The 67,018-nt window shown below is 35.4% G+C and overlaps 7 protein-coding genes across 11 annotated transcripts in view; 4 read left to right on the top strand and 3 right to left on the bottom strand.

Moving 5' to 3' along the window:
• Nucleotides 1–792, bottom strand: part of LOC114274275 (zinc finger (C3HC4-type RING finger) family protein) — a 6,676-nt gene extending 5,884 nt beyond the window's left edge. Inside the window, exon 1 of the mRNA XM_028216157.2 lies at nucleotides 521–792. Coding sequence (XP_028071958.2) covers nucleotides 521–644 — 124 coding nt within the window. The 5' untranslated portion in view covers nucleotides 645–792. The remainder of the gene's footprint in view (nucleotides 1–520) is intronic.
• A 6,491-nt stretch (nucleotides 793–7,283) lies between these two features.
• Nucleotides 7,284–9,780, top strand: LOC114274277 (Myb domain protein). Of its 2 annotated transcripts, none has more exons than XM_028216169.2 (4): nucleotides 7,284–7,497; nucleotides 8,765–8,872; nucleotides 9,096–9,160; nucleotides 9,265–9,780. In XM_028216169.2, the coding sequence occupies exons 1-4, from the start codon at nucleotides 7,327–7,329 to the stop codon at nucleotides 9,410–9,412; spliced, it is 492 nt and encodes a 163-aa protein (XP_028071970.1). In that variant the 5' UTR covers nucleotides 7,284–7,326; the 3' UTR covers nucleotides 9,413–9,780. The 2 variants fall into 2 exon arrangements, with proteins under 2 accessions (XP_028071970.1, XP_028071971.1); XM_028216170.2 differs by having other exon boundaries at nucleotides 7,285–7,497; nucleotides 9,096–9,155.
• A 1,236-nt stretch (nucleotides 9,781–11,016) lies between these two features.
• Nucleotides 11,017–15,479, top strand: LOC114274276 (uncharacterized). Of its 4 annotated transcripts, none has more exons than XM_082867618.1 (11): nucleotides 11,017–11,224; nucleotides 11,604–12,107; nucleotides 12,204–12,305; nucleotides 12,396–12,470; nucleotides 12,567–13,028; nucleotides 13,839–13,891; nucleotides 14,048–14,122; nucleotides 14,343–14,445; nucleotides 14,554–14,616; nucleotides 14,796–14,906; nucleotides 15,018–15,479. In XM_082867618.1, the coding sequence occupies exons 1-11, from the start codon at nucleotides 11,156–11,158 to the stop codon at nucleotides 15,237–15,239; spliced, it is 1,839 nt and encodes a 612-aa protein (XP_082723744.1). In that variant the 5' UTR covers nucleotides 11,017–11,155; the 3' UTR covers nucleotides 15,240–15,479. The 4 variants fall into 4 exon arrangements, with proteins under 4 accessions (XP_082723744.1, XP_082723743.1, XP_082723746.1 ...); XM_082867617.1 differs by having other exon boundaries at nucleotides 12,393–12,470; XM_082867620.1 differs by having other exon boundaries at nucleotides 12,393–12,470; nucleotides 14,796–14,923.
• Nucleotides 15,480–19,367: 3,888 nt separating this feature from the next.
• LOC114274278 (ATP12 protein-like protein) lies at nucleotides 19,368–23,040 on the top strand. The gene is made up of 4 exons (XM_028216171.2): nucleotides 19,368–19,961; nucleotides 20,680–20,854; nucleotides 22,253–22,530; nucleotides 22,687–23,040. The coding sequence occupies exons 1-4, from the start codon at nucleotides 19,530–19,532 to the stop codon at nucleotides 22,792–22,794; spliced, it is 993 nt and encodes a 330-aa protein (XP_028071972.1). The 5' UTR covers nucleotides 19,368–19,529; the 3' UTR covers nucleotides 22,795–23,040.
• Nucleotides 23,041–23,478: 438 nt separating this feature from the next.
• Nucleotides 23,479–27,653, bottom strand: LOC114274279 (succinate dehydrogenase [ubiquinone] iron-sulfur subunit 2, mitochondrial). Its single transcript, XM_028216172.2, has 2 exons — nucleotides 26,174–27,653; nucleotides 23,479–23,829 (listed from the first exon to the last, which is right to left on the bottom strand). Exons 1-2 carry the CDS (start codon nucleotides 26,833–26,835, stop codon nucleotides 23,652–23,654), a joined length of 840 nt encoding a protein of 279 aa, XP_028071973.1. The 5' UTR covers nucleotides 26,836–27,653; the 3' UTR covers nucleotides 23,479–23,651.
• Nucleotides 27,654–31,827: 4,174 nt separating this feature from the next.
• On the top strand, nucleotides 31,828–33,567 carry LOC114274282 (RPM1-interacting protein 4 (RIN4) family protein). The gene is made up of 3 exons (XM_028216174.2): nucleotides 31,828–31,939; nucleotides 32,896–33,084; nucleotides 33,179–33,567. The coding sequence occupies exons 1-3, from the start codon at nucleotides 31,931–31,933 to the stop codon at nucleotides 33,203–33,205; spliced, it is 225 nt and encodes a 74-aa protein (XP_028071975.1). The 5' UTR covers nucleotides 31,828–31,930; the 3' UTR covers nucleotides 33,206–33,567.
• A 255-nt stretch (nucleotides 33,568–33,822) lies between these two features.
• On the bottom strand, nucleotides 33,823–40,145 carry LOC114274281 (zinc finger CCCH domain-containing protein 43). The gene is made up of 6 exons (XM_028216173.2): nucleotides 39,636–40,145; nucleotides 39,471–39,551; nucleotides 37,406–37,522; nucleotides 36,879–37,214; nucleotides 35,041–35,289; nucleotides 33,823–34,439 (listed from the first exon to the last, which is right to left on the bottom strand). The coding sequence occupies exons 1-6, from the start codon at nucleotides 39,969–39,971 to the stop codon at nucleotides 34,275–34,277; spliced, it is 1,284 nt and encodes a 427-aa protein (XP_028071974.2). The 5' UTR covers nucleotides 39,972–40,145; the 3' UTR covers nucleotides 33,823–34,274.
• Nucleotides 40,146–67,018: the final 26,873 nt, after the last annotated feature.

Raw genomic sequence — 67,018 nt, 5'->3', positions numbered from 1 at the left:
TTGGGGAGAAATTTTCGGGATTTAAACTTAAAAAGTAAATAAATCATGAGAACTAGATTTAAATCCAACATTTTTTAGAAAACTGTTAGTAATAAATTAGAATTTTTTTTATTACAATTAATCTTTCAACAGAATTTCAAAATCCGGAAAACAAAAAGGATTTTATACATAAACTCAAATTTAACAGAACACCGAAAATGGAATTATATTTATTTATTTAAAAAGATACAAATAAACAGAAAATTTCAAGATATTAATAAATAAGTCACGTAAACTATATTTAAATGCAAAATTAAAATAAAGAAAGTTGTTAATAATTAAATTTTTTGATTAAAGTTGATTTCAAAAGATTAATCTTTCAACAGAAATTCAAAATCCCAAAAACAAATTTCAAATTTCTGAGAAAACTGAAGATGTGAACCTTCACGATTTTAGTTAGTAAATAATAATGAATCATGAAAACTGGTTTAAAAGAAGAAAAAAAAAATAGAAGAAAAGGGTTTATAAATAAATAAATTACCTCTAAAGAAGAGACGAAAAGTGGAGAAAGCAAAACCAGCGAAGAAGACGACAAGGAGTGTGTATCGGAAGAACTTGAACCTGTTCCAAGATAGCAATAAACCACGTTTTCTGCGATCTTTCATGGCAAAAGACTCGCTACCTGGTCATTCATGGGAGAGATTGTTCTTCACCTTATAGAGGAGGTGGAGTCGATACTGCTCTGCTCTGCTCTGTTTTCTCTTTCAAATCGGCTCTCGAAAACTCGATTGACAAGTTTGGATTGTGTTTGGCGAGATAGAAAATCGGAGCTGTTACAGGGTTTGATAGAGATGGAGAGAGAAAATGAGACGGCGTCAGTTGCACACCTATTTTGGTGCGGTGCGGTGTTCGGTACCCTTCGTCTTTCGGGTATCGTGTTTTGGTCGTTAAAATTAAAATATCCAATTAACCTGTAAATCTTCTGGTGCAAACAATCATGTTGCGACCACTAACTAGTAATAGCATTAATAATGTGATAGTAAATTTTATTCATTTATACAATGTTGTTGTATTTTTTTTTTTTTTTCATCATTACTGCTAGTGCAAATTTAAATCACTGATAATGTTGCTACTTATTTTATTTTATAAAAATGTACAGATGTGTATTTTAAGATTTGTTTTAAAAAAATAAATAAAAATGTGATTGGTGACCATCAAAGGCAGATTTCAAAATGGATAAAAAGAACATCTACCTAAAGAGAAAACTACTAAGCCTCCGTTTGGGAAGTGGGTTGGCTTTTTGGTTTTTTGGCTTTTTTGGCTATTTTAGCCTGGGCTAAAAAGCTTGGTTTGGGAAGGGCTTTTTGACTTTTTGGCTTTTTTGACTTTTTTTGTGAGAGAAGAATGTAATGATTATAGGTTGGATGTGATGTTTTGTTTGTTATGGCTAAAATAGCCTATTTTGTTTTTTGTGGCTAAAATAGCCAAAAAAGCCTGAAAAAACCCTTGCCAAACACAGGCTAAATTAAAATTTTTGTAGTTAGAGAGATGGTTAAATTTTTTTGTAGTACTTGAATGTAATATTTGTGAAAGAAAAAAATAAAATAATCATAGATTTGATGTGATATTTTATCTTATTAATTATTTTAACTTATTTTATTTTTTTATGAATTTTAGCTTAAAAAGTTAAATTTTAACATTTTCCAAATAAGGCCATTAAAGATAGAAAAAAAAAACTTCTACATAAAGAGATATTGTTATAACACAAATATATAAAAAAAAAAAAAAACTAAAATAATTATCACCAAACTGAAATACCTTTACAAACTCTCGACCGTAGTACGTGGGTGTTTGGGATGTTTTAAATAAGTGTACTTTTTAAATTTTTGATTAAAAAAATAGAGAAAAAAATTTATATTTGGGATAACTTTTTGAATTTTTACGAAAAGATATGTAATAAAATATTATAATAAAATCAAAATGACCATTCTACCATTGTTGACTTTTTTGACTATTGATTTCTTGACTTTTGGGTTGTTAAATGAAAAGAGCAAAATAATAATTCTGCCCTGTAGCTAGGGGTGAGCATGGTCCGGATTGGATCGGATTGGGATAAAACCAGGACCAATCCGTTATTTACGGTTCCTGAAAAATTGGAACCAATCCAATCCGTTTAAATCATGGAACCAATCCGAACCAATCCATTTAAATACGGATTGGATCGGTTTAGGACTACGGATTCACATAATTAAATAACAAAAATATATATATATATATATAACACTTGAATTTCATAAAAATATAAACATAACGCTATATTAGTTCCATAATAGCAATATGTTTTTCTATAATAACGACATACTGTTCTAGAATTTAAACAACCATAAGAAAACTGGTTTCACCATAAGTATTTAGACCATTGCAAATTAAAACTTAAAACTAACAAACAAAAGTAATAAAAGAAGATATTATACGGTTTTAGGTTTGAGTTTAGATTTTACATAGAATAAGAGAAGATACTATGGAGGAGGATGTATAATAAAAATATAGACTATTTGTATACGGTCCGGATCGGTTCCAATCCGGAACCGTGGGATTCAATCCGGAACCAATCCGTGAACTACGGATTTTTAATTCTTCAATCCGGAACCGAACCGCGGATTCAAAAAACCAATCCAAACCTATCGGATTGGACTGGACTGGATCGGATTACGGATTTCACGGATTCCTTACTCAGCCCTACCTGTAGCTCCCCACAAGCTTCCAAAATAATAATTTAAAACCTCTAAGCTTCCCTACAAGTTTTTTCCAAATAGTTTGGGAAGAAGGTTTCCAGGCTTTTTTGGCTATTTTAGTCACAAAAAACAAAATAGGCTATTTTAGCCACAACAAACAAAACATCACATTCAACCCATAATCATTACACTCTTATCTAAAAAAAAAAGTCAAAAAAGTCAAAAAGCTCTTCCCAAACCAATGTTTTTAGCCCATGCTAAAATAGCTAAAAAAGTCAAAAAGCCAAAAAGCCAACCCACTTCCCAAACGAAGGCATAATAACTTTTTGACTTTTTAACTTTTTTTAGTTTATGCCAAACCAACCCTAACTTACATGGTATGTTGTAATATCCATTTTTACATTACAAAGGTCTTGTTTGAGATAAATTAAAAAAATCAAAAGTTATTAAAGAAATTAAAAAGTCTATGCTATTCAAGAATAACTTGTGAGTCACAAAATTTTGCCCTTTAAATTTAACTACTCAAAAAGTCAAAAGGGTAAAATGATCATTTTGATTTTGCTACAATATTTTATTACACATCTTTTCGTAGAAAGTCAAAAAATTATCCCAAACATACATTTTTTGTCTCTACTTTTTTAATCAAAAAGTCAAAAAAATGCACTTATATAGCACATTCTACACGACTACAAGATAAATTGTTAAGATAGTGCATATTCCTATGCACATGATATTCAATAATGCTTGGTAGCTCGAATTTTTATGGTTCAAATGTATCAGAACTATGCCATTTTGGGGGTAAAATGACGATCCGTTTTGATACATTCGAGCTATCCGGGCCACACAAATTCGAGTTACCAAGCATTTTTCTTTTATATTTGTTTAGAATTCCATCAATTGGGTATTATTTTCATGACACAATTAAATAAATGAACAAAAAAATTTATGAAAAATAAAATATGTTTTTAAAAATTATTTTTGTAAGAAAATATTTTTTGTTGAAAAATAAATTAAATATTAGATATAGCGGTGATACATATGATAATATGACCATCCAATAAGCAATCTTAATTTTTGATAAAAATCATAATAGTGTTAAGTTGGTGAGATATAAGACATCCCCATTTAGGAGTTGTTTGGAGTGTCTTAAATAAGTGTATTTTTTGTTTTTTTAAATTAAAAAGTTAAGGAAGAAAATATGATTGTTTGGGTTAACTTTTTAACTTTTTATGAAAAAATATGTATTAAAAAATTCTATAAATTAGTATGTAGGGAAAAATTAGAATTGAGAGTTATGCAGCCGTAATTTTTGACTTTTGGTGAATAGTGATAACTTTTTAACTTTTTGAGTAACTTTTTAACATTTTAATTTTTTTTTCACTTCTCAAACTTGACCTTAGTGTTTTGTAATTTTTTATTTAGAAAAATATTTGAAAACTTTAATTGAGCATTCTTAATCCACACCTACTGATGTAGAAACCTCTCTCCCCACTCCTCATCTTTATGCTCTCTCTCTCTCTCTTCTCTTCTACCTCGTTAGACATCAAAATAGATTTAGGGGTTGTTTGGAATGTCCTAAATAAGTGTATTTTTTGTCTTTTTAGACTAAAAAATTGAGGAAGAAAATATGGATGTTTGGGTTAATTTTTTCACTTTTTATGGAAAAATATGTAATAAAAAATTGTAAAAATTGATTTGTAGGGAAAAATTAAGATTGAGAGTTGTGCAGCTGTAATTGTTGACTTTTGATGAATAGTGTTAACTTTTTAACTTTTTAAATAACTTTTTGACTTTTTAACTTTTTTATAATATGTCAAACTTGACCTTAATATATAATAAAATTATATATAAAGAGATGTAACATCACTCTTTTATTAATAGATGACACTACCATTATATTTAATATTTTCTAAAAAAAAATAGATGGGAGATGTCCACTCCACAGCTGAACTATCTATTTGAAGAAAAAAAGAAAAACTCTCTTTTGGTTTAGTTTTTGAATTGTGTTTAAAAAATAAATTATTAAAAAGAGTTTTGAAAGTTAAAAATTTATTTAGTTATGAGTTTTAAAAATAATTTTTAGATGATTTGTATTTTTTTTAATTTTTTTTAATTGAATAGATAAAATGTGAGAGAAAATTTGATTGATTAATGGGTACAATATGAGAGAATAAGAAGAGAAAGATAAAGTGATTGATTAATTTATTAATAATAAAAAAAAGAAAGGAGAGAGAAAATTAAGTTTTAAAAATTTATTAGCCAAATAATTATTTCTTTATTTTTTAATCTAAATTACAGTATATTTTTAAAATTAAACCAAACATGAAAAGCTAGACACTGGTTGGTGGGTCTGCCTAGTATTAAAAAGTGACATGATTTATTCCTTTTCTTCGATAATATTATTATTTGATACCTTCCGTGCTCATTTGTGCAAGAATATATATATATATATATTTGTTTTAAATAGATTTTTATTTATGATAATCTTAAAAATTTTAAACATATTTTTATGCATTGTTTGAATATATTTTACAAAATTAATAACAGTATTATGGGCTATTTTTCGTAAGGTTTTTTTTTTAGTAAAATCTATTATCTTGTTCGTTCTCATGGCCCACTTAGGGTAAGTTTGGGATCTTTCAAAAAAAAATAAAAAGACAAAAAGTTACTTAAAAAGTTAACACTATTTATCAAAAGTCAACAATTACGGCTGTACAACTCCCAATTTGAATTTTTTCTTACAAATCAATTTTTATAATTTTTTATTACACATTTTTTCATAAAAAGTCAAAAAGTTAACCCAAACATCTATATTTTCAACCTCAATTTTTTAGTCAAAAAAGACAAAAAATACAACATCCCCTTATTTCTTCTGGTCACAAGGTGGGACCCTGTGTAGAAAACCTAGCTTTGAGGCTGCGAGCTTTGCGTGAAGACTCGGCAAGTATATACAGATGTTGCACATCAAATTTTAGATATTATATTTTAATATATTAAATACTATTTAAATTTTAAATATTATTTAATTTGTCAAAAATATATCTGTTAATGACAAGTTGCACAGTTGGCCAATTTTTTTTCAATTCTCGACACTACACAAACATTTTATCATCATCATTATTGAGGATCAATTAATTAGATCAAAACAAAAAAAAGTGACATGACATGAAAGGGAGAATACAATTGTGGGATCCACTTACTCATATTGTGAAAAAATTATTAAAAAAAATATACATTAGGGAATTCTTCAAAAATTAATTATGAAAAAGTTTAATAACTTTTTTTTTTTTTTTTATAGTTATAAAGTTTTTCATTAATTTAAAAATATTTTTTCAAACATCAATTTAAATAAAAAAATTTCAAAAAATTAATAAGTGATCCAAGAGCACTACCAATCACCAAATGTTATGCTCCCTTCCTATTTCTTCATAACCAAATACAAAAAAATAATGTTAGGGATCATGAAAAATATATCATAAAATTCATCATGAAAATTTTTCGTCTCTTGATTAATTTGTGATGTTTTATTGTATAGGTAATCTAAAGGTGAAGAATCTTTCATGATCATATTCATAATATTTTTTTCATGATCCCTAAAATGATAAGTTTTACACTTTTTACCACAGCACACTTTTGGAACATCACTTGACAAGTTGCCATTACCCCAGAATCACCAAATAACTTCACCCTATTGTGGGCCTGTAGATATTGGGGTCCCGTAAGGCAAGAGGCCTATTCAGTTCTAATGGGCCCCAGGCCCGGGGATTCACTCAGTTTCAATATGCCCGGTCCCAGCCGGTATTGGACTTTAAAAAATGGTAATTGGGAGTAAATTATAGCTTTTTATTTAAATTTTGTAAGACCTGTTCCTGTTTGGTGTAATTTATGAATTGTTCATATTTCTTTCTTTTCTTAAAAAAAATAAAGATAAAATTGTTATGTACATCTTCTGTTTATATTTTTTGAGATAAAAATAATTTGAAAAACTAATTATTGAAAAGTAGGAGAAAATGTATATAAATCAAAAGTAAAAGCATTGGATTATTTAAATATCTTGTAATCTGATATGAAATATATCTTGTAATTATTAGGTTTCTAAATTTCCATTGATTTAGTTTTTTTCATGTTTCAATTACTTATTTCCAAAGTATTAGATTATCACTTAAAATTTGGACTCTTGATCATATTGGGAAAAATCTCTCATAAATTCGTATACGTATTTCCTTCATTATACTTTCCATTCCACTTATGAATCCATTAGGGGCACCATCACCATCACCTTCACGCCCCTCAAACTAGTAAAATTGCAACCTTCGAATATGACTCTCAATAATAAATTATGAATAGAAATTTAATAGGCCACATAAATAATACTACTCTTCTCAATATCGTCTTTCAAATCTAAGGTGGTCCAGTTAGCAAGTGAACAAATGAATAATTCAATTGCAAAGAGCCACCTAAATCTGTTTCTAAATCAATGTTGTCAATGTAATCCTTTAATGTGATGGACCTTTACCAACTAACAATTAAATCCCAAAAACTAGTGGCATAACGAAACAGCTGAGCAAAGTTGAATATCTTCAAACCCAGCATAGTGGGCTTCAAAACATTGATGACCCAATCAACCATTCACCACACTGGCCCAAAAAAAAATCCATTCACCACACTAGAGAAGGGGAGAGATAGAGAGAGAATGGCTGCGATACACAGAGCGATTCGGAGCATCCAAACAGGCGTCGAGTGTCCTCGCCTTTCCAGATTTTCTCTTCATGCTCCTAAGAGTGTAAGCCTCTCTTTTGATATGCTACTTCAGTTTTGCTATTTTTCATGCTGTGAAATTGTTGTTTGTTCCTCAAATTGCTTCTTTATGTGTTCATTTTAGTGTATTCTCTGCTAATTTGTCTTAGTTTATGAACACACCCACATGAATTCTTGAGTACCCATATCGCATAAAAAGGGGAAAATATATATTTTTGTCCTCTAATTGCAGTCCTGGCTTGTTTTCTGATTGGGAGTAGATTATTGTATATATTGACGAATAATCCTCCCAAGTATGCCCAGGGTTTGACATCATTTTGCTGTACAAGTATCAGAGTTGATAAATTACCCCTTGTTACCCCTTGGCCTAACTTCAGTGAGACAGTAATATAGAAGACAAATTACCCCTCTTCTGTTTTGTTTGAGGAATCTTAACAGTTGCATCTCTGTCCATGCTAGAAATTGATCTGCCTCATAACAACAGAAACCCTTAGGTCATGTTTGTTTGGGTGGACATGAGTTTGGGATTGGACTAATAATCCAATAAAATTATTAATCCAATGTTTGGTTAAACAATTGAAATACGGACTAATTATTTTAAACTTAAGATAGGATACATAATCCAACGAATTCGTAATCCTAGGACTATTAGTCATGGGAATGTTAATCCAATCCGCCCAAACAAACATGGCCTTAGGGGCACAAAGGAGCAGATTCCACCCAACATAATGTGACAATATTACCTTTACTAGTCCAATTCTTCGCATAATCGCATTGATGCGACAGCTTCAAATAATTGAGTAATAGGAACCAAACTTATCAAAAAAATTGAGCAATGGGAACCATGCTGTTCTGTGTGGTCATGAAGCATGCATGGCGAAACTTGAAAATTTTAGGTGCAAATAAGTTCTTACAGATGGTCATGGTGATTCTGTTGAAGTCAACCCATGTCCTTATTATTTTCTGTTGACGAGGTGATTTTTTTCCTTGGGTCATAAGTGGGGAGATGGTTGCATGAATTAGCCAGGCCTTCTGTGTGATCTTGCTGCAACAATGAAGTTTAGCTTGATAGTTAAAGCTCTTTGACTTTTTCAGTGTTTGATAATGAAAATATGATGTTCCATTTGTTATTATTAGTGTTTAGGTTACAAATGTATTTATATCATGGGTTCAAGTATCGTGTTGACAATGTTATCTCCAGTATATTTTGCTTTTTGTGAAAGATATTTTTTACTAGCCTTCCATAAAAATAATTTTTTGCTCATCTGTATTATGGTGGTTTTTCATATCAGGCGGAGGTGGAATTTTCCAATGGTAACGTGTATAATTTGTCTGCTGAGTTTTTAAGAACACACAGCCCGGCTGCTGACAGCAAAGCTAGATCAGTTGGAGGTGAAAAGGTAACTGTGAAACAATTTTTTATGCTTGAGCTGCTTTCTAATTTGAACTTTCCTTGGTACATATATTTAGGTATGTCTGCATATACTGAATTTTTGTTTATGGGGTTGCGATTCTTTGGCTTCCAACTTCTATGGGACTACAATAACTAAATTAATTTTCATGATCAATTTATTGTTCATCAATAATAGTCCACTGATTCAATGCCTGTCGTGCTTTAATCAGGTGATATTTGGGCGGCGTCATGTGGGGATCATGTCTGCAGAACCCATAGGGAACTATGGGGTAAGGTACTTTGAGGCTTAGAAGTTTCTTTCACTTGACAGTAGTTATTCAAGTCCTTTCGATTTAATTAGTGGCGTATTTTTAAATGAAGTTTGGATTGCTGGTTCAGGATACTTTTTGATGACTTGCATAAAACTGGGATCTATACCTGGGATTATTTGTATCATCTTGGGAGCAACAAGTTCACCCTCATGAGAAATTATATTAGAACTCTGAAGAAACATGGACTCACACGGGATCCACCCAGAAGAAAATGATGAAAGAATGTTTTATTTCATCATATTCTTTCAATTACTTCAAGTGGCACCGTCTGACTTACACGAAGGATACGTGGGTGGGAAGCATAGTGAATTTTCTCTCTCCTAACAACATATGCGACATGTCTGAACTAAAGATGCAGCAATGCAAATTGCACGAGCTGTTGTTTAAGCTGGCATCTGTGTGGCCATGGATGTACTTCATTATCACAGCACTTGTCTGCTGTCTCCTGTTTGGTTTTTCAGTCTTTTTCAGTTTTCATTCAATCTCAGTATGATATACCCAACTCAGGAAGATGGTTTAGGCGATAAATTTGTCCAATTTTGTGTTGAAAAATTGTCCAATCGTAACCCGTTAATTTTGTCTACTGCTGTGTCATGTTAGAAATTCTCAGCCTTACTTCTGATAGGGTTCTTGTTGAGATACTAGCACTGGGGTGAAGTACTTGGACGCCATATGATACACGTTTAGCAGTAGGGTCTGTGTGGCACATGATTCGATTGGTTATGTGATGTAGCAACAACAGGTTGTTCAGCCTTTTACATCTCAACCTCTTCAATTCTCAACCAAACTTTCTAGGGACACAAAAAAAGAGTGCTTACAAGAAGCGTTCTTACAGAGATTAGCTATGGTTTTTACAAAATTTGGGAAATATTCTATGTTCTTAGTCTCAACCCAGATTCGAACGTTAAAAATGCATGACTCTACAAATTTCTTTTGCTTCAATTTTCAAAGAAGGTAGAACAGGTAGACCCAATTTGTTGGTTGCTTTCTTTCTCCCCAAAAATTCAAATTGACAAATACATCCTAGAAGTACTCGTTAAGATATATTTAATTGTCTACTTTATATTTTAAAATTAGGAAATTAATATTTTAAATTTTTATAATTATTAAATGCAAGATTTTTTTAATTACTTTATTTATTGTAGAAATTATTAAATTGCATAAATACCAAAAATAATAAATAATTAAGTAGAAGGATAACAATAGAATTAAAAAAAAAAAAAAAAAAATCTAGCTTGTTACATTGAACATTGTTTGTTTTATTTAGAAAAAATTAATTCAAACTTATTAAATACATTTTATGATATTAGTTATAGATTTTGTTAAGGAGAGTTGTTGATAAATTTGAAATAGTTATACATTAATATAAAATTATTTGAAGGATTACTTACAAGTGCCGCAAAGTCGCAATAAGCTTTTCACTAATCTTATAATACTTTTCACTTATTGTAAAACTGTTTCTAATATTTTTATTATTTTCAAAACACTGTTTTTTTTACACAAATTCTAACATTAAACAATAAAGAACTGACATTTGTTAGCAAATTTGACTTATTTGTTAACATTGTTCTTAAAGCACTAGATAACCAAACTTTAATTATTATTAAAAAGGTCGGGGAAGACTTATTAGCGAGATCCATTCAAATTAACCAACCAAAAAAATGTTCACAATCATGAGGATATCATAAAGCCGTTGAAAATTCAAAAAATTGAACGTTGGAAAGTTTGATTAGCTTCAATTCAAACCAGTGGGGACCTTAATGACCCACACACCACATACAAATCCATAAAAAATTACACCACACTTCTCTTTACACCATAAAAAATTACACCAAACATAGTCCTAAAAAGCTTCAAACATTTTGAATTTCAAAATTTATAGTCTCGAGAAGAAAGACCAGAGAAGAATAAAATTTGAAGTAAAGTTGAATTTTTCAGTTTTCTCATACTGCAAAGAAATGGGAGAATCAGCTTGTCTCATGCATTCATTCTCCTATGTTTCTGGCATTTCCAATGAAGCCAAACAGGTCATATCTCTCTGTCTTTCCTAGTATTTTAATAATTGGGTTCTGTTAATTCTGTTAAATGTATAATGGGTTTTGTAAACTCTTCATTTTTTTTTTTTGTTCCTACAAGATTTAATGGGGTGCAATCGATTGAATCAGAACTAGGTTTGGAGAAAATTTTCAAATTTTCTGTTGATTAGACATGTCATGCTCTTTGAGGGTTGTGTTGATTCAGTTAAATGTGTAATGGGTTCTGTTATTCTTAATAAAATTTCAAATTTTTTTTTTTGATTCTACAGGATTTAACAGAGTGAAATCCATCGAATCAGAAATGGGTTTTGGCTTTCTGAGAAATTTCTCAAATTTTTTTGCTGATTAGATATGTGTGTGTGATTTACAGGGAAACCCCATGCATACTCTTGGGGACTCGATCTCTTTTGGGAGATTCATGTCAGAGTCCTTATCTTGGGAGAAATGGTCGACATTCTCTCACAAACGCTACGTGGAAGAGGCAGAGAGGTACGCTCAGCCCGGTTCAGTGGCTCAGAAGAAAGCTTTCTTTGAAGCTCATTACAAAAGCATTGCTGCTAAGAAAGCCGCAGCCTTGCTCGAGCAAGCTAACGCCAACGCCGCCAACAACCACCCTGATCCAGAATTTGAAACCCATGATTCACAGAGTACAATTGAGCCTGTTGTTGATGAACAACTCGGGCTCAAAGCCCCGGTTGATACAATTGTCAATGGAAATGTGTACAATTCAAATGTTGAATTGGAGATTGGAGAGGTGAAAGTAGCTGATACGGTGGTAACAGGGCACGAGGTTCAGAACGAATCGTTGAAACAGAGTATGGTTTCTGAAATGGATATTGGTGAATCGCCTCAAATGGAGAAGCCATTGTTGGAGGTGATGATACTTTGATGCCCATGATCAGATTTTGATCTCTTCTATGATACATATGTTTGTCATACTAATTGATTGTTTTTATTGATTTTAAAGCAGGGTTTGAAATCAAATCATGAGCTTGGTGAATCGTTGAAACAGAGTATGGTTTCTGAAATGGATCTTGGTGAATCACCTCAAATGGAGAAGCCATTGTTGGAGGTGATGATGCTTTGATGCCCATGATCAGATTTTGATCTCTTCACACATGTTTGTCATACTAATTGATTGTTTTTATTGATTTTAAAGCAGGGTTTGAAATCAAATCACATGGTTTCTGAAATGGAGCTTGGTGAATCACCTCAAATGAAGAAGCCATTGTTGGAGGTGATGATACTTTGATGTCCATGATCAGTCTTTGATTTCAGCTATAGAACTAGTATTTGTCATACTAATTGATTGTTTTTGTTGATTCTAAAGCAGGGTTTGAAATCAAATCATGAAGTTCCATCGCTGATAAACAAGAAGAAGAAACAGGAAATTTCATCTTCAAAGTCGGTAGTTTCTATCACTCCACTCACCAGGAAGTCCACCATAGAATCCACGGATAAAAACAGATCAACTTCTAACTCTCTGAAGAAGTTAATCTATTCTACTAGTGCCAAAGAATCAGATAATAAGTCAGCTGCACCAGAATTTTCATCTACAAAGCCAGCAGTTCACCAGAGAGTACCTAAAGTTCCGGCTTCGCCTGCCAAAACAGTAGCTCCAGTTCTTCCCAAAACAGCCACCAGGAAGTCCACAACAGATGATTCCATGGATAGAAAGAGAGCAACTCCAAGATCTCTGAAGGAGCTAATCTATTCAAGTCCTGACAAAGAATCGGAACCGGCTGCTACTGGCAGGAGGATTGAAAGTTCAAGAGTTGCTCCCAGTCCTTATAAGGCATCTATTCATTATTCTTACAGCTCCGTTTGTTTTGGCCAAAAACGGTTTTTAAGAATGTTTGGTTTTTAATTTTTTGAAGATTGAGTTTTTTTATTTTATATGTTTTTTTGTTTTTAGTAAATATTTTTAAAATTCTAAGTAATTTTTTTTTATTATACATTTTTAGATATATTTAAAGAGTAAAATATTTATAAAAAATATTTAAAAAAATTAATAAATACACAAGAATACGAAAAATTTATTGAATTCTTACATTTTTTTATTATTTTTTATTTTTAGTATTTAGTGAATTTTCTAAAGATGTTTTTCACAAATATTATACTTTTTAAACATATTTATATTAGGTGTATCTAAAAATTAAAAAAAAAAATTGCTTAAAATATTAAAAAATTTTTACAAAAACAAGAAAACATGAAAAATAAAAAAATTTAATTTTCTAAAAAATGAATCCAGAAAACTCAAGCCAAACAAGTATAAAAAACATTTGGTATGACAAAAAATCAAAAACAACGGAAAACAAGCTTTTTGGAATGATACCAAAAAGCTTGTTTTTTATAAAGTTTTACAAAAAATCAAAAATAAAAAACAACGTTTCCAAAGACTATAAAGTTTTACCAATGATACCCCACCATCGCCACCCGCCAGCATCACCGCAACCACAATCACAAGCGCATTAGTTTGAAGGTTGCAATCAAATAAAAAAAAGTGTTTTCAATAGAAACTTCAGAAAATGATTTTCGCCAAACAAATGAAGCATAAATTCCATTTTTTGTGATGGTATGACAAGATTGGTTTCATTCTTTGCAGGCTTCTGCAAATGGGGTATCAAAGCATACAACCCCATGTTCAGAAATTAGAAGGTACTCCCTTTCTCTCTCTCTCTCTCTCTCTCTCTCTCTCGGTTTAAAAAAAAAGAAGAAAGAAACATTGAGGTTCTCATAACTATATTAACTAATGATGAATGTTTTTGAATATCTAAGCTTTGATTAATGTTTGACTTTATCTGCAACTTATAGGAATAGAACACCACTTGATCCCTCAGCTTCTGGAAGCAAAACAACTGGCCCAAAATGGCATCTCCTATCTGCCGTGTAAGTAGTTTTGAAGTTGTTCCCATCTGTCTAATAAATTGATGTATCATGTTATAGGGATATAATAATACAATGAACAAAGAGAAATTACATAGTTATGCAAAGTCACTTGTGTCTTTCATTGATTGTCATGAAGAATCCATGTTATATTGCCCAAAATTGAAGGTCTCAATTAGAACAGGCTCTTAAAGTTTCTCTAATAATTCTATTTTTATGCCAGTTGTGCCAAGTCTTTGACTGCCTGCAGAAACAAATTGCAGTCACCGACTTTATCCACTCCTTTCAGCTTGAGGACGGAGGAAAGAGCAGCGAGGAGAAAACAGGCAAGCCTTGTTGCCTCAGTTGTTTTCCTCTTTCCTTCACTCAAATCTCTCTCCTGAGCTATGGTTAAGTTGTTTTTTGTTTTCCCTTTTTACTGTAAAATCTTTCAGAAGCTTGAAGAAAAATTCAACGCCAAGGACACACAAAAAGTGCAGCTACAGACAAGATTAAAGGTCAGATTTTCACTTCCAAGCTCTCTATAGACTGGGATATAATCATCTTCATTACCCTGGATGAGACAGTGGCAATGTAACTTTATGGAGTATTGATAGGGCTTCCAAGTCATCTGGAGACTGGCTTCAGTTTGATCAATCTATACATAAGATTTGACTAATTTTATTCATCTGTGCAGGAGAAAGCAGGAACAGAACTTAGAAAATTGCGGCAAAGCTTCTGCTTCAAAGCCCGGCCACTACCTGATTTTTACAAGGAAAGAGAAACACCAAAAGATCAGATAAACAAAGTAAAGGCATCTCTTAGGTCCAAGCTTATTTTATAATGACGTTTTTTACTAGTGCAACGTAGGGTTGGCGTGACTTTTTTTTCTGTTTTTTTTCCCCAATATATCTTGCAGACTCCATCAACACATCCTCAGCCGCCCAAGCTAGGAAAAAGAAAGCCGAGTTCTAGCAGTAGCACATTGCAAGGAGGTATAACCTCACTACCTCCAGTGACAGCTTCAACTAAGAAGAGTTGCTCCAAGAATGTCTTCAAAACTAAAAGTCATCGTCAGATCCCAAATCCCAAAATGATGACAAACCCCCATGAGAATACATCTCCAAATATTCAGCATTGAAGTTTATTATTGGGACCAGCTTGATTTTGGAAAATGTTTTCTAAGTAGGCATGGGATTTTAATGTACAATTTTCTTTTATATATGTACACCTTATTATAAGGGTAATATGGGAAGTCATAAGCTGTTGCATGGTATCATCACTCAGCAGCAGTATGATACCATTTTATGGATATCTGAACTTGTGAAAGGAGTTGGAAAATCTGCCAAAAGAGTTAATAACAATCAAATAATTGTGCCAAGTGATCTGAATAAGATGGTAGGAAGTCATGTACTACTTTCTAAAGTAATGTTTCACAAATCCATTTACAAAATGAGAGGTTCTTATTGTTAGTATATTATATGTATTATATATTAGTGCATAATATGTTAGCTGTAAATTACCAAGCTTTAATCATGTTGCTTTCTTAGTGCTTTCTTAGTGCACACTTTCTGCTTTCTTCTTTCGGCTCTCTTTGCCCCTTTGTACACTCTCCCTTCTATAAAAGGAGAGTCATCTTCACATTGTAAAGACACACTTAAAACATCAATCATAATACATACAATTTATTCTCTCTCTATCAATTTATCTTACATGGTATCAGAGCTATAGGTTAGCTCTTGGTGATCTTCACCTTCCGGCGGGCGGCAACCTTGCCTTCACCTCCCGCCGGACCCCAACCATGCTTATTGAAACCTCCATCAACTCCATTACCTTCTGGTCCATCATCTCCAACGGCAGGTTCTGCAAGTATATCATATGCAATGGAGCTGTTTCCACATAGAGTTTCGAAAGCCGTTTATGTAGCTGCAGCAATGTTACCTAGTGGACAAAGTACCCTTGATATGTTCTCCCAAAAGGCAGATTCAAATGATCTGATGCGTCAGGCTCAGATATTCCTGTATGCAAATGGAAACACTCAGCCTCCAACCGCAATCAATCTTGACAAGTCACTATTAAGGGACTTGTTATTCAACCAGAGTCCTGCCAAGGATGTTGCCCTAGCATCTGTGTCAATGAGGCCAATCCCTTTCGCTCCAGTTTTGGAGAAGCTCTCTCTTTCTGAGAAGAAGTATGGCTCAAATACATGTGAAGCTCCTCCAATAATAGCAGCTTCTTCACTCAAACCCTCATCTGAAATCTCAGATCAACACATAAACTCTCGCCATCGTCAGTCCAGCTCATCATTGGCTCTCACTCACCTCAGGCAGAAACACCGCAAGGGCGAACCCATCACCATGATCACCGCATACGACTACCTTTTCGCGATCCACCTCTACACCGCCGGAATCGATATCTGCCTCGTCGGCGACCCCGCCTCCATGGTGGATCGCCGGAATCGATATCTGCTATGATGCATGCATAGCTGAGAGTACCCGTACACGTGCCTGCCTCGAAGTTCTCTCTCTCTATCCAACCCACCAACTTAGCCGCTTTTGTCCCCCCCCCACCATAATTGTTTTCACCGCCCACCTCCCCCACTCAAATTTCTTTTACTTTATATATATATATATATATTTATTTTGTTCCACCTTTTCCAGCGTGTTCCCACTCTCTTTCACTTTCTTTTATTTTCTATCTCAAAAAAAAAAAAAAAAAAAAATCATCTCATATTTTCACTTTCAAACCCACAATCCTTTTTTTTTTAATCAACCCACTCCCTCTCTCTACTCACGGACATCCACCACTTTGTCAACTTTCCAACCCTTTCCTTCACCTTTTGCACCCCACTCACAGATTCACACACCTTCACTGGTTTTTCCAACCATTATTTTATTTTTTATCTTTTCTTTTTGAACATTACACCATCGCCCCCAACATCCTCCACTCAAAAATATTCTCTCTTTTCTTTATCTATTTTTTTTAATCTTATTATTATTAAACACAACAAAACAAAAACAACACCAAAACACATTCCACATCTCACAATCTTTGTTTTATTTTTGTTGGGATTAACCCCGATCACTATTTTACACCACAACCCAAAACAACCAAAACCAAAAAAAAAAAAAAAAAAAAAAAAAAACAACCAAACAACCTCCCTCACATAGGAGGGCTTTTCCTTTTCCCTTCTCTACTATGCCGCCGGTCTCTTCTTCTTGCCTCCGTCCTGAGCGGCCCTTGACGGTGCTACCTCCGTGTTTTCCACGCCACCGAGCACGTTCACTCCACCCTGCTCCTCCACTACAGCATATGGCGGACCTCCAAATCAGAACATCACGGTGGCCTTCCGCTTCAGCTCCTTGTTTTCCGCCTTTAGCACACTTATCTCTGCTCGCGCATCCTTATACATGCGTTGGAGCAGAGCCAGTTGGGCGTTTAACTGCTGCACCTCATTTGTTCTACTCTGCAGCCGGTGCGACAAGTTTGTGACCGCAGTCATGGTCTCCACGCATGACTTCAATGTATACTGATTGGCCTCAATATCAGTTTGCACCGCCATTTTTTGCTCCACAGACCACATCGGAAAGTTCAACGGAGCAAAACCAGAGGTGTTTGGTTGAGGTTCACTGGCCACCGCACCAGTTATCTCTCTTGTTGACTCGTTGAGGTCGGGAAAGAGAGTGAGGAGACCACGGGAAGACGAAGCCATTTTCTGGGCAACAGAGTGTTACAAAGTATCTCTCTCAGAAAACGAAGAGTTTTTCAGCGGTTTTTTCGCAGGTTTTTTGTCTCAGCTTCTACCTCAGCCTCAGCCTTCGTCTTGGTTAAATAGCCAAGGCAGACACGCGCATCATGCGCCGCTCGGCGCTAGACGACAACATGGGCGCGCAAGCCAAGGTAGTCCGGCACACCTTTTGATGGGCGCCTCGCCATAATGACAGGCACACCTTTTTATGGATTGGGCACGCCTTTTGATGGCACGCCTTTTGATAGATTGGGCACGACTTTTGAGGGTGCGATATATATATCTATATATCTCTATCTTTTGGGCTCCCACGGTCTGACACGACCACACAGTGTCTTTTACATCGGTCCGGCATGACCCCGTAAACTGTCACAACATTGGCTCCTACAACGGTCTGACACGACCACACAGTGTCTGCTACATCGGTCCGACATGACCCCGTAAACTGTCTTGATCCCCTTTATCACTCACTTTATTTCAACCTCAAATAGTTTTCTATCTTCACATCTATTTGAGTTTGAGGGGGGGTTATACATATATCATGGTGAGCATGGTTACACACCATGCGAACCACCCAAGCTAATAAGCATGGTTATATACCATAAACTGTCCCGACATTAATTCCGATTAGCTCCTTCAACGGTCTGACACGACCATACAGTGTCTTCACCAACGGTTCGACACGACCATACAGTGTCTCCTATCCTATTTTATTTTCCAGTTTTGTTACTCTCTCCAAACTCAAGTTGGCTAGTACCTATCCTCCTTGAGTTTGAGGGGGGCTGTTAGTATATTATATGTATTATATATTAGTGCATAATATGTTAGTTGTAAATTACCAAGCTTTAATCATGTTGTTTTCTTAGTGCTTTCTTAGTGCACACTTTCTGCTTTCTTCTTTCGGCTCTCTTTGCCCCTTTGTACACTCTCCCTTCTATAAAAGGAGAGTCATCTTCACATTGTAAAGACACACTTAAAACATCAATCATAATACATACAATTTATTCTCTCTCTATCAATTTATCTTACACTTATAAAGCACTAAGGGAAAATATCATATTGTTATTGAAATTACAAATTACAAGCACTCTTAAAATTTGACAAAAATTAATCTTCTTAGATTTAACAAAAATATGCGAACACCTTCTAATATTTAGAAGTTGCATTAACTAAATTTTTTGCATGTTTAGCAGTCAAAATTATGCATAAAATTCTCCTCTTTATTTTTAAAATTTTTTCAAAAGAAATCATTAATTACAATAATAACAACAATGGAGACAAATCCCCTTGGTAGAGGTGATAAATTCGTAAAACCGACTATTTAAACTTGAATTAAAATTTTTAACGAGTTTCACAAACTAATCTCACACAAACTTTTATTGAGTTGAAGTAGAATGCTTAAATATTTTTATATAATTTTAATTTATTAAACCCAACTGAATGAGCAATTGATTATTCAAGCATGATTTAAAAACTTAACAAGCTCGGTTTAAAATTGAATTATTTACCTAATGAATGGAAGGCAGTCATCGGGGTCCGCCCGTTTATGCATATTTATTGTCCATGGGCTGGAGCCCAGCCCAACTATCCTATCTGTGAAAACCCTGTCGGGGCTCCGGGTAACCATTTTCCAGCTCCGTCGTCCCCAAACGAGACCATTGTGGATCTCTCTCTCTCTCTCTAATGGCTACTGCTGTAACGAGAAAAACCCTAAAATCAATAAACCCTCTTGTCGTTCTCAGAACCCTATCCTCCACTCAGAACCGCCACTTCACCGCCGTAGCCACCGCCGGAAAACCCGAACCCGAGTGCCCTTCAGCCTTCACATTTTCGGCGGATCAAGAAGGTCAGTCGAAGAAGACGAACGATGATGATAGCATCTATGTTAGGGCTCCGAAATTGTCGTCTTCTTCGGTGACGATGCCGATGGCGTTTATGACGGGATCGATTGCGGGGAAGAGATTCTACAAGAAGGTGACAACTAGAGAGGCTGATGATGGTAATGGTTGGAGTGTTATGCTTGATTATAGAACCCTCAAAACCCCTTCTAAGAGGCCTCTCAAGTGCCCTACTTTGGCTCTCGCTAAGGCTATTGCTGCTGAATGGGAATACCAGGTTCTCTCTCTCTCTCTCTCTCTCTCTCTCTCTCTCTCTCTCTCTCTCGTCTGCTTTGTGTTTTGAATTGTGTGGTTTGCGGGTAACTTTGAATTTTAGTTTAGCTCAATTGTTTGTGTAGATTTTGGATTTGTAGCAATGTAATCGTTTTTATTTTTATTTTACAAGGTAGTAATTTTCATTGATTTGTGATTTTGTTTGTGCATTTTTAATAGCTTTGGATTTGAAGTAATTCACATGGTTTTGTGGGTTTCTTTCAATTTATTCTAGCTCAATTTTTATGTGTGTATTTTGTATTTGTAGCAATTTAATTGTTTTTTCAATTAAGGTTGTAACTTGTGGTTTTCCTTGACTTGTGATTTTGTTTTGCATTCTTAATAGCTTTGGATTTGAAGTAATTCAAATGGTTTTCCTTTGAACTTATTCTATCTCAATTTTTTGTGTAAATTTTGGATTTATAGCAATGTAATTGTTTTATTTTATTTTATTACAAGGCTGTAATTTTCATTGATTTGTGATTTTGTTTGTGCATTTTGGTTTTGTGGGTACCTAATTTATTGGAGCTCAATGTTTTGTTTGTGAACTTTGGATTTGTCGCAATCTAATTCAAATGGTTTTTGCTTTTCATTAATTTGAGCTTTTGCTTCATTGTTAATGAACTGTTATGCGTGATGGGAGTGGAGACTCGGACTATGTAATTTGGTATCTGTGATTGTAGCAAATAGATGGAATCAGACCCTTTACAATGCCTTTGATGAAACTTGCGTGCACGGCATTGGAAAGAGTTCCACTCACTCGGCCCAAGATAATTGAACATCTGATGAAGAAATTCCATCAAGATTTGGTCTTCTGTCGTGCTCCCGGAGATACTGACCTGACATGTGGTGTCTTTGGTATGTGAACTTATCGTCATGCCAAGCATACCATCCTCAATAATTACATATTGTTTGATTATGCATTTCTCTTTAAATATTTTCTGTAATAAAATTATGTGAGACATAACTTGTCATTTTGAGAACTGATGCAGCATGAAGTTGTTGAGTTTATACTATAAATAGTTGGAAGTAATGTTACGTTTAATAATGTATTTTTAAGTGGTCTTCCAATGCTCATGTGAGTTCTATTTTTGTCTATGGTGAAAGCAAGTCGGATTATGAAAATTTTGTTTTTTGGATGGTTTAGCTAGAAAAAGTCACGGTATTTGGGAGAGGGACTACCTTTAGGCTGATTCTGGATCTTTGTTATTATAATATTCTCCAATATTTTAAAATTTTTAATGTGATTGAATCAAATGAGTAGTTTTTGTGCATTGCTTCATTCAAAATATACTACTCTTTGGGTTGATCTACTCATATGAATAGAACTTGGGTATTGCATGATTTTTTTTTTTTAACTTCACTCTTCTACCCAATGTAGGCTTTAAACTAAAGGAGATCGAGGACAACTTTTGTCTTGGCTTGGTTGTCGAGAATATTGTGAACCTTTGTTCAGATTAATGAAGTACTAAAAAGATATTTGAATTGACAAAACAGTTTGTAGCCTGCCAAACTAAAAATAGTGTTGTTGCCACTATTATTGCTAATACAGTATTGTTATCTGCATTGCTCCCATTGGTCCATCGGTATCACCACATACTTTGCAATCACTTAAATTACGGCTTTATAAGTGTTGCTGCGATCACAACTGTTTTGCAGCTCCAAGTCTCCAACACTTCTATCATCATTACCTTCACAGCTGCACCGTTTTCACTTTTGGCACCAACAATAGCATCCACTACCGCCGTGCCATGGTCCTATGCTACCATCAACGCAAACCCTACTCTTTGACTTCCCTTCCTGCCACCATTTCCTCTGGGATACTCCATATCTCTCTCTTGTGTAATTCTCAGTTGATCATTACCATAGCAGTATGCCTATTTCACCTCATGTTCTCTTGTACCTGTCCTTATGAATCTTTAGTCAATGTACCAAAGAGCAGCTTTATGGTTGCTTATCATGTTAAACCCTTTTGAGTTTTCAGCTAGATTCCTCTAATGTACCATACATTAATTTGTGTTCAACTTTGGCAAAACTAACATAGTTTTTAGTGACACCTCTTCTCTGTGAATCAGGTGCAGTTTATTTTTATTTATTTTTTTATTTTAAATCTCACAACACCTACGGGTCAATTTTATCTGTAGCATATAATGACTTAATTAAACTCGCTCACTAGATATAATATCTTTAGTTTTGGGTTAGAAAGAGTGGATAGTTAGCTAAACTACCATTGTGTTGACCCCATGGAATTTTCAGAACGGCAAGTGGAGAAAATTGATCCGATACTTAACTGGTTGGAGTCAGAATTTGGCTTTAAGCCAGTTGTATACTCCAGTTTCTTTGGTGGCAAGCAGGAGGATGGTCTTGTACATGCCATCGAGAGCCTTCTTAAGAAAATGGATGACTATGAATTGGCAGCAATTGATGCAATTGCATCGGCAGCACACTCTTTAACTATTTCTATTGGAATCTTCCTGGGAAGATTGCAGATTGAGGAGGCCATTGAGTTGATTAGACTTGAAGAAGATTTGCAGGTGCTTGTTACTATTAGTAACTCTGCCCTTCTTCATTCTTTTTTATTTTCCCTCAGATTTAAAACACGTGGCATGTTTTATCTATCAACTTTTCATGTTTTCTTGAAGTTTGTTTTATCTATCAACTTTTCATGTTTCCTTGAATTTCTTTGGCAGGTCGACCGATGGGGTCTGGTTGAAGGTGGTCATGATGTTGATATTGCTGATCTTCGGGTACAAATCTCATCGGCTGCTGTATTCCTTGGACTTACAAGGAGACCTTGAAATCTGTATATTTTCGTACTTGTTCTAGGAATAACCCGAAATCTAGTTTTTTTCCTTGGATTTAATTTGGTGGTTATGGTTTCATAGCATTTCTTCGCATATGATGCTGGCAATTTTGTGATACTTGTGGTGGCTATGCAGATGAGATTCATTGTTCTGTTAAGCTTAATATTTGGATGTACTAAAATCCCTTACTTCACTTCATAATAAAGAGAATTTGGAGTCCCTGGAGAAGTTGGAACAGTATCTTGGTTCACCGTAGATTTTGTTATTCTGCCTTCATAAATAGTTTTTGTTTCCTGTGTTTCAACTTTTTTGCCTCTTATTCTGCCTTCATAGATAGTTTTTGTTTCCTGTGTTTTAACTTTTTTGCCTCTTAACTCGAACTTGGACAATCTTTATTTTTTACTTTTTATCACGAGAAGCTGAAAAATACAATCCTCCAGAGGTTATATCCAACTCAACCAACCTCAGGAAATGGCCCCTGATCAATAAATAACCACACCTTTAATGCAAAATAAAGAAAAATCATAGCAAGACTGTTTGATCTGAGTATGCCCTTTGAACTTACAAATGTAATATGGAAATTTCACCCAATTCCGACATCAATTTGCCACTTCACTCTTAAAAGCTGACTGTACATAAGCTTATCATACTGCATATATTGTAAAACACAAACCCAAGTTAAGTCAAAAGAACTCTTACGTTCTATGAAAATTTATTCAAAACAAAGACCTTTGATTCCGAAAGGTACACGAAACGATTCACGCAAATCGCTACACATTATAACTTGAACAAATACTAGTCCTCCACAATAATATTCCTGAATGAGAAATTATTGCACACCATCACACTTCTTAGATACCATTTGAAAGCTGAAGCTGTTTGATGTTCGTAATTTGCTTTCCAGGGTTGAGTCCTTTTGGGCAGGCACGTGCACAATTCAATATCGTATGGCAGCGGTATAGCTTGAACTCATCACATATTGCATCGAGGCGTTCCTTGGTATATTCATCACGGCTATCCATTATCCACCTGAACATGCCAACAGAAATACAAAACAAATTCAGTTCCATGCTAACTATCTGTGAATAGGGGGAAATAAAGAGTTTTTTTTTTTGTGCAATAACATGAACACCACCATACCAGCAACATTTCCAAACAAAGATATCTAAAAGCAGCAATAATAAATAAAAACCAATTCTTACATGACCTTGCAATTTCAATAACTGCAATACAAAAGATGCGTGCTTCAGATAGTAAAGAACATTACCACCTTATGTGATTATTTCAAGAGGAATGAGGGCCACATGAAGGTTGCACTTTCATATTGCTTTAGTGCAACAAGGCAAGACCACTTCAGATGAAGTCTGATAACTTCCACATGTTCACATATTGATTATCATCATTATTGAACCTAAAAATGTAAGTATTCTAGCCCTGTAAATCACTCTCATCTTCATTTCAATTCTCCATGTCCCACCACAACAATAGACTTTTTAACAAGATACTAAGCAGAACTTAAAATACAAATGCATTAGGTAACCCTCTCATGTCCTCGACATGTGTGTGAACGACGGACTCAGCATAACTTAATCATTGTCACAGTAATATTGCCCCTAAACATGCAAATGAGAAACAAAAGGAGAAAGCAGCAATACAAGGAAGCATTAGAAATTTCTCAAATGTATCCGTTCTTTGGATGCAAAAACAGCTTCTGCTTGGCTACTCCTGATATGGGTCTCATATGCAACAATTTCAAAATATGATTCCACAATTCTTTTCTTTTCTTTTTTTCTTTTATTTATTTATTTATTTCCTGATAAGCAAGAAGAGGCAAAAAAAGGCTAATTAAAATTACCCTCCATGCTCCAACTAAGCCAACTATGAACCACAACTAATTTTACTTTCTTTCTCTTGGGTATTGGGTTGTATGATAACTTGGACAAAGGGGGGAAAAAAAATCATTTTTTTTTTATATAAATGTTTTAGCATGTGCTTGTTGCAATAAAGGAACACTCCAATACAAATAAACAAAGAATAAAAATGAAGACATCAAAACTTTCAAACACAAGTTTGTTTACAGATGTTTGAATTCAATCCAGCAGAATATGTTTATATACAGAAACAACTTCTACGTGCCATTAGACCTGAATACTAATAACTGCATGCCAATTTTCCAAATGGACATTTCTTACGAAAAGGGAGTTTATTTACTCTCTTTTTTTCCTTTGTGATTTGAGAGACACGTGATGAGTAAAGATAAATTCTGCAAAGCAATGCAAATTTTTACAATCAAGTGTTTAACATCATGTGGCTATAGAACAATACTAGAAGAGATTATCATACTAGGTCTAGGTGTTAATAATGCTGACATTTCTTATGATAAGTTGGAACTAAAATTTGGACCATGAATAATGCCCTTCTTTAGTAGTCTAAGAGCATTTACAACGGTTCACCAGATTTTTTAAATCTGAGTATAAATAAAGACGATTTCCTCTATTTGATATCGCATGCCCCAACGGAAGAATATGAGTTTTCATCAAATCACCGGTCGACCGGCCAATGCAAAAAATGAAAAACCTGTTCTGAAACAATTGGGGCTGTTGTGTTGTGTTGTGTTTGGAAGCTTTCAATACAAAAACCATCTCACACCCACTATTCTCTTCCCAAAATCTCTCTCTCTACTTCTTCCAAACAAATTTTCTTTGGAATTTTCTGTCAAAATCTCTCTTCCAACCATTTGGTCGGCAACGAAGCTTCAGCGACTCTGTGTTTGCATCAAACAGAGTGTTATTGGTTGATCAATTTCGGATTTAATGGAGTTTTTGCATCTGGGTTTTTGATCAAACAGAGTGTTATGTGTGTGTTTGGTTAATTTTTGATCTATTCTTCAGTTTTGCTACTGAGGTATTCTATTGATATTTTTTCCTCATATTTTCAAGCTTGAGGGTCAACCTGGGAGTCGACCGGTGGGTCGACCTCCCAGTGTAAAATCTGCACAATTTTACTTGAGGTGGTCATCCGGAAAGACATCCGGGGGACATCCATTGGGTCCTTCCGTAGTGAAAATACAACGGTAATGAACAGTATTTTGTTGAAAGTCACACAACATTCTCAGTTTGGTAAAAATTTTGGGCCATTCTCAATTTGATATTGTTTTAATGAAACCGTTGGAGACAAAAAAAAAAAAAAAAAAAACTGTCCTTTTTTACGAAATTCAAATTTGGTGATGAATTGATGAATCATTGGAGATGGTCTAAGCATACTTCTTTTCTTGAAATGCTCAATCAATCAATCCTTAATACAAACATCTACACACACACATATAAGCAAAATACAACACAAGAATTAGGCATTTGAAGATGAAAAAGATTACCGATTAGCATGGAGGAGGGCAGCAGGACCCAAATAAGACTCAGGGTTCCACCAATAGCTAGGGCAGGATGTGCTACAGCAAGCACACAATATACACTCATACATCCCATCAAGCTTCTCCCTATCCTTCTTGCTCTGGGGAACCTCCTTCCCGGTCACCGGCGGAGGATTCTTCCTCTTCAACCAGGGCTCAATACTCTTATACTGATTATAAAAATTCGTCATATCCACCACCAAATCCTTCACCACAAACATATGCGGCAGCGGAGTGATCGTCGACGATTTCCCCTCTGGAATCTTCGTCAAGCACGCTAGTCCATTACAGCCGTCGATGTTCATCGCGCAAGAACCACAAATTCCCTCGCGGCATGATCGTCGGAAGGTTAGGGTTGGGTCGATCTCGTTCTTGATCTTGATGAGGGCGTCGAGGACCATGGGACCGCATTCCTTGAGGTTGATCTGGAAGTCTTGGAGCTCGGGTTTGCTAGGGTTTTCGGGGTTCCATCGGTAGATTTGGAAGGTTTTGGAGTCGGAGAGAGGTCGGGCTTTTGGTTCGACTTGTTGAGCTTCGACCTCCGATGCGTGGGCTCGGATGCATACCAGCTTCGCCGCCGGGGAGGACTGAACCCTAGATATTGCTCGACGGACCAAACCAGTCGCCATTGTTAGAGAGAGAGAGAGAGAGAGAGATTGGGGGCGTTTGATCTGAGAAATGGGAGGTGGTGATGACGTGGCGTGGTTTGGGCCGTTTGGGGGCCAACAAGAAGCGTGGTGTGCTCGTGGATCAATCGTTCTCGGTGGTTTTGTTTTTTTTTGTTTTTTCGTTTTTTTTTAAAAGCCATATAAGTAAATTTATTGTCTAATAGAACTTATGTGAAAAATTTATTATAAAAAAAGTTATTAATGTAAATTTAAGTGATAATTTATAAAAATTATGACAAAAAATAGTCGTTAATTATTATTTTTTAGCGACATGTAAAAAATTATCAAAAAAAAAATATTTTTAACGACAGTTTTAGCAAGACTTATTTTAAATAAGACTTGATGAGAATTAAGTCTAACTATTAAGACCTATTGATAATTTACTCTTTTTCTCTTCCCTTTCAATAGATGGATGAGTAATTATAGCCGTGAGAAATATTTACATAATTAAATAAATTATTAACTCATCATAATTAAAAAATTTAAAGAGTAATCTCAAAATAAAACGTTTGAATTAATTAGTTTTATATATTTTTAATTATTATTCAATTTTTTTTTTAAACATTTAAAGACGCTGCTCTATCTCACCACTATTGAATTTTCGTCAGATAGTTAACAAAGATTTGTTGAAATGTTGAACATCACCATAAAGTCACCGGAGTATCACCGCAGTATTTTGAATGTTACCGGAAGTAGTCAGAATGTCTAGAATGTTTACTAAATATCAAAAATATCGTCGAAAACTCACCAAAATATCCAAAATAATGCCAAAAAAAATAAATAAATTGAGAAATTATAATAAAAAAACATAATAAAATGTGTTAAATATTAATTAACTAAAAGAAGAAAAAAATGTAAGAATGACAAACAACAACAATGACAAAAAAACATATTATTTTCAATTTTTATAGAGTTTAAGTAAACAGTCTCCAATATTGATCAAACTGAAAAGTAAGTTTTGAAACTATAAAATGTTACAGTTTAAAATTATTCTATTAAGTATTTATCTTTAGGATAAATTACAAATACACCTTCTGAGATTTGATTAAAATACGAATCGCCCCCTGTAGTTTTGAAAATTACATTCCATCCCCTGATGTTTCTAATATCATAACAAATCGCCCATTTTATTAATAAATCATCAAGTCAATAAACAGTTTTTAATGATGTTAAAAATATGTTTCAATTAATAATTTATGTAATTTTATTATTATATTGGAAAGCAATTATGAATTTCACTTTTTTACTTAATTATGTTAAATAAAAAATTCTAATAAGAGGATATTTGTAATTTTTTTAAACCAAAGGGGATAATCTGTATTTTAAGCAAACCTCATAGAGTGTATTTGTAATTTACCCTTATCTTTATTAATCAAATTAAAAAACATGTTATGAAATTGTAAAATTTTATAATTCTTAAGAAAATTATAAAACTATAAAATATTATAGTTTTAAAAAATAATTTATTTCAGCACCAACAAAAATGAAATAGTAAAATTTTATAGTTTTCACTGCTTGTAACTAAAACTCGAAAACAACTTGTTCAGAATTTGAAAATTTTCTCAATTATAATAAGAAAATAGAAGTGTATAGTATAGAAAAAATAAAAAAATTGAGAGATCGAAGGAAATAGACAGATATAAAGAAAAACTTGTACTCCGACAATTATTTTTGGTTTAGATTTAGCTAGATCTGAGTAGATTTATTCAAATCTGATGTAGATCTCGTCGAAAACTCATCTTCTTCACTGTCGGTAAGCATGAAATAAGGAGGCGGTGCTCAGTGGTTGCCGATGAATCCCAATCAATGGTAATCATCGATCAACGGTGACTGTAGATTAGAAAAGGAAAGAAAACAAGAAAAGTGTGGGTCATAGTCATCTCTGATATCAGAGAAAGAGAGATAAAGAGAAAAAGTAAAGTGTCAGAAAAGATGAGAAGATAAATGGACACAGAACGTCTCAAAAGTTTTAAGATTGAATAGAACATATACTTTTCAAAAAGGACTTATGGGTAATTTGTTTAAAATCCTAATAACTAATAATCATAATTCACCAAGCCCAACAATTAATCTATAAAATCCAAACCCAACAATTACAAACAATCAACTCCCATAATGAAAAAGAAATAAATTATCACACCACACAAAATGTGCTATATCATTTACGGGCAAATTACCCATAAGTCCTTTTGAAAAGTGTATGTTCTATTTAATCCCCAAATCTTTTAGATTGACTCAAAAGTCATGTGCTCCTTTTTCTTCTTCTCTTTCCCTGCACTTTGTTTCTTCTCTTTATCTCTTTTTCTCTGATATCAACAATAACCACGACCACACTTTCCTTGTTTTCTTTCTCTTTTTAATCTACAATCACTGGTGACCTGTAACCACCATTGATTGGGGTTCACTAGCAACCACCAAGTACCGACTCCTTACTTCGCATTTATCGACGGTGAGTGAGATGAGCAACCGACGACGAAAATGAGTAAATCTATATCAGATCTAGCTAGATCTAAAATAGTTGCCAGAATACATGACTCTCTTTATATCTGTCTTTTTTCTTTGATCTCTCAGTTTTTTTACTTTTTCTATACTACACACTTCCATTTTCCTGTTATAATAAAAAAAAATTCAAAATCTAAACAAGTTGTTTTCGAGTTTTAGTTATAGGCGATCAAAATTGTAAAATTTCACAGTTTCAATTTTTTTGATGATGAAATGAATCATTCTTTAGAACTATAAAACTTTGCAGTTTCATAACTTTATTTAGAACGGTAAAATTTTACAGTTTCATAACATGTTTTTTAATTTGATTAATAATAATAAATACTTAACAGAATCATATTTTGAAACTTTAACATTTTACAGTTTCAAAACTTGCCTTCTAATTGGATCAATATTGGAGATTATTTACTAAACCCTATAAATTGAAAACAACACATTTTTTTCTCATTGTTGATATTTGTTGTTCTTACGTTATTTTTCTTATTTCAGTTTATCAATATTTATCACATTTTGTTATTTTTTTTACTATAATTTCTCAATTTTTTTTTTTTTTTGAAAATATTCTGGACATTTTGGTGAGTCTCTAGTAATATTATTGACATTCAGCGAATGTTCTAGACATTTCGGTGATTTCTGGTGACGTTCAGAATACTTCGATAATACTCTAGCGAATTTCTGGCGATGTTTCGACAACTTTCCAGTGATTTTGAACATTCCGACGAGCGTCCAGTGATTATCTGACGAAAGTCCGACGGTGACGAAATGTAGTAATGTCTTTAATTTTTATTTTTTTAAAAAAAAATATTTTTTAGTAATAATTAAAAATATGTAAAACTAATTAATATAAATATTTTATTTTAAAATTAAATAGATTTTGAACTATGCGTATAAGGCTTATTAGTAAGCTCCCATCATCTACAACATGGGATTTTAATTGGGCCCAAGGCTTACTGATTTGTAGGTCCCAAGCTCGGCCTTTGGATGTACTAATTTCGTTTGAGGCCAATTCTTTTGAAAAATACTTGATAGCTTGAATCTGTGTGACTTGAATGGCTCGAATGTATGAAAAACGACATTATTTTAAGATATTTGAGTCATGAAAATTTTGGTTACCAAGTATTGTTGAATTCTTTTAGCCCTCAAATATATATATATATATATATTATTAAATATTCTGGTATTGTTTATATAATATTTTTTATTAATAAAAAATCATAATATATTTTTAATGAGATGTTTTTGTCTTTTAATTACTTTAATAAAAGTGAGTTAATTTTATTTATTTGTAAATTTTTTTACTACATGATTGATTTAGGCTGTGTTTGATCGAGGGATTTGGAAAGGAATTTAGAAAGGAAAAGAGAAAAATGGTGTAAAACTAAGTGAAATGTAGGTATATTTTATTTACATTTTAACTATCCTTTTTAAATCACTTCTCAAATCCCTCAATCAAAGTGCTCCAAAAACTTTTGTATAATAACTATCCCAAAAACAGAAAAAAAAAAAAAGGTGTAGCCTAGAAAAAAGGAGAGGAGTTGGGGTGAGCAATTGAAATGGTAAACTGTGAGGGGTTTTTGTGATGAAGGTTAGGATTTCAAAGAGGAATGAATGGTTATGGCTAGGATTGAAGTAGCGGCAAAAGGGTGAGGATCATGCACTGAGGGAGAGAGTTGGGAGAGAGGATTACAGTGGAGAAGTGAGGTTGGGTGGCAAATGAAGAGTGGCTGCTGGAGGTGATGGATGATGGAGGGTGCCAGAGGAAGGAGATGGCAAAGTGGAATCCAAAGAAAGAGAGATATGATTCATAGGAATTGTGGTGGGTGTTAAAAACACAATAAATTGATGGAATCAATTTTGGTAGAGTAGTGCGGTCCAAAAAAATATAACATGGGCAAATAATAGCAGCATTTTTTAGAAAAGCATAACACCTTGTAATTAAAATCGATTGCTCGTGGTTTAGTATTTTATTTTTTTCTAAATATCATTTATTTTAAAATTTTAATTTTTTTTATTGAATTGTTTTTAACACAGCATGTGCTCTCCCTTTTTTTTTTTTTTTCAAATTTTTGTTTCCAAATATTGAATCATGTCACAAAATTCATGTCCTTCAAAATTCAAGATTAATTGAGAATGAATTAGGACAATAATACATAAATTTAACAACAAAGAATCATTAATCCGTAGTTTAACACAATACTATTACATCAATAGATTATTAAACAAATGCATGAACAACCCATCAAATAATATCAAAATATTGTACCCAAAATTAATCAATCTAGCATTATTGGGTCTTAGAAGGTGCCTTCCTAGTTGCTATACGAGGAAATTATATTTATAGTCATTTAAAGATTAATAAGTTGGGCAATAGGGGTGTTTACATGCATGCAACTCTCAAAATTATTTTATTTTATTTTTATTGTCTATTAAACCAACTATTTCTTTGTGGCTATTCCTTGAGACTCGTTCTGTCCTCCTCCTTCGTCTTCTTCGTCCTCTCTCTCTCTCTCCTCTGACATTTCGATTTTGCGAAGCTCCTGCAATCTATCCTTTGATGGCATCTGTAAGTTTTTTTTAATCTCTCTCCATTTCAAATTAACATTGTTTAATTAGTTTATATCAAATCAAAATTTGTCTATGGATCAATATTTGTGATTGATTAATTTGGTTGTATAATAGAAACTATTTATGATTTGTATATGATGATGCTGATGATGATGTTTGGTCAAAGCAACATTCCTAGAAATTTTGATGAACTCCATGGAAATCTATTTCATGTTATTTCTACGAAAATCAATTAAATGTTCTAGGTTTATTTTGGGACCAAGTCTTCAGAAAAAAAGAAAAAAAAAAAACTTGTGTTAGTTAACTTTGATCAACATTTGCCTCAATGCATCAATTTCCTTTGCACATGGATCTCTCTTTGTCTCCGTCTCTATAAGATCTCAAGTCTTGAGCTATTTTTTATTTTTTAAACGTCATTTTATGATATTCTGTTTGCCTGCCAAAAAATATGTACAATTTCATCTCAACATTTTTTCTCTGAACTTTTCAATGCGCTAAAGGGCAATGCTACAAAGGCATTTGGGTCAAAAGCTAGCCATACAACAAATCAACATATATATATATATATATATATATTCAAGGGAACTAGTTTCTTTCATTTCATGTTCATCACACAAGTTTCAATAAAAACTGAAATAGGGTTTATAAGAGAGGAGTTTCGGATTGAGATTCAATAAGTTTCTGACTGAACTTGTTTCAGGACTCTTTAAAAGATAACCGCTATACGTTGCAATAATGATATAAACACAAATTTATCACAAAATAAAAAGTACACAAAATACAATGTGGCAGCATTCATCCTGGTGGAGTATTGATTCCATAAAAAATGAATGCCATGCTGACAGCAGAAACGAATATTATATATGTTCCTAAGCTTTGCTGATAGCTCCAATAATGAATTAATTCCACACAAGTTAACTCGACAATGTGTAATAATAATTTTGATGTGTGCAGGAGGATAGAGGTAGGCCATTGCCAAAATTTGGTGAGTGGGATGTAAATAATCCAGCCTCAGCGGATGGTTTCACGGTGATATTCGCCAAGGCCAGAGATGACAAGAAAACCAACGGAAATGCTGTGAATGGGGCGCAATCAGCGCAAAAGAATGACAATAATCCACCAAGACCAGATCTAAACTCTCAGGTATCATCCCATTCTGATGATATATGTGGGTGTATCTATCATATATATATAGATTTCTTTACATCATTTGTTAACTTTTAACTATTTTTCATAGGACAAGAAGTGGTTTTGCTGTTTCTGAGACCCTGCTGCTTTTTCAAGCTCCAGTTCTGTGGTGCCATGTTTGTCTCAAGAAGTAGGAAAGACGAGGTGGTCATTCTACTCGTATAATGTACTCTTTTGGAAGAGGAGGGAGGCGACAAACATGAAAACACCGCATTTCTTGCTCTTTGTATGATTGGAACCTCACCGATTCATTCACACATTCTTATTTCTCAATTATATTAAGTTCAACGTTATTTGCTAGCAAATATTAGGGACAATAGACGTTCACAAGGTTTCGTGTTTTTTTCTTCTTTTAAATGTTTGGTTGTGAGATTGGTAATTTATCTTGAGAAAATGTATGTGAAAAAAATATAATACATTCTAGGTATTTTACTACAATTTTCGTCATTAGGTGTTTTACTGCCATTTTTGTCCATTTAATGATGTTTTCAATCATCTAATTCTACTAGAGGCAGTCGATTTTTTGAAGACAACAAAAGAGAGAAAGAAGGCTATTCCACCATTAAAGAAGCCCAATAGAGATATAAAGTAATAAAGAAAGCAAAGCAGCAAAACATACCTGGAGATCTTCAAGGCGATCTAGACTGAGACCTTAAAACAAAATAAAAAAAAAAGCCAAAGGTGGAGACAAAATTGATCAACGAAACCTCAATATATTTCTCAATAAAAGATAGATATCACATGAATTTATTTTTTATTTCACCCTTATATTTTTATTCTAGTACAAGGGAGAGAGCTTCGTTACATATCCTGGGGTGGAGGGTGCTGGTGCTAGAGTTTGAACTCAAGACTTGACGAGCAGGCTGCACATGCCCTAACCAGCCTCACCTGATAATTTAATTAGCTCAATTTCTCTGACCAAAAATGATAAGAACTACATGTAATTTTGTAGAGCCTTAAATTCATAAAGAGCACATAAATTATAAAGACTTCTAAAGTAGGCAAGAAAGATCCATCCAATGCACATCAGCTTGGGTAGTAACAAGTTAAAGCAAAAAAAAAATTTTAATGTTTCCTAATAAGTAGGCTGGGATTTGGGATATAGAACCAAAATTCTATACAGAACGCTGGATTATAGCCTTGCCTCAATCCCAGCTGCTGTAGTCCCTCCAAGAGTTGCCGCCTTGAGGAGACTCTAAAACAGACCCAACTGGAACAGTTGAACTGTGATTCACCGGATGGTCAAACAAACAGAGACGCCCATACTTACAAATACCAAACTGGTCATAATTCCGGCAAATTTTCCTGCCCTGGATGAAGTGACAGAAGATAAAAAAAATAATCATGAATGGCATAAACAAAACACAACATAATCATGTATTGTTTTTTCATGTTCAAATATTTTCTATTTGGACACAAAACACAGCAATAAGAACAAAAGATACACCAGTTATATTCTTCAACGAAAAATGTTTGGGGGCCCTAATTCTGTGGCTCAAATGTGGCTCAAATGGCCAAAACGACGTCGTTTTGGCCATTTTGATGTTGTTTTGTACTCAAAACGACGTCGTTTTGGCCATTTGAGCCACATTTGAGCCACAGAATTTGGGCCCTCTACCATTGCTCATTCTTCAACAGTGTGAACCAAATCCAATACGACTCCTCAGAGAGCACCAAATTTTCATGTCCAAAGACGTCAAAGAGCATACTGAAAAGTACACTTTGACACCCAAAATATCTTTTAATTGTTTTTAATGTCTCATATTGAAACACTCATTTATCCAAAAAAGAAATTCCCTTGTTGAGACACTCCATTAGTTAGAAACGTGGGACAGAAAAACTTTAAAGATTTTAATATCCTATACATGATGATGTTGCCACAACCAACAAGCAATAAAGTAGCAGACTTACAGGTCTTAGAGGGAGGCCATTGTCACTCAGAACACAATCTTCTTTTGGGGCTTGGTTCTTGGGATGGTGATACCTACATGCAGATTTAAATTTACAATCCCCAGTTTTCATGAAGTAACTGCACTCAGGTTGACCTGGTCGTTCAGGGAATTCTTCAATCCGGCTAAAAATATCTGTTTTCTTTGTAAAGCTCCTTGCTGCTGGAGCTGAATGAGGATGCCCTATTCTTTCTTCTGCAAAATTTGGGGCCTACCAAATGAAGGATGGGTAGTATTAAGGGAGAGTAATGTCTATTGAAAAATATCAACTCAATATCCCTCCAAAGCCTATAGGCATGCATGCAAGCGTACACATACACGTGCATGGAGAAGAGACTTAAATAAAAAATAAAAGCATAAATGATGATACATTTTCCAGCATAAATAGTAATTGACCATTACTCTATATTGTACTATCACACATGATTGGATTTAACATTAAGGCTGAGGGGAGGTAATGTTTGTGATTCCATCTCCTTTTCTTCCCCTAGTTCGCTCCATGCTTGCCTCACAGGCAAAGTTGAAGTCAATAATTATAGGAAGTTTACCACTTGCATGCTTCAACATGATACTACTTTATCAAAACATTATGCAAGAACACAAGTGTCAAGTGTTAGTAAAAGGAGTAAACATTATCCAATGAGCATTCTTGATTTGAGGTAGTGACCACAACATTGTTAGGTTAGTGGGAGACAAGTGTTGACTACTTAATGCATTTGTGAAATTTTATTGGCCGGCGAAACCATCCTGGTATCACTATTACACCCAATATTTTTTTCCAATAAAAGCCCATATCTATTCTATTTTTAAGTAGTTTTCTTGAAATTAGCATAAACAAGAAATTACCACAAGCTTTAGTTAGAGTGGTATCTCCAGCCACTGCCAAAGGGAGAGGTGTAGGGTTCAACTCCCAGTTGGGGTATGGATGTGTCTTGATAAGGAAAATGAGAAAATGGAGTGGTACCATAATAATGATTTGACTGTCAACAAAAAAAACCCTTGCTCAGCCTGGCAGCAGTAATCAGGATCCAGAATGCTAATTATGTGTATTAGACTATTAATATTCTTTAATGCACAAAAATCAGTGAAAATAGTCAATTCTAATGTTTGGATTGCATCTTTTCTAGAATTCCAAATTTTACCATAGAACCCACATTCCCACCCTGGCTGACCAATAATACCAATTTTTCACACAGAAAGCTAGAAACAGCTTAAAAATAAGCTTCATGACATGTCAAAAACAAGGGCCAGAGAGGTTACAGGCCACTTTTCTTTTTCTTTTTTTTCCTTTTTGAGAAACACAACAACATCAATATATTAGACTAAACCTAATGAGAGGGGGCAAGCAGCGGGAATGAAGCCCGTGTGGATGACCTGGGCATGCAAGTGCCCAACCACTTAAGAGATATTTGCAGGATGTCAAGCACAAATCACTCTTGTTTTTTGGGTGGAAAAGCAAACAGGAGGTCATTTAGTCTTCAGGGGGGCTCCATTTCCAAAAATCACCTCACAAAGATTTAACATTTGCTTTCTGCAGAACCTAATAGGATTGCTTTTAGGAGAGGCTTTAGGCTGGTTGCAGTCATCTTTAGTAACTCATCTACAGTCTTATGTTTTAATGTGAACAGAGAGCATATGTTTGCAGCAAGCTCTTGTGTTGCTGACAAAATTAAAGAAATCTAGTCGAAAGGGGTGAAATATCATAGGACCAAGCAACAAGATATTATCAAATAGAAAATTATTCAAAACCCTATAATGGCCGCAATTGCACACCAGTTTATAACCCCAGAAAAAGGCTACCTGATACTCATTCCATTTGGGTGCCTCTTGATGAAAGACATGCATTGTGGGCATACAAGATGAGTGGTTATCCTGGTAGGGAACAGCTTTATCAGATGGCATCTGTGAAGACCAGGATGCTTGAGCTGGTTGTGATGCCCCTGATACATGCAATGGAATAGATTCACCATTATAATTTTCTGAAGGCCGGCCAAATTGTCCAATAGACTCTTCATTAGGTGTTGAGTTACGAGGGTCATATCCTCCAACGTCAGTGGGGTCAGGATGGTGAAACCTGCAGCGAGCTCCATATCCACAAGAACCATTTCGCATATAGAAGACACACTCTTTCTCTCCCTGGTTCAAAAGACAATGCAATCAACTTCAGGATAGAAACCTTATATACGAGCAGCACACATAAACTTTGCATGGAATCTATCTACAAACTAGGAATTAAAGTTGGTAATATTAACCACACACACACACAAACAAACAAACAAACAAAAAAAAATGCACGATTATTAAATTTTGGAATGAATAAGTATTACCAATCTTATCGGCAAACCTAGAAAGTTAAGCTCTGGAGGCGCAATTTCAGACTCATCTTTGGAGTGATTGTATCTACAAGATTTTCCATATTTGCACCCTCCTGGTGTTAGGTAATTCTGCAACCAAAAAAAAAAAAAAACATGATGTCTTGCAATCAAAATATCCGAATGAATCGCAATCATATATTAATAGCAAACATGGAAATGAATGAAAACTTTGGAAGGATTACTAGATACTATTGCATGATTGAAAAATCAAAATGCTAGAAATAAAATGCATATTTTGCATGAGATACATTTATAGAATTATAACAGACAAAAATGCCATTTTCACTTCATACATATTAATTCATACATCACACAAAAGAAATATGCAACATGGTAAATGCATTTAAAATATTTATTGAGTTTTGAATCTTATTGTGGTATCTACCTAATAAAATCCCTTAACTGTTAAAGGCCCTTCATATTTTCTTATGTTGCCTCATCAATCTCAACTTTTTGTGGGTCCTAAGGCATCTCCTTGGAAGACTGACCCGTGGGTTGGTTCCACTAGGAGTTTCCAAAAGTTAGTAATTCATTAATTCACATGGCATCCTGATTTGTAGAGACTAAAGTAGCTTCTTATGCAACTTAAAGTAATTAACAGGCCAACTCATTGTCGTGTATGACGTGAGTTGACACCAATAATACAAATATGAAAGGGTGTCATGAAGTTTGGGAAACTTTACTGAAAAGATCAGCTAATTCCACAAGCTACTCTTCATGGTGATAAATTTCACCCGTGGAATATTGTCATAGTTCCATGAAAACATTTCCATAGTGAAGTGGCTAGCCACGTGGTGAGGACTGGAATGTAGCCTTTTATATCAACTCATTGAATTACTATATATTCTACTTGTAAAACTAAATATTTGGAAAATTGCAACTTCTCAACCACATCTCTTGGGGAGAGGCTCCACACCATACTAAAATCCTCCAAACCCCTTCTCTCTTTGGGACACTAATCCAAAATAAGATCCAATGGCTCACACGCATTCACTCACTGGAAGAAGAACTGAGAGATTAGAGAAACCCATTTATCCCTTTCTCTTTCTTCTTCCTCACTTTCACATCCACCTATCCTCAGTGACGGTGACACCATCGTCATAGTCTTTGGCTATCTTCCTCTATGGTCATCCATCAAACTCCAGTTCTTTGATTTTGCTTTTTGACCTTCCATCCCTTCATACAGGCATTATTCAGATCATGAACATGGATGATAAGGGCTACGTGGTGCTGGCTTTGTTACTTAGCACCTCTCTATCATACACTTCTTTTATTTTATTTACGAAATCATCAAATCTTTGATAACAATTTTCTAATTAAACTCCACAAAGAATTATGTTTCTCTCATGTTGAGATCTCAACATGAAAAAACTTGAGAGGCCTCTAGGGCCCACCACGTGTCCGATCTCGATGATTAGAATTGTTTATTTTGTAAGGCTTGCAATTTATATTATCCATGAAGAAAATTAGTTCACTTCAATAATCATAACATTTTCATTTTATTGCATTTGTGTTCAAAAAAATGGACGACAACGACAAATACACCTTTGAAATAGATCAATCATTTTTTTAAAGACAAATGTGATAAAATAAAAGGTTACATTACAATCATCAAGTCACCCTAAATTTTTCCATGTATATTATACATTGCGGGCCCTATAAAATAAATGGTTTGGATTATCGACACGAGACGTGTGTTGGGCCCTATGCGCCCATCAAGTTCTGTCATGTTCATATCTCAACATGAGAGAAGCTCAACCTGAAATAAAATCAAGAACCACCTCATGCCCATTAAATGTTCAATTTTCATTATCAATGAATCATCTGCCATTGCATTTATTTTAAATAGGTATTGTAATAATGCATTTTGAATAAATCAATTTGGTAGAGTTCATAAAGTGAAATGTAAATGTCATCACCTAAGTGACCCCACTAAAAATTAAACTCTGGATCCACCACTGTATGTCATATATGGATGTACAATTAGAACAAAAATAGTAAAAAAATTTGCAAAAACCTTGCATTCTGTCTGCTCAGGCTTTTCTGAAAACCCCTCCTTGGCCTTGCCTGTATCTTTCTCCTTCTCTTTCCCAGCTTTCTACACACATCAACAAACAGAAACAATTACAAACACAAAACCAAGCTCAAGAACACAACTTTCAGATCAGCTAACTGAAAATACCTGATTAGTTCTTCTCACTGGATGATTAAACTTGCAATTCAACCCGAACTTGCACGTTCCAGTCCGAAGGAAAAAGGGGCAATCTTCGGCATAAGGACGAAGAGGGTGCGATTCGTTGGAGCTCTCGTCTTCATTTGATCTTAACCCTATGTTTTCGAACTTCTGAGAGAGAGATTCGTCAGTAAAACAATCGGAATCGAGAGTAGACTGACTCTGAGTGGTGGTGAAGTGGGTGACTGAATCAGAGGATGCGAACCCTAGCTCTGATTGAGAGGTTTGTTTGAGTGCGAAAATAGAGTTGGCTTCGAAAGTTTCCATATCCGTCTCCCTCCACATTTCAAAACCCTAAATATCAAAATCAGAGCTCATATACGTATAGATAGACAGATAGATACACGAGAGAGAGAAATACAGTACGCACAAACCAACCAGATAAAGTTACATCCACTAAAGTGGGTCTCTCATGTGTTGCCTAATGGCATTGTAATTGATAAAAGATAAAATTTATGGGCTTGTTTGGTTTGTTTTGGGAGAGTTGTTTTTGAAATTTTTTTTGAGAAGAGAGTTTAGAAATTTTTTTAGTTTGTTTGGTCGTATATTTTGGGAGAGTTGTTTTTTTGAGAGTTTGAAATGATTTGATATTTTGAGAGAAATTGAGTAGATATGTGTGAGAGAAAAAGTAATTGAGAATGAGAGAAGAGAAAGAAAAAGTGATTGATTGTTGTGTAAGAGAGAGAAAGTGATTTTGAAAATTTTTTGAGAAAAACTCAAACCAAACAATTTTTTTAAATTTTTTTTCTAAAACTAATCTCCCAAATGCAAACCAAATATAATATATTTCTATTAAATGATTAGAAAATAGGGTTATTTGCACGTAATTTTTAATTTATAAATTTATATTTTATTAAGTTTTAATTAAGATTTTTTGAATTTTTAAATTTTATTAACTTTTTAATAGTCGAAATTGGTTTCTAAATAATGATTGTTCATTATTTAAGATTATCTATAAAGGAATATGATAATTTGACATTTATTTTGATTTTTAAAATTTTAAAAATCAACTTTCAAATTGAAAAAATTAAAAAAAAAAAATTATGTGCAAAAAAATTAATATTTTTTTTGAAAAAATTAAAAAAATTGAAATATTTTTTTTATGCAAAATTAAAAATTTTATGTCTATAAAGAAATATGATGATGAAACATTGATGTGCAAAACTAGGAAAAAAAAACTATAAAAATAAAAAACTGGTAATGTTATCAGTTTTAAAATTAAAAAAAAATTGATAATATTTTCGATTTTATTAAATAATTGAATCAAATAAATAAGTATAAGGGTAAAAATATTTAATCTCATACTCTATTTTTTTTATCAGTTAGTGAAATAATTATCTGAAATATTACTATGTAAAATTGATAATGTTCTTAATTTTAAAAATTAAGAAAAATTGAAAATATTCTCAGTTTTATTAAATAGGCTTTATTAGTTCAAAAAATCTTAAATAGGACCTGAACTAGTATAACATTTGTAAATAGGATTTTTAGGTAATTAACTGTAAAAATATTTAATTTTTTAAAACTATCCTTTTAATTAGGGGTGTGCGCGGTGCGGTTCGGGCGGTTTGAGAGTAAAATTAAAAACCGAATGGCGGGTTGACGGATTGGTGGATTGATAAATTGCGGTTTGGGCGGTTTTTGACAGATTGGCGGATTGAAGAATATTCTAACCAATTATTATACATTTGCATAATATATAACACTAATTTGTATAATATTTTTTAGATATATAACACAAAATAATTTTATATAATATGTTTTATATATATAATTACTAATTTGTAATAAATTTATATATTAAATCTCTCTCATACTCATTTTTACATTGAAATTTCATTAGAGATTAAAAAATATATATATATATTAACTATAGTGGAGCGGAGCGGTTTGGTTGGCGGATTATAAATTTTAAGTTTAAACCGTGGTTAGCGGTTAGAGCAGTACGGATTGATGCGGATCGGTGAAATTTTAGCGGATTAGGCGATATTTTGTACAACCCTACTTTTAATAGTATAATTGTCATCATTATATATATATATTTTTATGTATATTAATATTAATAAATTTTAAAAAATAACTAAATAATTTTTTTTTGTATTATTTCAATCCTTCTGAAATAAGAAATGAGTATTTTTAAACGAAATGAGTATTTTTTTGCCAGAGTTGACCACAGTAATGGAATTTTATGAAGTGTAATCTAGTAAAGAGATTAATTAAAGTCAACCTTCTCACAAAAGCTTAGATAATAGCTTAGTTAGCCTTTGTTTAATACATACTACTATTTTTGTGTATTATTTTATTTAAATTATAGTCATTTTATTTTAATCACATTATTTTTTTATCATATTATTTCAAATTTAACTCATATTTTATGTTTTTTTAATAAAAAATTTAAAAATATACTAATTTAGCACTTTTCAAATAATCCTTTAGTTTAAAAATAAATAAATAAATAAATTAAAAAAAAAAACGATATAATAACTTATAATAATTTTTTGTCTAAAAGTTACACTTCCCAAGTGGGGCCTCATTTTCGTTTGGAAATTTGGCTATTTTAGTTAATTTTTTTATTTTTTTATTATTTTAACTTGGTTAAAAAATTATATTTGGGATGATAATTGATTTTTTTGTATAGTTGATTTGATTTGATTGTTGTGAAAAAAAAGAAGTGAAATGATTATAATTTAAATGTAATATTTTATCTTATTAACTATTTTAATTTATTTTAATTTTAATGAGTAAAAAAAAAAAAACTAACTCAATTTCCCAAACACCAGTCCAATTGGCTTAGAAGTGGTCTGTCACATATTGTGGGCGGGTTATACAAATAATTGATTTTGAATGATGAAATTTATAATTAAAATGTAAGAAAAAATAATAATTGTAAATTTTGTTTTGGATACTTAAAATATAGTTTTATCAATGTATATTTTAAAATTGGTATCTTAACAAATTAAAATAAGTCGTAAAACGTATAGTTGTTGATAATTTATTATAAAATTAAAAAAAAAAAGTTGAACTTGTAAATATGCTTTAAATAAGGAGTCTGGATCCCCTCCTTAACTTCTCTCTTTTACTTTTTCCATGCAACGGCTGAGATTCAGCCAACCAGATCTAACGGTCCAAATTGAAGAAGAAAAAAAAAATTAAAAGAAATTTGAAATTTTCGTGCCCAAAGCTATACAGGTTATACATAATTTTTTTTGGAACCCACTCTCGCTCAGCTTCACACTCGCCCATTCTTCTTCACCGAATCCACCCTCACCGGCAACCCAATCCCGGTGACAACCTACTCCCGACGACGGCAATCCATACCTGAAACCCAACCGATCGAGATGGATTGATTGTGTCTGCTTTGCAAACCAAAGCCCTCACGTTCGTCTTCTCCACCTTATCGAACCTGTCTCACTGGCGACCCTCTCTACAGTGACCCACTTCCCAAACCGAACCCATTGCTTTGCCCTCATTCTATCTACCCTCACTTCGCAAACCAGAGTTTTGTTGTGAGCAAACCAATCCGACGTCAATCATTCAGAGGTTAGTCTTTATTGTATCTGTAATTGATTATTTCAGCTTCATGTTTAAGGATGGAATTGTTTTGTTTTGTTTTGTTTTTTTTTTTGATTTTCAGTAGCATATTTTTTTGATTTGAGCTTAAAAATTTGGTACTGTGAAGAACTTCTTTTTTGTCTTTGGAATTTTTTGAAATTGAAATTTGCCTTTCAGTTTTTGTCTCTGAAATTTATTTTTTATTTTTTTATTTTTGTCTTTAAGCTTTGTAAAGACATTCTTTTTTATTTATCCATATAATGACATTCTTTTCATTCATGCTTTGGAAATCTGCTACTGTGTGTGTGTTTAAGCTTCAATTCATTGAGGCCTACATGGATTTCCTCTGTTGAAAATAGAAAAAAATAAATAAAATTACATACATTCGTATTCATTGCTTTGCCCTCATTAAAGAAAAGAATGTCTTTACATGGATAAATAAAAAAGAATGTCTTTACAAAGATTATTTGAGTTTTTGATCTTAGCTTAAAAATTTGGTACTGTGAAGAACTTCTTTTTTGTCTTCAGAATTTTTTGTCTATGGAATTGTTGTCTTTAAGTTTTTGTCTCTGTAATTTTTTTTTTGTCTCTAGAGCAGATATAAGTTTTTGTCTCTGGATTTTGATTTGAGTTTTTTTTTTGTTTGTCTCTGGAGCAGATATAAAGATCTTTTGTCTCTCAAATAAAGATTTTATTTCTGTAGTAGATATAACTTATATGACTTATTTTGTAGCTAATTTGATTTATATGAGTTTTCAGTTGCATTTTGATATGGATATGGAACCTGAGAATGATTGTGCTTGGAAGCCAACATAGAGAATGACATTTGATTCAGAACAAGGTGCGTATAATTTTTATAATGCATATGGAAGAAGAATGTGGTTTAGCATAAGAAGGAATTATTCTAGGAAGAACAAGTTCACTAACCAACTTATTTGTAGATTTTTGGTTTGCAACAAGGAGGGATTTCGGAAGGTTGATAAACGAGACCCATTGTCAAAAAACCCTAGAGCTAAAACTAGGATTGGTTGTGAGGCTCGACTTTATGTTAAATTAGATGAGGGTATTAGGAAATTTGTTGTGACTGATTTCAAAGAAAAACACAACCATGATCTTGTATCACCCAAGTGTGTCCATATGTTGCCATCACAAAGAAAGATATCAGCTACTCAAGCAATTGAGTTAGATCAAAAAAATTATTTGAGAACCAAAAGACAACAAAGTTTAGCATATGGGGAAGTGGACAATGTGTTGCAATACTTCAAAGAAAAATCTTTGCAGAATGCTTCTTTTTTTTATTCTTTCCAGTTAGATAATGAAGAGCAAATAACGAATATGTTTTGAGCCGATGCACAAATGATCATGGATTATGCCCAATTTAGTGATGTTGTCACATTTGATACGACTTACAAGTTAAACAAAGAACATAGACCATTTGCATCTTTTGTGGCATTCAACCATCATAAGGAAACAATTTTATTTGGTGTAGCCTTGCTGTATGATGAAACCGCCAAATCGTTTGTATGTGTAGACACCCTATTTTTGACCGTCCTCAAGACTTGGACGTCATCGTTTGAATACTCGATGATTATCCCTGTTCGTGTTCGTCTTGAGTTCCCGGAGGTCTCGGCTATGCGCCCTGCCTCAAGATCTCTTGACTTGACTGTTTTGTGTCTGGTTTTGCACCAAACACTTATTGTTTTGCTTCTGAGGGTGGAAAATAGCTTGTAGGCCATCCCCACACCTCACCGGCCATGGCTTGAGGCCACCGGCCTTGTTTCCTTGCCACCGGCCATTGGTGATGGCCGGTCGGCACTATTGATGGTCGGTCGGCATTGTGTTTGGTCGGCCGGCCACTGTTTCTGATCAATCGGCCACGTTTCCTGGCTGAGACCTTTTCTTGAGGGAGCTTGACCCTTTTGAACCTTTTTTTAGCTTCTTGAGGAAGCTTGAACCTTTTTAGCTTCTCCAAGAAGCTTGACCCTTTTTTAGCTTCTCCAAGAAGCTTGAACCTTTTGACCCTTTTTAGCTTCTCTAAGAAGCTTGACCTTTTTTTAGCTTCTCCAAGAAGCTTGACCCCTTTTTTTAAAGCTTCTTGAAGAAGCTTGAACCTCTTGACCCCTTTGCCTAGCTTCTCTAAGAAGCTTGGCCTTTTTGATCCAAGCTTTTAAGAGAAGTTTGGCCTTTTTGCTCAAAGCTTCCAAGAGAAGCTTTGCCCCATTGGTTTCTCTATATAAGGAGAGCCTCTCCTTCCATTTGAGGGGTTGAAAAAATCTGATATATATCACATATATATCACTCCCTCTCTATATCTCCCTCTCTCTCTACATTTGTGTGGGTTAGAGGGTCCAAAAGTGTCTTGTTCTTGGCCTATTGCACACCACTTCATAGCCACACACTTCCATCATCACTTGGAGGTTCTTGGAGCTTGTTTTCAGAGGTTGCGGACTGATATTTGAGACCTAAAGGCTGCTGGTTCTTGCTGGTCTTCAAAGGTAACTTCTTACCCTCTTTATTCCCCGTTTTTTCACACCCTTTTAGCCTGTCTTGCTTTCGGATTTGGGCTTTGTGTATAACATAAAAAAGTTCTGTTTTTTTGTGTTTAAGATACTTCATTAAGGACACTTTTGTGTTTGGGGTCGTTTACCCCCTCTTAGGCCTTGTTTGGCCCCATTTTGTGCTATTTTTGGTGAACTTCGGGACCACCTTGTTTGGGCCTCCTCACCACTGAAATCTTGAGGGATTTCAGTGGTGAGGATGGTGGTTTAAGGTCCTAAGAAGGAGAGGGGTGACCCTCTCCCTTGTTGCCTTGTTTGTTGCCCTTTTTGGCCTTCCAAAGGGGCTTCTATTTGCATGCTTCCAAGCCTTGTTTCAAGCATTTTTCAGCGGGTTTTAGGACCCCCATAAGCCATTTCCAGAGTTGGTTTGATCTTGTTGAATGTCCTTATTGCATGTGTAGAGTAACCCTCTTGTTGGCCTTTCAAAGGAACACCCCATCCTAGCATGTGTGGACCTTGTTTCCATGGGTTTTTGGGGCTTATTTGACATACCATGTTACTGTTTTTACTTGGTTTAGACACACCATGCTTGCTTTGCATACTTGTCTTGTAATGCCATGAAACTGCCTTAACATGTATCTAGCACTTAGACCGCTATGCTTACTTATTTTGGCTTAGCTTTGTGAAGCTTTTATGCATGTTTTAGTGTGCTTAAGGTCTATTTTTGGTCATTTGGGTCATCCATGCTTTGTTTTGTAGGCCTTGAGTGTTGACCCCCCTAGCATGCTTTACTTGCTTTGTTTCAGTGGTTTGGAACCATTTATCATGCCATTTCAGACCTTATAGCATGCTTGTATGCTTGCATTTGATGCTCCTTTAATGCTTTAAGAGGTTGGTATCTTATGCTCCATGTTTGGCCCCTTTTGTACGCTTCCATGTATAGGCCATTTAGATGCCATCTAGGTGTGTCTTTGACCTTAATTTGGCATGATTTGGGACTGTTTTGATTCACTTTGATCATTTGCTTCGTGTGTCATATGATCATAGTTTAAGTCCTTGGGCTTGGATGCATGCTTTGCTTGCATTGGTAGGTTGATTTGGCATCATCTTCTACATGTTTTTCAAAGCTTATCATGTATGCTATGTGCCAATGTTTGCCCCTTTTAAGTGTGCTTAAAAGTTGCTTCTATATGCTTAGGTATTCAACCATGTTTGCATGCATGTTTGTATGCTTAGGTACTTGGCTCATGACATTTTGTTGCATGTTTAATTGGTGTTGCATTTGGCATGCATTTCTTGCTAAGTTTCCTAACATGTTACATGCCTTGCATGTGTGCATGGTTAAGATTACACTTTGCATGTTTGCTAACTTGTATACTTGTCCTTATGTTCATGTTGCATACTTAGCCTCCATGCCTAGGTTGCATTGCATAGAGTATGCATGCTTTGCCTCTTGAATTGAGTATGATAGAGGTTGGGCTTTATATGTTTAATTGGTTTGCATGTCATTTGAAATCGAAATGCACAACTTGGTTTCTTGGGCCATCACGCATTGAAATGCGCGATTGGTGGTCCGAGGGTCAAGCACCATCCTCCTTTGAGTCATAAACATGATAAGGAGTGTGGTTAGTGCAAACATTGCTTGAAATGCATTGCCATGCCATGTTTTGCCCTCTGCTATTGTCAAAACAGATTCTGCAGGAAGATTTGGCCGACCGGCCATATGCAGTGCCAACCGGCCATCCATCCGTGGCCGATATCTCAATCAGAGGCCGGTGGTCATTCTCCATGGCCGGTGGCAAATCCCCTTAGCCGGTGATGTTCCGAAGCATTCAGAGAAGCAACCCTGGGACTTGTGCAGTCTTCAGAGGAGGATAACAGTCAAAATGGAGGCAACTTGTGCATGGCTGTGACTTTCCGAGCGGAACTGCGCATGCATTGCATTGGACCCTCTTCCCGAGGCTGATTTTATTTCTTAATTAGCTTAGTTAATTTGCTTAGCTAGTGAATTGTCTGTAATAATTAATTAGCTTGATAGTTAGTTAATTGTATTATTCTTTTGGTCCCTCCAAGCGAGGGCTAATTTGTAATAAGTGTGGGTGCGTGTGTGCATGTCTTCCAACCCCCACTTCTTTCTCCCTTTTACTTACCCGCTTTGATGGTTAGTATTACGACACGTTTAATTTAGCATACCTTATGCAATACATGCGTGCATTCATACATTTGTCTTGCATGCACTGGGCTCGGCGCATCATTTTAACTGCATTTGTACTTCAATTCCAAGTTGAATACGTGTTAGTTGTATCATCATCATATGCCATCTTAGAATAGTGTAACAGCGCCCGCGTGGGACCTCGTGCTACAGTTCGGACTCGATTTTGTTGTCGCGGTTCTTAATCTGAACCAAAGAGTCCAAATCTGGCAAATCGTTTTGAGAAACAGATTTTTGAAAAAGTAGTGCCAAACATGGACTGCTTTGCCAGATACAGAGTCGCCACCTAAATATTTTAAAATGGGAGAATTTAGGAAACCCTGACTCGGTGCCGAAGGCCACATGTCCGTCATCACCGGAGTTGTCTCGGCTCGGGAGCTTGGGTACGATCGGGGAAGGTCAGCTATGAGCACCCCCTTTCGCCCGGTCCGAAGACCGGCCTCTACTAACCGTGATATCCATTTTTGAAAACTTTACGTGTTCTTATTCCATTTATTAGCCTAGAATTACTATGTTATGCGCACAGCAAACAAGTATAGACTAGATTGCCTAATTTGGAAATAAACATTGCATATCCGTTTGGTTTGAAAATGCTTTGGAATTTGCTACTCGCAAGTAGGCTAAAATACGGATTTCAACGAGTTTTTCCAACTCAAACAATCTGGCCTTCACCCACAGGCATTCAAAACAGTTTAACACATAAGCATCTAGCCACATGTTAAGCATGCTGTCATGGTAACATTCACACTCATGCGATATGCTAAAGCGGAAATACTTACATAGTACTCCGTGCCAAAACAAAGAACTTGTTAGCAAACATGCATGATCCAAGTCCATGTGAAGTGCCTAATGCATCGCATACAAAATGTCGCTAAGATAGGCTCGGCTAATCCTAGACATGTCATGTGAAAATGCACAATTATCACATATTCAATTTTTGATTGAAGCGTTGATGCAATTAGCATGATGTACCGAGCCTAACGTGTGTAATACAAATGCATGGATGCACACATGCATAGCATAAGGTATGCTAAATTAAACGTGCCCTAATACTAACCATTAAAGCGGGTAAGTAAAAGGGAAGAAAGAAGTGAGGTTGGAAGACATACACACCACCCACACACACTTATTACAGATTTGCCCTCGCTCGGAGGGACCGAATAAATATTACAAATTAATTAACTACGCAAGCTAATTAAATATTACAAATTAATTAATTAACAAATTAACTAATTTAGGAAAACAGTAAAACGTCTCGAGAAGCGCGCCGCCATGCGCAAGCTGCCTCTGTTTTCCTCCCTTTCTTCCTCTGGAGGTTGTCAAAACCTCAGGACTACATCCTTGGACAGAGGGGATCATCACCGGCTAGATGAAATTTCCACCGGCAGTGTTGTATGGCCATCGGCACAAAGTTGAAGCTGTCGGCAGAGAAAATAGTGCCGGTCGGCACATTACACTGCCGGTCGGCAGAGTATTCCTGCAGAACCTGCAACTCACAGCAACAGAGGGCAAAACAAGGCATGGCAGCACAATTCAAAGCATGTATGCACCAACCATGTCTCTTATCATTGTAATGACTCAAAGGGACATGTGCCTTGGTTCTCGGACCACCAATCACGCATTTCCATGCATGATGGCCCAAGGAACCAAGTATGCAACTTTGATTTCAAATGCATGCAAACCAATCAAACAAATTAGGCCCTATTCCTATCACCAATTCAAGGAACAAGGCATGCATGCAAAATGCAATGCAACCTAGGCATACAAGCTAGGAATGCAACATGGCATGGCAATTAACTCATGCAAGCATACAAGCATGCATATGGCAATACAAATGAGTGCAAAGATGGACTTAAACATGAATTAGGCAACTCTAAAAAGGCCTAAAACAGTAGCCATAAGTGCTAAAGAGTGAGAGCTAAATGGCATGCACACACACATGCACATAAGGACCAACACTTAAGCACAAAACAAGCAACATTCAAGCACACTTGAAAGGAGGAATCATGGACTAATTAGCATGCAACATGAGCCCTAAAATTATGTTATAAAATGATGCCAAATCAAGTTATAAATCAAGCCAAAACATGCAAAGAGTAGTCCAAGTGTTCAAGGCAAATCAATAATGCATTGAACTACACTTATCATGACCAAACATGGCATGCATTAAACAACTAAAAACAGATTTTTAGCATGTTAAAACAAGGCCAAAAGACTCCTTAGATGGCATCTAAGTGGCCCAAATACAAAGGCATACACCATGGCCAAAACATGGAGCATTGCAACACATGCTTTCAAAGCATTAAAGAGACATGCAAGGCAATCCAACAAGCATGGAAATGGGACTGAAATAGCATGTAGGATGATTCCAAATCATCAAAACAATGCAAAGATGGCATGCTACACATGCACATACTCAAGGCCAACAAGCCCAAATACAAAAGAGCTATATAATGCATGCAAAGATCAACCCAAACGACTATGGACAGAGCTAAGACATGGCAAAATAAGCACATAAACTTCACAAATGCAAGCCTAAAACATGCTCCAACAAAGGCTAACAACCAAGAACATGTTAAAGCACAAATAGGGTATTACATGGCAACTATGCTAAACATGCATGAAGTTCCAAAACCAACTTGAAATCATGTTATATCATGGATATATAAGCATGAAAAACAAACCAAATATGCTCAACACACACTCAAGCATAGGCTTCCTTAAGAGGCCAAAATGTGTCCCTTTCAAGGATAACAAGGAGAGGGGGTGGCCCTCTCATTTTTGGGACTTGAAAGCATCATCTTCACCACTGAAATCCCTCAAGATTTCAGTGGTGAAGAGACCTCAACACCAAAATCCCGGAGCTAACACAAAATGGCTCAAAATGAGGCCTTTTGAGGCCTAAGGGTGGTCAACAACCCTCAAACAACAAAACACTCTTAATAAACAATAAAGAGGGCCTAAAAACAGAACTTTTTTATGTTATACAATAAGCACAAAAACAGCTCTAAGATAGGTATAAAATCAATGCAAAAAAGGGGAAAAAAAGGACTAGATTCTCACCCTTGATGCCTTCTTCAACAAAGATGCTCCAATGGCCTCCTTTGGCTTGAATCCAACACCAAAATCTCAAAACACACTCTTTAGAACCTCAGCTCCAAGAGGAAGGTGAAACACTAGGTGTTTGTGTGCAATAGTGAGACACAAAACACCTAGTGTGCAAATAAGAGGGAAAGAGAGATAGAAAATGTATATCTAACCCTAACCCTAGAAAAACCAGAGCTCTCCTCTGTATTCTCTCCTCAAAAATGTCTAAAGCCTCCCTTCTTTGCCTTAGAGAGAGTTCCTCTCTATATGCCTCTTGTAAAGCTTACAAGACAAGCTTTGCAAGAGGGAGATCCCTCCATACACGTGTATGGAGGGGAGCAAAAGCAATACAGCTGTCCAAAAATATCTGCAAAAGCAGATGAACAGCAATCGGCCGGCAAAAAATGCCATCTTGGCCAAACAAAGTGCCGACCGGCACAAAATAGTGCTGACCGGCAACAAAGAGTGCCGGCCGGCAAACTATATTGCCGGTGGCAGCAAAAACCAGCCGGTGGCATCTAGCCACTGCCGGTGATGGGTGGGGATGGTCTACAAGCCCCACCTTGCCTCTCAAGGGCAAGATGCAAGTGTTTGGTGCAAAACCAGACACTAAACGGTCGAGTTCGGGGATCCTGAGGCAAGGCGCGTGAGCCGAGACCTCCGGGAACTCCAAACGAACACAAACATGGAAGATCACCGTGTGTTCAAACAGTGACGTCCAAGTCTTGAGGACGGTCAAAAATGGGGTGTCTACAAATAGCCGAGCCTGTCTAGATTGCATCTTTGCATGTGTTGCACTAGCCATTTTTAACATGAACTAGGATCATGCATGTGATTACTAACTACTTTTTGTTTTGGCAAGGAGTACGATGTAAGTATTTATGCTTTAGCATACCGCATGCGTGTGAGTGTTGCCATAACAGCATGATTACCATGAGGCTAGCTGCTTATGTGATATAACTGCTTGGATGCCTGTGGGTGGAGGTTGAATTACCTAAATTAGAATAATGCATTAAAACTGTGAGTTTTAAGCCCACTAGATAGTGGCAAAACCATCTTTTCTAAAGCCCACTTGAGGGTGGCAAAACTTGCATTTTAGCCTACTTGCGAGTAGCAAACCATTTTCAAAACAAACATGCAATGTTTTGTTCCAATTTAGGTGATTTGGTCTATACTTGTTTGCTGTGCGCATAATATAGTAAATCTAGGCTAATAACCGGAATAAGAACACATAACGTTTTCAAAAACGGATATCACTGTTAGTAGAGGCCGATCTTCGGATCGGGCGAGAGGGGGTGCTCATAGCTGACCTTCCCCAATCGTACCCAAGCTCCCGAGCCGAGACAACTTTAGTGATGACGGACACGTGGCCTTTGGCACTGAGTCAGGGTTTCCTAAATTCCCCTATAAAAATATTTAGGTGGCGACTCTGTATCTGGCAAAGCAGTCCATGTTTGACACTTCTTTTTCTAAAAATCTGTTTTCTCAAAACGATTTGCCAGATTTGGACTCTTTGGTTCAGATTAAGAACCGTGACATCAAATTGAGTCCGAACTGTAGCGAGGCCCACGGGCGCATCTACAGTATGATTGTTTCAAACTTTTCTAGAGGCTATGTCAAGAAACGCACCAAAAACTTTGTTCACCGATGAAGATGTTGCAGTGGCTAAAGCCATACCCATTGTTATGCCTGACACGAGTCACCGATTGTGTACTTGAAATTTGACGCAAGATGCATTAAAACATGTTAATTGTCTATTCCAAGATAAGGGGTTAAAGGGTGTACTAAATAAATTCCTGTTTGACATTGAAGATGAAAATCAATGGAAGTTAGAGTGGGATGAAATGCTTGATAAATATGATGCGCATGATAACCATTGGTTGAAATTGACTTTTGCGATGAAACAAAAATGGGGCAGGCCATATGTTAAATCAACATGGGTTGCGGGAATGAGTACCACACAACTTAGTGAATTTTTAATGCTTTTTTTGAAGGATTACATTCATTCTGATTTTAATTTAAATGAATTCTTCATGCATTTCAAAAGGGTACTTTATGAGAAACAATACAAGGAGTTAGAAGTAGGATATGCTTTGTGCCAAAGGTTGTCAAAGGTGAAAGCGACAATAAGAATGCTAATTCAAATGGGTAATGTGTACACAAAAAAGATTTTTGAGGAATTCTAAAATGAGTACTTTTGATCCATTGAATCGGACATAGAAACAATTGAATATGGTAAGGCTTGTACCATTTTCACAGTTGTTGATGTTGGTAGGAAACATGCAAGGAAAGTGAAGATGGAGAGGGATGGCTCTTTGGGTTGTAATTGTACAAAGTTTGAAAGGGAAGGAATTTTGTGTTCTCACTCTTTGAAGGTTATTAGAGACATATTGAAGATGAAAGAGGTTCCTTCACAATACATTGTAAGGAGGTGGACCAAACAAGCAAGAGCTGAAACTGTGAAGGACATTAAGGGGAATGACATTCAAGTTGATGTAAAATTCCAAAAAGCCTCGTGGTATAAGACATTGATGACCACTTTTAGAGCAATAGCATGTAGAGCTGCTGAAACGGAAGAAACCTATGATTTTGTAATTGCACAAGTCGCTACATTAGGTGTAAATGTTGAATGCAAGTTAAGTGCTCATTTTACTGTTGAAAATGAAGTACGTAATGAGGACGAAACCCAAAGCTTTGAAGTGGATTGTGAAGATGACAATCATGTTATGCAACCAAAAGGCTTAAAGAAAAAGGTTGCAACTAGTAAGGGCCAAAAGGCTTAACCTCACTCTTGCCACTGCCTCTCAGTTACTACCAATTTGGAATTGGAAAGGAACAACATTATTGCTGAAATTTAGTTTGTTCTGTGGCTTAACAGTTTCTCATTTTTTTGATTTTTGATTTTTATGGTTGTAATGGAAAGCTCATTCATTTCCTCTTTCTTCAGTTTCAGTGCATCCTGAAACTACTACATTATGTTTGCTGATGATTGGCACTTGTTACAGCTCAATTTGGGAATTTCCTACAATAGAAAAAAGAGAAAGCTCTATTATTGCTTCATAGAGAAATTATGTTCTCCAAGAGAACATGTCACAATTTTCTTTTTTAACATCCCACGCAAACTATCAATTAGCAGTTACTTACAATCAATCTCCTTTTGGAGCTCTAACACCATCAAATACTATCTCTGTACCCAAACCAAATCATGGTAACACTGATGCAAACAAGACCAAAATGCTATAATTTACAAGTTTTATAATCATCAAATCCATAACTATATCCATCAAATTTCCATTCATGAAAACCATCTAAAATCATTGTATCCATTCATCAAAGCCAAAATGTTACAAACTTCCAAAATCATTCCATAAAAATAAATCCAAAATACTACAAACGCCAACAATACATCCGTTAAGTTTCATAAAATCCATAATAATATTCGTCAAATTTAAGCTAACCAAACAATAAGTTACATCATAAAGTGTTGGAACAATCTTCTGTGTAAAATAAATAATTTAAAACAAATCAAACAAATAAATTATTTACCGAATCGAATAAGCACAAAAAGATCAAGTCGAGTGTGTGACACTCTGTCCTTAAGACAGATTCGCCCCGCTTCGGTACTTACGGATAAATGGCGTCTATCTCCCAAGATACAATACTCTACACAGATTGTAGTAGCACTTCAAACAATCTGTACGATGAACCAAACATGTGTTCTATACTCTCAGAATTTTCTCTAAAACTAGTATGAAGAATATATGTATGCAAAAGAGCAAAATGAAGGCAACAAATGAATTTTCAGAAATCAGAAAGTTGTTGGAAAAGGGTCTGCATTTATAGGTCTGAACATGTATGAAAACCGAACAGGTATGAAAACGAATTGAACTTGTTGAAACAGGTTTGAATTTGTCCGGGTATAAACTGTTAAAACAGTTTGAAAAAACTATTTGTAGACGCGCCCGAGGACTCATCGATCTCCGCGCTGCGAAGGCGCGAAATTCGTTTTGTTCTCTGAGCTACTATAGTTCGGACTCAAATGTCACGGTTTTGAATCTAATCTCATAATGTGCGATGTAAGATCGATAAATCACCAAAGAGTCCATATTTGGCAAATCATTTTGGAAAACTGATTTTTAATAAAGAAGTGCCAAACATGGACTGCTTTGCCAGATACAGAGTCGCCAGCTAAATATTTTATTTTAGGGGAATTTAGGAAACACTGACTTGTGTTTAAGGCCACGTGTCCGTCATCATCAAAGTTGCCTCGGCTTAGGAACTTGGGTACAAGAGGGGAAGGTCATGCAATGAGCACCCCCGCTCGCCCGATCAAAGATCGGCCTGTATTAAGCATGATATTTTGTTTTTGAAAACACATGTGTTCTTATTTCAGTTAATTAGCTAATCTTACTACGTGATGTGCACAGCATACAAGTATAGACTAGATCACCTAATTTGGAACAAAACATTGCATCTTTGTTTGAAAATGGTTTGAAGTTTGTTACTCGCAAGTAGGCTAAAAATGCAGATTTGATGAATTGTTCCAATTCTGACAATCCAACCTTCACCCACAGACATTCAGGCAGTTAATCACTTAAGCAGTTAGCCTCATAGCAAGCATGCTATCATGGCAACATACACACATGCAGTATGCTAAAGCATAAACACTCACAGTGTACTCCGAGCCAAAACAAAGAACTAGTTAGAAATCATGTATGATCCTAGTTCATGTTAAAATAGCCAATGCAACACATGCAAAAATACAACTAAAATAGGCTCAGCTATCCTAAGAGTGTCATGTGAAATGCAACTTGGTACATGTATTCAAATTGGAATTGAAATACAATGCAGTTAGTATGATGCGCCGAGCCCGGTGCATGCAAGACAGATGAATGGATGCACGCATGCAAAGCATAAGGTATGCTAATCGAAATATGCCCTAAAACTAACCATCATAAGCGGTTAAGTAAAAGGGAGAAAGAAATGGGGATTGGAAGACATGCATCACACACACGCACGCACGCTTATTACAACAATACGCCATCTCGACGGAGGGACCGAATAAGAAGTTAACTAGCTAATCTAAGCTAATTAAACTAATTATTCCAAAAACAAACTAATTAACTAATCCTAGTTAACTAATTATTACAAAACAAATTGAAATAACTAACGCATTAACTATTAAAGTACAAAACGAATGCTTAATCTAGCTAAGTAAAGAAGCTAAATAAAGCAGTAAACATAGGTGCCCTTAGAGGGAAGAAAGCATGTATGCCTGGTCGCCTCGTTTGGAAATCCAATGCGATGCCCCGATTTGCCTCTGTTTTCATTTGTTCTCAGAACACTGCACCAAGCTCCAAAAGGCTGAAACTTCACCTTGGGAGTCCTGTGGGAGGGTGGCCGACCACTTTTGGTCTTTGCAGCCACCTGCCGACCACTTTCTTTGTTGAAAGTCAGAAAAAGTGGTCGGCCAGCTAGTTTTTCTGGCTGGCCGACCAGTTGTTGCTGCTGAATTCCAGTTTGCTGCAACAGAGAGCAAGACAAGGCATGGAATGTATTTGCAAGATATGTGTGCACAACCACCCTCCCTATCATGTCATGAGCTCAAGGGAGTGTGGTTTTCGACCCTCGGGCCACCAATCGCGCATTTCAATGCATGATGGCCGAGAGGCGAAGTTGCACAACTCAATGTAAAATGAATGCACAAGTAAACACATAAAGCTTAAAACTCTATCATGTAGGATCAAGAGCGTCAGTGACCGAGAATTGAGGCACGTTTCATCACTTCAAGTATGAAACGTCCCTCGTTTCTCGTGTTTGGAGTAACACCTATTCCAAACAACAATGCAACACATAACATGGCATACACAATGGACATGCAATGCAAACAACAACATGTCATACACAATGCAATGACAACATAGTATACACAATGCAAGGAATAACATGGCATACACAATGTTAAATGCTAAGAACTAGATAGAATCATAAGGTTCTTAACACAATGTAATGCATGCATGCACGATGTAATGCAACAAGGGCAACAACACGCAATGTTATGGGCATGCACAATGCAAAGAACTACTTGGCATACACAATGTAAATAACCACATAGCATGCGCAACGCAATGTAAGATGGCATACTCAATGCAAATAACCACATGGTATGCACAATGCAATGTAAGATGGCATACTTAATGCAATGAACAATAAGCTTGCGAACAACATATAAACAAGCATGCTAAATGGACTTAAACCAAAAGGAGGGTAGACCTCAAATCAGTGGCCATAACACCAAAACAAAGGCACCAAAAGACAAGGCATGCATGCACAATGCATTGACCTACCAAGTGTGCCTAAGAACACAACTCTCAAACATGATGGATAAGCAATAAACATGGAAGTGTAACAACACTAAAGGCTCTGAAATCAAGTGTGAAATGATGCCAAATCATTCAAACAACACAAGTAAAGCATGCAAGAGGGCCTAAGGCACAAAGCTATTAAAGGGACTACACAAAGGGCATGCAATACATAACACAAATGATTAAACCAAACATGGACAGAGCTGAAATAGGTCAAAATAATGACCAAAATATGCTGAGATGAAGGCTCAAATACCTAGGCATACAAGCATACACACTAGGCCATAAGTAAGGCAACAATGCACAACACTTAAAGGCATTCAAAGCATGAAAGAAGTGGGAACATGGCAATGCTATAATCTCTGAAAAGAAGTATTAAATAATGCCAAATCATCTAAATAGCTCAAAGATAGCATGCATAAGTCATCAAAACACAAAGCTAGCAAGGCCAATTGCACTACAGCTATACAAAGCATGAAGGATATGGAAAAGGCAACCCAAAACAGTCCTAGATCATGCCAAAATGATACAAAAACATGCATGGAAGGAAGCCAAAACAAGCTCTCATGAAGGGCATAAGGCATGATGCATACAAGGCAAATAAGGGGGATCACACTACACCTATTAAGACCAAGCATGGGATGACTTAAGCAACAAAATCAGAGTTATGTCATGGCAAGATAACCCCCAAAACACATTGAAATGATGGCTCGCAAGCTAAGGCATGAAGGCATACGCAATGATTCATGTTAAGGCATAAAGGGGCAAACCCTCCAACGCATTGAATGAGTGATAAATGCAAGTACAAGACCATGAAACATGGACTGAAATCATATAATAAATGATGCCAAATCATTCAAATAGTCCAAGTAAAGCATGCTAGTGGACTTGATACATAAAGCTAACAAGCTAGAATGCACTATAGCTATACAAAGCAAGTCATGCATGGTCAAAACAACCAAAATCAGAGCTAGAGCATGCTAAAACATAGACAAAATCTTCTTAGAGTTAAGCCAAGAGCATGCTAAAATGACATGTTAAAGCATGGCACATGTTAGGCTAAATCAAGGAATTGCACTACAAGTGCATGGAGCGTGCAAAGGCCAACCAAACCAAACCCTAACAGAGGTATGAAATGGCAAAACATCACCTAAAACATGCTAAAATGGACTCAACACAAGCTAGAATGACATGCTACTTCAAGAAGCATACAAGACTAGTTTATGAGATTTACACTACAAGTGTATTAGGCATGTGTGGAGTGACTAAGAAAAGTCAAAACAGATCTAAGGCATACTGAAATAACCCCAAATACATGCTAATAACAAGCTAACACAAGCTTAGTAAACATGCTCACACATGAGGCTAATGAAGCAAGTATTGAAGACACAAGAAGAGGGGATGACCCTCTCCTATTTAGGACTCCAAAACCACCTTTCCACCACTGAAAATCCTCTGGATTTCAGTGGTAGAAAGGTCACGCAAAGGCTACAACAAGAGCCTAAAGGGATGACTCAAAACAAGGCCTAACAAGGCGTAAGAGGGGGTAGATCACCCCCAACGAAAAAGTGACCTTAAACAAACTTTTTAAGCATGCAAAAACAAAACTTTTTCCAGTTAAGAGCTAAGCTTAAAACAGTATGAAAATAAGGCTAAAAGCTTAAGCAAGAATGGAGGATTTAAGGGTTTTTTTTTTTGGATAAGTAAAAGGGAAAAATCACACGCCCAGTGGGACTCGAACCCACAATCGCCTGATTAGAAGTCAGAGGATTTAAGGGTTAAAGACTCACCCTTGAAGACCTTCTTTACTACTGCAACTCCAGCAACCTCTTTGAGCTCAAACCAGCCCAAGAACACCAAAAACAACTTCAAGAAGCCTCAACAACACAAGCAAGGTGTTTGAGTGTGTGCTTGTGTACAAAAGTGAGACAGATCTACACTTTAAGGCACAACACAAAAGCCAAAAGAGAGATATAGATACAAGATTATATCTATAGCTCAAGGTAGGCTTTTTTTTGAACCTAGAGGAGGGAGGAGGAGCCTCCCTCTTATAGAGAACAAAAACTAAAGCTTCTTGGAGAAGCTAAGCCTTAAACCAATCCCTCCAGACACGTGTATAGAGGATGGCTCTAATGCCCTCCAGCTGTGCTAGCTGGAGGAAAATATCTCCAAAAAAGTGCCAAAAAGCAGCTGACCACTTCAAGTGGTCAGCCAGCTACTTAAAGTGGTCGGTCTCCCAGAACAAAAACTAGTCGGCCATGGTGGGAGAAGGTCCAGAGCATGAAAACAAGCAAATGGTGTGGTGGCCGACTACTTTTGATGGTCCAAAGATCAGGGAGACCAGTTGTCAGACCAGAAAACTGGTTGGCAGGAGGAAAAGTGGTCTCCAAGGGGACTACCATTACAAAGAAACCCACATTTTAGTCCTTTAATTGTCCATTTTACGAACCTAAAAATGACTTCAACTTCCTATTCACTCATAAATGGTTTTGACAAATCGTCTTCACCGTGGGGCTTGCTATGCAGCAAGGAACATGTCACCTCATTGGACCCACTCCAAAAGACGTGTGGGACCCACTCAAATTTGGGCTCAAAATTGGCCTAAAATAAGTCTATAAAAACCATAAATTCCAACAATCCCCCACATGAATGGAATTTGACAAAGAAAAAATACAACAACATGATCTAATTACAGAGAGTACATAAATTGAGAATATTCTGCAAATGATAGATAACTTTTGGCTTTGAACCTTCCCTTATGAGACACTATCAGATTTACTAGCTAATCAGTGAATATGATGTCTTGAACTGCTTAGTCATTTTATGTAAACCAAGACAATAGAACTCATACAGTATATCACCAGACATAGTTTAGTTCTCACTTTTGTGTTCATTTTGGCCCTGAACAACCTGATCTTTCATGAGTGATCTAGAGAATTGTAGCCATTCACAAATCTCATAAAACCGGCCCAGTTCACACTCATATAGGTGATTCTTATAAAGAGTATCCTGTCATACTCTACTAGGTTTTTCTAGATATAAAAATCATTAAAAGTATTACTTAACCTAAAACGCTGTAGACAACACTATTTCATCATAGAAATGGGTAGAAGTTTGACTCTCTAGTGATCCTTATGAGTTATATATATCTCGGTTGTCCCTTTGAACCTAGATCTTGGGATCTCCAGTCAACTAGCTTGGGTTGCTGTTGTGGTAACTCTTATTTAATAGGATTAAGTCACATTCCCCTCGATGAATTCTCAACTAACTCTCTTGCTAACCCTTTGGTTAGTGGATCAGCTATGTTGTCTTTAGACTTCACACGTTCAATGAAAATAATTCCATTAGAGAGTAGTTGTGTCACGGTGTTATATAGACGACAAATGTATCGTGACTTACTGTTATACATATGACTTTGTGCTATATTTATTACTGATTAACTATCACAATATATGCATATAGCAGGCACCAGTTTTGGCCACATTGGAATATCTTTAAGGAAGTGACGAAGCCATTCTACTTCTTCCCCAGGTTTATCTAAAGAAATAAATTTTGATTCCATAGTAGACCTGGCAATGCAAGTCTGTTTTGAAGATTTCCAAGATATAACCACCTCACCAAGAGTAAAAACATACCCATTGGTGGATTTTGAGTCTCTAGTATCCAATATCCAATTTACATCACAGTATCCTTCAAGTACTACTGGATATCTAGTATAATTAAGCCAAATGTTACGAGTAAATCGGGGATATCTTAGAACTCTTATAATAGCTTTCCAGTGTTCTACTCTTGGATTACTTGTATATCTACTTAATTTACTTACTGTATAAGCTATATTCGAGCGAGTGTAGTTTATTAAGTACATTAATGTGATAACCCTGCTCCGTATTATGCTAATTAATCTTAATTACAAATGTGATTATGTGTTTGATATGATTTTGAGTGCCATTTATATGAATATATGTGGTTTTGAATTTCTATCTGTTCACCGTAGGAAAATCTGTTTGATTATCTACTTTAGAATTTAAATTGAAGGCCTTATCGGCCACAGAAATCGAAATTGACTACGCCATAGTAATTAGCGTAATTTTTAGAGCCTACGGTGAAATTTAATTGAAAATTAATTTGGATCAAATTAAATAGATTAAATTGATGAAATAGTGCTCAATTAATTAGTGTTAATGGAATTTGAGTAAGAGGGGCTATAAAAGGGGCATTGTACACCCACCTTCCTTTAGTTTTGAGCTCAAGATCAGATTTTATAGTCTAGAGAGAGAGGGAGAGGCCGGCTCTAGAGAGAGAGAGAAGGAGAATTGTGTATTTGGCTCAAAGTTGTGAAATTGGAAGCTAAACTCAAAGGACTTGGGTGTTTGAAGCTCTTAGGTGAGTAATCAACCCTTAATTTATGAGTTTGAGTTGTGATTTTGTGAATTGAAGATTAAATGGTAAGTTAGATCATGAATTAAATTGATTAAGTTGAGATTGAAGTCCATGTGTTCATACATGAAGAGAATTGCTATAAATTACATAATCTAGCATGTAATATGTGAATTATGAAAGATTGAGCATTGAAGCATACATGCAAGCATGGTTTTGTTGAGTTTCATGGTTATAAGAATCATTGGTGCTATTTGAAATGGAATTGGGATCAAAGACTAACATGCATGTTGAATTGATAGAGATATGAATTTGGTATGAATTTTGAATGCATGGGTTTTGATCAAACAAAAGAAATGAGGGTTATTTGAGAATTAGATGATGATTTTGAACAATTTGGTGTCATACTCTTATATTCTCATGTAATATAATGTGTTTATGTGTTTTTGAACCGAAATCATGAGTTTGGAACCTTTGAACATCAAAATTGAACTTTAAGAATAGTTCTGGAAAACCCAGAATTTGACATGTCCGCTCGAGCGTGAAATGCGAGCTCCCAGAACTTTTGCAAACATTGATGTTCCCTCGAGCGGGGATATTCACACTCGAGCGGGGAGCCATGTAATGTGACCTTTAGCTCGAGTGTCCAAATTCACGCTAGAGCGTAAAATTGAGGCAACCAGTACTTTTGCAGACCATGAGGGTCCGCTCGAGCGGCGGAACCCACGCTCGAGCGGGGACCCCTGTTTCAGAAATTTTGTAAAGGTGTTCTGTGTTTCATTTTCCGTTCTCTTTCATTTCTAAGCACTCTTAGGCATGCATTAAGCATCATAAATGAGTTAAAAGGATAAGAAAGAAGCCTAAGATGGATGTATGAATTAAGGACGGATTGAATTATTTGTGACCCATTGTGTTCATGAAATGTGTAGGGTTGAGCTCCAGGGCAAATCCACCGGCAGAACACTGTGAGTAATAGCTTAATAAAGATATTTTGAAATATTTTATTTGTCCAATTGCTCATTCCCATATAAGTCTTATAAGTTGTTAATTTGAATTGTGGACAAGTGTTTGTTATGCCATATGGTTGGGCCAAAGGCCGTCTGACATGAATGAAAGAATAAATGGGCTGAAGGCCGTCTAACATGTATGAAAGAATGAATGGGCCGAAGGCCGTCTGACATGAATGAAAGAATGAATGGGCCAAAGGCCGTTTGATACAAATGAATAGGCCAAAGGCCGTTCGACATGAATGAATGGGCCAAAGGCCGTTTGATATGAATGAACGGGACAAAGGCCGTTTGACATGAATGAATGGGCCAAAGGCCGTTTGACATGAATGAATAGGCCAAAGGCCGTTTGACGCGAATGATTGGGCCAAAGGTCGTCGGACAGGAATGATTGAGCCAAAGGCCGTCGGATATGAATGAATTGGGCCGAGGCCGTTTGATGTGTTTGGAACCATAGTCACTTGACCTATATGTATATATATATACTAGATAGAAATATGAATTGGGCCCAAGGCCGTCTGATGTATGTTGTTCTAAATACCGTTCCTGTATCTTCTTTATTTAATATTATTCACTGGGTTTTCACTTACGCTTATTCATGTGTCTGTAGGTGAGCCAAGAGAGGTCTAAACCCAGCCTCAGTGAAGTTTGTGTGAAATAGTCAAGGTTTTGAAGAGTCAGCCCATACGTCTCACGCACGAGACTTGTTTTCACCCTTTTGCTATTCCGTTATATTTTTGTCATGTTGGCGAGAACTTTGGATTACGGTTGTATATAGTTTTGATTGGCTGACCATGATTGAATGATCCTGTTGTGTAAAGCTTATATGTTAACTTTCCTTGATGTGAGTTATTAATGTATGTTTGTAAAATGTTATGACGTGCCACGTAAGCACAGCTCTATGGACAAAAGTTTGAAATTGCTTCCGTTTGGCCCCCTTAACTATGTTAAAATATATCTGATTTGGTTTAAGGCCATAGGTAATCTCGTGATTACTGGCCGGTTATGTCCTTAACCCATGGGGGCAGGTTCGGGTCATGACAATTAAGCTTTCAATAATTTGGGCATACTCTAATTGAGAAATACTTTCCTGTACATTTTTAGAAATGAACAAATTAACATCCACAGGTGTTCTAGCAAGATGATCATCATCTTTGCTGAATTTGTCAAGTATTTTCTCAATGTAATGTGATTGTGACAAAGCATATCCTTATGATGTTTTGGTAATTTTTATACCAAGTATTACATCAGCAATTCCTATGTCTTTCATGTCAAAATGTTTATACAACATTTTTTTGGTAGTTTTAATCATGTTATTATTGCTACCTATGATGAGCATATCATCCACATAAAGACATACTATCATATAACCTTTGTTTGTGTTTTTAATATAAACACATTTGTCACATTCATTAATTTAAATCTATTTGACATCATTGCCTTGCCAAATTTTTCATGCCATTGTTTTGGCGCTTGTTTTAAACCATTAAATGATTTAACCAATTTACACACTTTCTTTTCTTTTCCTGGAACAGAAAATCCTTCTAGTTATTCCATGTAAATTCCTTCATTTAACTTACCATTTAAGAAAGCTATTTTCATATCCATTTGATTAATTTCTAGATTGTTCAAAGATGCAATGGTAATTAGCATTCTAATGGATGTTATTCTAGTAACTGGTGAGTATGTGTCAAAGTAATCAAGACCTTCTTTTTGTCTATATCCTTTAACCACAAGTCTTGCCTTGTATTTGTCAATTGATCCATCCACTTTCATTTTTCTTTTGAAAATCCACTTATATCCAAGAGGTTTACAACCTGGTGGCAAATCCTCCAATTCCCAAGTGTGATTTGAAAGATGGATTCAACTTCACTATTTACAGCCTTTTTCCATAAAGGAGCTTCAAGATTGGACATTGCTTCTTTGAAAGTTAAAGGCTCATTTTGTAACAAAAAAGTTAGAAAATCTGGACCAAAAGATTTTGAGGTTCTAGCACGTTTACTACGCCTAGGTTCAAAATTTGATGGGTCGTTTCACACACCAAAATTAAACACTAAACTATACCAAATTCTTTTAGAATAATGACAAGTCCAGGTATCGATCTATAGGGACAATTGTGAAATTAAACTAATTTAATTTCTAGATTCCTAAATTAATTTTGATTAAAAAGATTGATGGATATTATGACTAAACAAGAATTAAATGAAATTGAATAATTAAATTGAAAATTAAAATTAGGGTTTGAGATATTAATTTTTGGAAAAAATCCTAGGGCAAAGAATTCACCACTAACCACAAAAATGAGATTTAACATCAGTCATCAATTACAATCTAGTTTGAAATACCTTATATTTCACAACTATAAGTTTGAAATATTGATCAAGAGGGTTGTTGCATTTAGCGTACATGCAAGCATCATCCCGAATAGTACGGGGCGTTTGCTCTAAACTATGGCAACAACACGACCCGTCTCTCGTAGCATGACTCGTGTCGTACTTTGAACACAAACACAAAGAAAAAAAATGTATGGAAAGTATTAAATAATCACAGAGAGTAAAATACTTGAAGAGATGGAAAGAAGAATTATTATAAACTTCTAAATCATCCATACATTTATTCAAACCATTCACAATCAAAGCTTAAGAAAAATCCATTTACGTGGCTAGGGTTTCATCAAAACCCTAGAAAAGAAAAGCCTAGCCACTCATGGAGGAGTGGGAAGAGGTGGAAGAGATGGAAGCCTCCATGAAAGTTCTCCTTGAAGCTTGAGGAAAAATCACCTTCTTTAAACTTTAGCCTCCCTTTTCTTAGAATAATTTTCGAACCCACTTCAACCCATTTTTTCTTTTTTTATTTTTAGCAGAAAAGCCCAAAATTTTCATGCACGCAACCCTAGGTGGGCCGTTTGAGTGGTGGTGGGCTGCATGTGCAGTGTGGTGGCTGGCTCAGCTTTTTCGCTTCTCGCACGAAGAATCTACCATTTTTGATTGAATTTGTGTATTTCCTGCCAAATCTGTACAAGTGCACCAAACACATCATCTCCACCAAATAAACAAAATTGAAAGACTAAAAATGTAACTTAAGTAGCCTCAATGTGGTACCTTTCGGCCTACATCACATCCTTTAACTTACATTTTGCTAGTCCTCAAGTAAACAAAAGAAATAAGAAAAGTAAAATAACTCTAAACCACTTTCGTAAGGATCATGATTGCGTTCAGCATATGCAACAAGCCTTTAAACCACAAGGTTACCCCAAGTGGACGAGTATAGCCTCGTAAGGGTTTCCAAAAATGATACCCATAAACATCAACATACTCATATCTACTCAACAACAATTAACCACACTACTATACCTAACAATTAACTTATGTGCCATTACAGTGTGATATTAAGACATGATGAGTCATTGAAGGCACAGTGGACAAGTATGAAGGAATCTATTGAGCCAAAACCACAATTCAGTTAATACAAAAGTAAAGTCTCTTGTACTTTTGAATACTAGTAGACACATCATCAATACCCTCTGTGTAAAGTGCAATCTCCATATTAGTTAACTGTCGACTATAATAGCCCAGTGTAACTCATAATAATACCTAACATATACAGAAAAACTAAACTATTGCAACCAAGATTCTCAATTTTTTTGTTTTTGTTTTTGTTTTTGAAACATTGTGTAATGCCCTAATTCATTAAGCTTTCTAATCAACCTATGTAACAAGCATTGGGCCAATGACTCCCAAACCAGACAGTTTTAGAGCAATAGGTGTGAAGACACCCCTACGAGCTTAATAGCTCGAGTTGAAAAGGCTACGAATGTGAACAAGTCATTCTCCTTATTTTTCTTTAACTGTGCAATGTCTAGGTCCCTTAAGCTTTTTAATTAACTCATGTAGCAAGTATTGGGCCAATGACTCCCAAAACTAGACGGTTTTAAGGCACTAGGTGTAGAGACGCCTGTAGCTTGACTTTTCGTGCCCTCATTCGGAAGACGAATAAGCCCTACAGTTCGGACTCTACTTGTGGTTCTGAATCTGATTTTACAAGTACAATGTGAAACAGCGAAAACACAAAAAGAGTCCAAATCCGGCAAATCTTTTGGCAAATCGATTTTGAATCAAATTGCAAAAAATGGACTACTTTGCCAGATTTCAGAGTCGCCACCTAAATATTTTTGAAAAATTTAGGAAACCCAAGACTCGTGCCAAAGGCCATTAGTCCACCAAAGTTGTCTCGG

The sequence above is a fragment of the Camellia sinensis genome, chromosome 4 (genome assembly GCF_055761805.1).
Source record: "Camellia sinensis isolate YWXY chromosome 4, ASM5576180v1, whole genome shotgun sequence".
Taxonomy (NCBI): Eukaryota; Viridiplantae; Streptophyta; class Magnoliopsida; order Ericales; family Theaceae; genus Camellia; species Camellia sinensis.
This window is presented reverse-complemented; position numbering and strand designations above follow the sequence as displayed.

Bases quoted from the DNA above. Each gene is read 5' to 3' on its own strand.
- LOC114274282 (XM_028216174.2), top strand. The intron at 33,085-33,178 runs GTATCATCCCAT...TATTTTTCATAG, and splicing joins GACCAGATCTAAACTCTCAG to GACAAGAAGTGGTTTTGCTG.
- LOC114274279 (XM_028216172.2), bottom strand. From the start codon at position 26,835: ATGGCGACTGGTTTGGTCCGTCGAGCAATATCTAGGGTTCAGTCCTCC. The intron at 23,830-26,173 runs GTAATCTTTTTC...TGGCATGTTCAG, and splicing joins GCCCTCCTCCATGCTAATCG to GTGGATAATGGATAGCCGTG.
- LOC114274277 (XM_028216169.2), top strand. From the start codon at position 7,327: ATGACCCAATCAACCATTCACCACACTGGCCCAAAAAAAAATCCATTC. The intron at 8,873-9,095 runs GTAACTGTGAAA...TGCTTTAATCAG, and splicing joins GATCAGTTGGAGGTGAAAAG to GTGATATTTGGGCGGCGTCA. The intron at 9,161-9,264 runs GTACTTTGAGGC...TTGCTGGTTCAG, and splicing joins ATAGGGAACTATGGGGTAAG to GATACTTTTTGATGACTTGC.
- LOC114274278 (XM_028216171.2), top strand. From the start codon at position 19,530: ATGGCTACTGCTGTAACGAGAAAAACCCTAAAATCAATAAACCCTCTT. The intron at 19,962-20,679 runs GTTCTCTCTCTC...CTGTGATTGTAG, and splicing joins CTGCTGAATGGGAATACCAG to CAAATAGATGGAATCAGACC. The intron at 22,531-22,686 runs GTGCTTGTTACT...TTTCTTTGGCAG, and splicing joins GACTTGAAGAAGATTTGCAG to GTCGACCGATGGGGTCTGGT.
- LOC114274281 (XM_028216173.2), bottom strand. From the start codon at position 39,971: ATGTGGAGGGAGACGGATATGGAAACTTTCGAAGCCAACTCTATTTTC. The intron at 37,523-39,470 runs GTTTTTGCAAAT...TTTTGGTTGCAG, and splicing joins CTGAGCAGACAGAATGCAAG to AATTACCTAACACCAGGAGG. The intron at 37,215-37,405 runs GTAATACTTATT...CTTTTGAACCAG, and splicing joins TAGGTTTGCCGATAAGATTG to GGAGAGAAAGAGTGTGTCTT.
- LOC114274276 (XM_082867617.1), top strand. From the start codon at position 11,156: ATGGGAGAATCAGCTTGTCTCATGCATTCATTCTCCTATGTTTCTGGC. The intron at 14,446-14,553 runs GCAAGCCTTGTT...AAAATCTTTCAG, and splicing joins GAGCAGCGAGGAGAAAACAG to AAGCTTGAAGAAAAATTCAA. The intron at 14,617-14,795 runs GTCAGATTTTCA...TCATCTGTGCAG, and splicing joins AGCTACAGACAAGATTAAAG to GAGAAAGCAGGAACAGAACT.